The 72,089-nt window shown below is 47.7% G+C and overlaps 1 long non-coding RNA gene across 1 annotated transcript; it reads left to right on the forward strand.

Annotated features, from left to right (window-relative positions):
• The first annotated feature begins 1,284 nt into the window (after positions 1 to 1,284).
• LOC119935200 lies at positions 1,285 to 7,932 on the forward strand. The gene is made up of 3 exons (XR_005453110.1): positions 1,285 to 1,322; positions 5,613 to 5,698; positions 7,849 to 7,932. It is a non-coding gene; the product is annotated as an uncharacterized LOC119935200 (long non-coding RNA).
• The last annotated feature ends 64,157 nt before the right edge of the window (positions 7,933 to 72,089 follow it).

Here is a 72,089-nt window from a genome sequence, read left to right on the forward strand (position 1 = left end):
TGAGGCCCAAAGAAGTTGTGATGTGCCCTAGTGCCCACAGCAGGTAAGTGTCGGAGCCACGATTAGAACCCAAGTCCTTGGGCTACCAGGGCTTTGCTCTTTTCACTAGACCACTCTGCCTCCCATATCTGCTTTAGGGCAAAGCCTAGAAAGAAACTGAAGCTCCCCCCGCCCCCGTCCCAAGCAAACAAACATTAATTAATTAATTAATTCAATTCATTCATAGCATTTATTGAGCTGTAATGGTTTTTCATGTCAAATAACAATTGACATCTATAAAGCCATTACAGACTTGATTCACGAGAAGCACCATGGCCTAGGGGATCGAGCACAGGCCTGGGAGTGCGAAGGACCTGGGTTCTAGTGACGTTATGCCACTTGTCCGCTCCGTGACCTTGGGCAATTCACTTCACTTCTCTGTGCCTCAGTTAACTCATCCATTAAATGAGGATTAAGACTGTGAGCCCCATGGGGGACAACCTGATTACCTTGTGCTTACCAGCACTTAGAACAGTGTTTGGCTTGTATAAAGCACTGAACAAATACCATAATGACATTATTATCATTTAATTATAATTATTATGTTGCCCTGCTGCTCCCCTGCCTCAGCTTTCCCCCCTCATCCTGGCAGTGTCCCCCCAGTGTCAGCCAATCCCCTGCTCCACAGACAGAGATTTCTCAAACTCTCGGCCCCAGTTGAAAACTTTGCTAACGATCCAATCGGTTGCCTGAAACGTCTTTGCTCAGACTGTCGGTTTCTTAAGTGGCTGGTATTTCTGACTGTCAACTCCCTGTGGGCAGGGAACATACCCATCAACTCAGTACTCCCCCAGCACGCCCTATAGTGCTCTGCACACAGGAAATGCTCATTAATTATCAGTATATCTTCACCGCATTCTCTCCGCCTGTCCCGAAGTGACCCTTGGGTACCGGCCATCTCTAGGTTAAAAGCTATCTCGTGACCACCTGAGCCAGCAGGCGGAACTCGGAAGTGAGGATACCGCCCCCACGACCAAATCTGCTAGATTGACAGCCCAAGCTGGGAATACAGAAGGTGTCCCTCGCCCCCGTGCCAATCAAATTAGGTATGGAGGAGGGGGGAGGGCAGAGATTGGATAGACTGAGGCCGGAAGGTGGAATGGCCTAGGGGCACAGGCAATAAATACCTGTCACCTCTGACCTTCAGGGTCAGAACACCAGGACACCCAGCAGCAGGAGCAGCCGCTGCAGCAGCAGCAGCCCACGTGTCTCTCCCTGCCCAGAAGGCCAGATGCCCGCTCTACAACCAGAACCAACACACTGAGGCAAGGGCCGCGGAATGGGTGAGTGTCTCGTGGGTGGGACCCAGGTATCCCGCTGCTGATGGGAATTTTGAGTGGATTCCTCCTATGTAGGAAGAGCACATTGTGAGAGCTAGCCGCCCACCACGTGCGCGGGTAATGTAATGAATTCTTCCCATGTGGGAAAGTAAGTGGATTCTTCCCGAGTGGGAAGTGCACATGGGTGAGAGTTAGCCAACTCACCCACGTGCGATTAACAGATGATTGTGTTCCTCCCATGTAGGGAAGCTCTAATATTGCTAATTGATTATATTCCTCCCGAAAGGGAAGCTCAATCCATTGCGCCTAAACAGTTACATAAATTCAATTCACCTCGCGGAATAAATTTATATAAAACTTAGGCTTTCCGTCCCCGGCCTCTCGCTCTGTCTCGCCTCGCCGATCACTGAACGAACCCGTCCCCGGACGACGGGTGAAACCGCCTCCCACCGCATTTGTGTACACAAAGTGCACAGTTATGTTACAGATAAGCACATAAATGCTGCAGGGCAAATAGTGAATGTCCAGAGGTCCCAGTTCCAAGGGTGTAGACGATGCAGAAGGGAGGAGGCGGGGAGAAAGAGGGTTAAATCTGAGAAGGCCTCTTGATGGAATTGCAAACTTAATATTGCTCTGAATACGGTGAGAGTGGTGGTCTGGCCTATGTGGAGGAGGAGGCCATGGGAAAGGAGTGGGAGGCAGATAGGTGGGCTGAGAAGCAGCGTGACTTAGTGGAAAGAGCACGGGTTTGGGAGTCAGTAGACATGGGTTTGAATCCCAACCCCGCCGCTTGTCTGCCATGTGACCTTCGGAAAGCTACTTAACTTCTCTGTGCCTAAGTTACCTAATCTGTAAAATGGGGATTAAAACTGAGCCCCATATGGGACAACCTGATTGCCCTGTATCTACCCCAGTGCTTACAAGAGTGCTTGGCACATAGTAAGCGCTTAACAAATCCCATAATTATCTCTATTTCAATGCTTAGTACACTGTCTGGCACATAGTAAGTGCTACCCAGGCACCATGAAAAGAAAGATCAGTGCCACGTGGGCGTGATAGAGAGGTGCAGCCTCACAGAACAATACCTAATAACAATAATGGAAATTGTTAAGCACCTACTACATGCCAGGCACTGTATTAAGTGCTGGGGTGGATAAAAGCAAATCGGGTTGGTCACAGCTCCTGTCCCATTTGAGGCTCATAGCCTTGATCCCCATTTTACAGATGAGGTAACTGAGGCCCAGAGAAGTGAAGTGGCTTATCCCAGGTCACACAGCAGACAAGTGGAGAAGGCAGAATTAGAACCCACGACCATCTAACTCCTGTGTTCGTGCTCTATTACACCAGCTGCATCATGGGGTGATAAGAAAGGGCAGCCTCCCAGACTGACACTTGATGCCACCAGGGGGTGATGGGCACAGCCACCCAGAATAATTATGCGCATCACAAGTGGGGGGGCAGGTTGCTGCTCTCAGGACAGAGGACGGCTCTGCTTCCAGGGGCCGGGGGAATCTCTCTGTAGAAGCTGCTTAGTGCATTTTCTTGGCCTCCAATTTCCTCCTTCTTAGGCTGTTGTAAGGGTCAATTCCCAGATTTCCCCCCATTACTGAGTAGGCTGTATCACTACCCCAAAGAGCACACTGTGTGCGTGTGTGAAAAAATAGTGGGGAAGTAGAGTGATGACGTGTCTGCCACTCCTGGGAGAAAGAGGCAGCCATCTGGGCCTGCCAGTGATGGCTTCGGGGAGTAGTGTCCAGATTCAGGGAGAAAGACGATCAGCATGTGTACTCTATTCCTGTCTGAAAAGCAGAGATCTGAGATGGAGTTGTCCCAGGTGCAGACAGGGAGAATGGAAGACAGGTAATGTACTCAAAATGGAATATTTTTCAGTTTATATTGGATCTCCAGTTCCTGGAGTACAAGCCCCTCCTGGTCTACTGGATTTGGAGGGAGTGGTCAAGTATTAGTAGGGCAGGGTTTTGCATTCAGCTTAAGTACGATGGATTGTCTGTATCTGTAGGTCTCACTTCTCCTGGTATTTGGGGGTCACTGGGAGGAGGGAGCATTGACTCCCAGGCCCGGGCTCTTTCCACTAGACGATGTTGCTAATAAAAATAATCACGGTCTCTGGTCACTTATGTGCCAAGAACCTCACTAAGCATTGGGGTGGGTGTCAGCAGGTAATAATAATAATAATGGCATTTTTAAGTGCTTACTATGTGCAAAACACTGTTCTAAGCTCTGGGGAGGTTACAAGGTGATCAGGTTGTCCCACAGGAGGCTGACAGTCTTAATCCCCATTTTACAGATGAGGTAACTGTGGCCCAGAGAAGTTAAGTGACTTGCCCAAAGTTACACAGCTGACAATTGGCAGAGCCCGGATTTGAATCCATGACCTCTGACTCCAAAGCCCGTGCTCTTTCCACGGAGCCATGCTGCACAAACCGTGCCTGTCTCAGCTGGGACTCAGATGATGAAGCAGAGAACCAGAGAGGTTAGGTGACTTGCCCTCTGCCTCTCCTCTTTATCCTTGACTCTTCTCTCTTACTTAACCCACGTATTCAATCCATCACTAAATCCTGTAGGCCCCACCTTCACACATGGCTAAAATCCGCCCTTTCTTCTCCATCCAAATGGCTACCGCATTACTACAATCACTCATCCTATCCTACTTGGATTACTGCACCGACCCCCTTGCCGACCTCTCTGACTCCTGTCTCTCCCCACTCCAGTCCATACTTCACCCTGCTTCCCAGATCATTTTTCTACAGAAACATTCAGGACATGTTTCCCTGCTCCTGAAGAAACTCCAGTGGTTGCCCATCCACCTCCGCATCAAACAAAAACTCCTCTTTGTCAGCTTTAAAGCACTCTATCACCTTGCCACCCCCACAACCTCACCTCACTGTTCTCCTACTGTAAGCCAGCACACACACTCTGCTCCTCTAATGCTAACCTTAGCTCACTGTGCCTTGATCTCATCTATCTCGCAGCCGACCCCTCGCCCTCATCCGGCCTCTGGCCTGGAACAGCCTCCCTCCTCAAATCCAGCAGACAATCCCTCTCCCCCAGCCTTCAGAGTCTTATTGAAGGCCCATCTCCTCCAAGAGGCCTTCCCTGACTAAGCCCTCTTTCCTCTTCCCTCTTCTTCCACTCCCTTCTGGGTAAACCTGACTAGCTCCCTTTTTTCTTCCCCGCTCACAACCTGACAGCATTTATGTATAGATCTGTAATTTGTTATTTCTTTATATTAATGTCTGCTCCCCACCCCCACCCCTTTAGGCTGTAAGCTCACTGTGGGCTGGGAATGTTTTTATCGTTGTATAGTACTCTCCTAAGCCTTTAGTACAATGCTGTGCACACAGTAAGTGCCCAATAAATCAGTCAATACAGTCGAATGAATGAGTAAAGTGGCAGATCTGGGATTAGAGCTCAGGTCCTCTGACTCCTAGCTGCTTCCCAGTGCCTTCCATTGTGACCCTCTACCTAAAGAGGATGGGGAAGCAGAGTTGCCTAGTGAAAAGAGTCCTGGCTTGGGAGTCAGAGAATGTGGGTTCTAATCCCACCTCCTCCATGGACCTGCTACGTTACCATGGGCAAGTCACTTCATTTCTCTGGGTCTCAGTTTCTTCAACTGCAAAATGGGTATTCAGTATGTGTTCTCCCTCTTGCTTGGCGTGTGAGCTTCATGAGGAACTCATGTGGGACCTTATTATCTTGTAACTCCCCCAGAGTTTAATACATTGCTTGACAGACAGTATGCACTTAACAAATAGAGAAGCAGCGTGGCTCAGTGGAAAGAGCCTGGGCTTTGGATTCAGAGGTCATGGGTTCAAATCCCTGCTCCTCCAAGTGTCAGCTGTGTGACTTTGGGTAAGTCTCTTAACTTCTCTGGGCCTCAGTTACCTCATCTGTAAAACGGGGATTAAGACTGTCAGCCCTCTATGGGACAACCTGATCACCTTGTAACCTCCCCGGTGCTTAGAACAGTGCTTTGCACATAGTAAGCACTTAATAAATGCCATCATTATTATTACTAGTAGTATTGCTATTATTATCATTACCACATTTCCTCCTATCCTCAAAGCCTCCTTCTCCTCCTCCCCCAGGAAGGCTTTTTTTATTAATTCCCAACACCCTAAGTCATAGCATTCCCAGTAGCTCCTTTAGCATTTCAGTATGGTGCCCTAACTCCTGCATCTAGGTATATCCCCATTAATAGATTGACAGTATAGGATAAACTCCTTCTACTGCTCATTTTTTTCACTGGCCATCTCTCTGCTTCTTCTCTAGTTGAATGAATCCTTCCCTGTGAAAATGTGGTGCTCTTCTGTGCTGATTTGTATTTTCCAAGCGCGTAGTACAGTGCTCTGCACACAGTAAGTGCTTAGTTCAATTGACTGAATGAATCGAATCCTAATAAATCACTGTGCTATTTAAATGCTTATTGTGAGCCAAGCGCTGTCCTTAGCTGTGCGGAAGAGTTGAAATAAACGGGTCAGCCACAGTCCCTCGGCTGCTGTGTGACCTTGGGCAAGTAATTTAACTTCCAAAGTCCCTCAGTAACCTAATCTGTAAAAGGGGGATGAAGATTTTGAGCCCCAGGTGGGACACAGACTGTGTCCAACTTGATTACCATGTATCTATCCCACTGCTTAGTACAGTCCTTAAAGAGCCTGGGCTTTGGAGTCAGAGGTCAGGGTTCAAATCCCGGCTCTGCCACTTGTCAGCTGTGTGACTTTGGACACTTCACTTCTCTGGGCCTCAGTTCCATCATCTGGAAAATGGGGATTAAGACTGTGAGCCCCCCATGGGACAACCTCATCACCTTGTAACTTCTCCAGCGCTTAGAACAGTGCTTTGTACATAGTAAGTGCTTAATAAATGCTATCATTATTATTATTATTTGCCATAAAAAAGAAGGGAGAAATGTACCGAATCCCCATTTTACAGTTGAAGAAACTGAGGCACAGAGCGGCACTTCACCCAAGCTCACACAGCAGGCAAGTGGTGGAGGCAGGATTGGAACCCAGTTCATCTGACTCCCAGATCAGTGTTCTCACCACCAGGGGACATGGCTTTGAGCTATCTCTGACAGGAATGTCCTCCCTCAGATGAAACCTCAGCTTTCTGAGCCCCACCGGGACAGGCCCAGGCCTCAGAGCCCTGGGCGGGGGGCGGGGGCGGGTGAGAAAGAACTGGGCCTCAAAATCCCAAGGGGCAGAACCAGGCCTCAGAGCCCTGGGTCGGGGGAGGGGGGGGGCGGGCAGAACCAGGCCTCAGAGTCCCGGCTCCAGTGTCAGAATCTTAAAAAGGCTTGGATTTCACAAGCTGGATCAGAGCTCACAACACTGAGGTGCTGAGGCAATTTTTTTAAGCCTTTACTCCATGGGTAACCTTTAAATTTTTTTTTTACTTTTAATTTACTATTAATGAGGCTAATTAAGAACAGTTGAAATCAATTAAGACTAAGAAGACAAGCTTAGGGCTAATTAAGAATGAAGGGAAGGATGTCTCTTCTCTTTTTTTCTTGGGAGAGCAGCCACTTAAGGCTGAAAGGACCCCAAATGGCAAGTTGCTGACCTTTGAGGGCAGGAATTTCATCTACTAACTCTAGTGGACTCTTCCACTTCCTGAATACAGTGCTAGACACAGAGTAAGTGCTTAGTAAATACTGTACATTGATCGACTGCTGATGGATTGAAGCCTGTCCCATACAATAATAATAATAATTGTGCTAATAATTGTGGTCTATTTAAGCACTTAATCTATGCCAAGCACAGCTGCTGTTGTGTGCCAGAGGATACACACTGCTTCCAGGTTAAAGGCCACACTGCGGTTGCTTCCGTGTTTGTTTTCCTGATGTAAGTCTATCGCCCTTTATTTGGAATTCAGCACTTTCTATGTGCCAGGCACGATAGTAAGCACTGGGATAGATACCATAATAAAAACAATAATAATTTCCAGCCATCATCAGAGACATCTTTTAGCGACATCTCTAAGTTATGAGACACTTCGTGGCATTGATTTACAATACAGGGTTAACTCTATTTTCCAAGGTGAGGTTTACACCATGTTATAATATTCTATTTTGGGCTTCGTTTTCTTTACGTTTCCAGGGTCTCTGTACCCTCCTAGAAGACATTTTCATCCAAAATTGGCCTGGTTTATTCAGAGTTCAATCTTTAACCACTTTGACCATAGCGAGTGAGCTGTCACTGCTCAGATCTTAGGTGCATCCTGGGTGCTTTTCATATGAAGGGACATGGAAGTTGATGTGATGAGCCTGAGATGGGTGTGGGCCCGTACTTCTCAAGCGCTCAGTACAGTGCTCTGCACAAAGTAAGCGCTCAATAAATACGATTGAAAGAATGAATGAATGAAGGCGAACATCGCTGTTTAGACTGCTAATAATAATAATTCCTATGTGCCAAGCACTGTTCTAAGCTCTGGGGTAGGTATAAGGTAATGAGGCTGGACCCAGAGGCTGTCCCACATGGAGCTCACAGTCTTAATCCCCATTTTACAGATAAGGTAACTGAGGCCCAGAGAAGTGGAGCGACTTACTCAAGGTCACGCAGCAGACGTGACACCTCAGTTCTTCCTCTGCGCCCTAAAACTGGAAACCTGTTCTGTGGTAAGTCCTGAGGGGCCTTGTGTGGCATGTCCCAACCCCAAGGCATTCTGGGAGGGGAGGCTGGGGAACCCCATGGCAGACCTGCCCCGTGGCCTCGGGTCAGTCACAGGCCCACAGACAAGGTGGCCAGTAGAACTGCCATTTGTCCCATCTGACCCCTCACCTGATCCAATTCTCAGCCAACCCGGCCAATGTGGTACAGGTCGGTACCGAATGCCTTCCTGTCCACCATTTTTATTTTCCGTGCCCAGTCTCCCTCCACTCCTTTACTCCGACTGCAGGGTTCCACGGAGCGGAAGCAGTGCCCGTGCCCCCAGGGACCGGAGAGGGGAACACCACTGGAGAAACGCCACAAGATAGAGGCGGACTTCCGAGAAGCGGCGTGGTCTTGTGGAAAGTGCCCGGGCCTGGGAGTCAAGGGACCTGAGTTCCGATCCCAGCTCCACCAAATGCCCGCTGTGTGACATTGGGCAAGTTGCACCGCTTCTCTGGGCCTCGGGTCTCCTACTTGGACTGTGAGGCCCACACGGGAGAGGGGCCATGTCTGACCTAATTCACTTGTATCTACCCCAGTGCTTAGAAAGGTGTTGAACACATAGTAAGCGCTTAACAAATAGCATAAAAAACGTGGTCTGTGAGACATGTGACACCCTGGGCACCAGCACTTAGTACAGTGCTTGGCATATAGTAAGCGCTTTAAAAATACCATCATTATTATTGGTTGGTACAAGATCTGCAAAGGCCATGAGTGGCCACTCCAGTGGCCAGCCTTAAACTGACTCACCCTTCATTCCTTATCTTCTCCACCCCTTCCCTGCCTTTTCCCTCCCCTCTTCCAGGCTCCTGGGTTAAAGGCCCCCTCCGAAACTTGGCCACCTCTACCTACGTCTTACACCAACAGTCCACTCCTGGAAGCCGAATGGGACAGAAGCAGGGAGGAGAGAAGCGGTGCGACTTGTTGGAAAGGGCCTGGGCCTGGAAGGCCAAAAATCTAGGTTCCAAGCCCTACTCTGCCACTCATCTGCTGTGTGACCCTGGGCAAGTAACTTCACTTCTCTGGACCTCAGTCACCTCTTCTGTAAAATGGGGGATCGAGAGTCTGAGCCCTACATGGATCAGGGACCTAGTCCAACCCGATTATCTTGTATCCACTGTGGGGCTCAGCACAGTGGCTGGCCCATTGGAAGTGCTTAACAGATCCCATTAAAAAGCAAACAAAAAGGGAAAAAGAGATGCAGAGGGGACAGTGGGGCCTGGGAACTGGGGAGGCCTCAGTGAAGAGCTTGAGTTCATTCATTGTTATATTGATTGATTTGTTCTTATTTACTCAATACCCTCCTGGATGCAAAGCACCGTATTAAGGGCTGGGAAAGCACCAGAGGAGCATTAGACCCGATCCTCAAGGTGAATGTGAATGGGTTGCAGGTGTCTATAATTGAGCCTACTCTTCCAAATCCTTTTAATGATGGGCAGCTGCAAATCCCCTTCTCCTTAATAGCCTTCTGCATCTTCCTTCCGTGATTCTCCAACCCCACCCACAGAAACCCAGCCTCTCCATTAGGTGCCCTTCAATGGGGCAAGTGGCACTGTGCCTTTAAAGCCCCAGAGGCTTCTGGATGTTTTCGTGCACCATTTTGTGACCCGTGGAGTTTGGTTTCTGTGGAGTTTGGTTCCTGGAGGCGGTTTGGTGAGCTGGGGCTGTGGTTATCCTTTGGTTATCTTATCTTTTGTTTATTCATTCAATTGTAATTATTGAGTGTTTACGGTGTGCCAAGCATTGTAGGAAGTGATTGGGTGATAGTCAATGCTTATTGGATGGGTGGTGCTATTAGGTTGATTTGGAAATGCTCAGAACTGACTTGGGTTGATGCCTTGCGGGGACAATTTAAGGCTGGGCTAATTGATGTTGACTACCTGGGTGAGGGGGTGGTTTGCAGGGGGCTTTGGTTTTTTATGGAAGATTCAGAAATGACTTTGGTGTATAGGTTTGTGATACGTGGTGACTTGATTCGGGACAACAATATACCTTTGGAATTGAGGAAGTTGAGGGGTTGTGATGCTATGAAGTCTTTATACTATGTGTCTAGACATGATGTTTGCGTTGGGGGAGAAAAGGATGGGGCAGAAACCACGGGGTGCATGGGGGTGCATGGGGGTGCATGCTCACTGTCTCTGCATGTGTCTGTCGTTGTATCCTCTTCCGGGTGCTTTTGCCATCCCCTAGTTAACTAGGATTTCCTACTAAACTATAAGTTCACCAAGTCCAGTGTCCTTCCCCGCATGGGACCCTGCGCCTGGACTGAGGTGGAAGGTGCTGAGCTTCTTCTGCAAGGCTCATGAGCCCCCTTATCGTTTCGTTCCCAAGGGGGTGCACACCCAGCCCCCATCCGCTGGTAACCTTCCCGCCGCCCTCCACCATCCTCCCTTGATTCATTGCCGCGGGTCAGTCCCGGAAGTGTCGGTATTGTAGCATCAGACTGTGAGCCCCCACACCACTGAGCAGGAACCAAGACCCCCCGACCTGAGAGAGGTGGGGTGGCAGGACTGTCATGCGCCCCTCCAGGGTTCTTAAACAGGAAGCTTCTCTGAGGGCAGGATTGCACTGACCCCAGCTGGCTGGTTGGTGACTCTTGTTTTGGGGCTTACCAATTTCTCTACCCCAAGATACAACTTTCCCCTTCACCCCTGCATGACTCCATTATGACGCCTCAAAAGCGCAGCACTGAGGTGGGGTTCACTAGCCACACACGTATGGAGGAGACTGGATACTTGTTTTGGGCAGGGGGATGTGTCTGTCATTAAATTGTACTCTCCCAAGTACCTTTGTGCTTTGTGCTGCAACAGGATGCACTGACCCGTAGCACCACAAACACACGCGCCGTTGTAGCAGCAGAAGCTGAGTCATCCCCAGTATTCATTGAGTACTGAGTAGATGCGGAGCACTGTACTGAGCTCCTGGGAAACTGAGTTACAGAGTGTCAATCTCGCCTTGAGTTGGAACCTAGTCTGTAAAATATTTCCAGATCAATCAATCAATCAGTCGATCGTATTGAGCGCTTACTGTGTGCAGAGCACTGTACTAAGTGCTTGGGAAGTACAAGTTGGCAACATACAGAGGTGGTCCCTACCCAAAATAGGGCTCACAGTCTAGAAGTGAGAGACAGAGAACAAAACAAAACATATTAACAAAATAAAAAAATGAAATAATTATGTACAAGTAAAATAGAGTAGTAAATATGTACAAACATATATACAGGTGCTGTGGGGAAGGAAAGGAGGTAAGGGGAGGGGGCTGGAAAGGGGGAGGAGGGGGAGAGGAAGGAGGGGGCTCAGTCTGGGAAGGCCTCCTGGAGGAGGTGAGCTTTCAGTAAGTAGGGCCTTGAAGGGAGGAAGAGAGCTAGCTTGGTGGATGTGGGGAGGGAGGGCATTCCAGGCCAGGGGGATGCTGGGGGTTGACAGCGGGACAGGCGCCGCAAGAACAAGGCACGGTGAGGAGATTAGCGGCAGAGGGGCGGAGGGTGAGGGCTGATGACTCCAGATGACTCCTCCCCCGATGCATCATGGCTCCTACTTAAATGGGTGTAATTTATATCTGTTATCTGCCTTCTCCTCTATGCTGTCAGCTCATAACGAGCAGGGAATCTGTCTGTTGATTGTGATACTGTGTTTGGCCCATGGAAAGTGCCGGACAAATACAAGCGACTGAAATGGTTGTCCTTAGCAATCGAGGTCTCTCCCCACATCCTCCTTATTGTACACTCCTCCGTCACAGAGCGTTCAGTAAACACTACTTCTGTCTTAATGCAATCCTGCCATCCTTCACTCTACGTACTCATTTACTCTGTTTAATCTCCTCGTCCTGCCGATTCGAGCTTACCTTAGGTTCGGCGTGCGTCACTTCATTTCCCAACCTTGTATATGCCATTCCGCCTTGTGGACCTCAGCTTTTATGTCTGTCACGGGCCGGTTGCTTCCTAAGAGCAGGGGCCATGTATGTTACGTAGTGTTGAACTCTTGGAGGCATTTGTACTATGTTTTTCCAATGTCCATGGTTCCCCTTCTAGGCTTGTTTTGGGTAGGGCAGGTGTCTGTTAAATTTTTCTAATGTAAGCTCCCAAGGGCTAAGTACAGAGCTCTGCACACAGTAAGAGCTCAAATCCTATCAACTGATGGACTGAGTGACTTCGATTGTGAGCTCCCAGTGGACAGGGACTGTGTCTCTTACACCCAGCTGGCCACAGAGGGGGCTTAATGGGGTGTGGTCTCACTCAAGTCCCACCAAACTTGGAGCAAGGAAGAGGGGCAAGCATGCAGGATCAGACTGGGGCTGGATAAGGCTTATTTCCTCCATGAAGCCTTCCCTAAGCCCTCCTTTTCTTTTCTTCACCTCTTCTGCATTGCCCTGACTTACTCCCTTTATTCTTCCCTCTTCCCAGCCCCACAGCACTTCTGTACATATCCGTGTTTTTATAGATTTATATTCATGCCTGTTTCCCCTCTAATCAGTAATTTCAGGGCCTTGGCTGCATGAGGAGAAAAGGCAGAAGTCCAGCTTCTTTCTGCCTCCCTGGAGAAGCTTTCCAGACCAGCCCGCTCAGAGGTGAGACCCTGGGGCTGTGGGTGGGTGTATTGGGGAGGAGGTCTGCAGGGGTAAGACTCTGTCAGGGGAAACCCAAATGGTTCACCCCAAGTGGACCCCCAGGCTAAGCTAGCTAGGTTCTCCCGTGCAGGGAGTGTGAGTGGCAGTCGCTCTGTCTCAAAGGGGGTTGTTTTTTCTCCCTCCCTCTCCTCCCTCTCCTCCCTCTCCTCCCTCTCCTCCCTCTCCTCCCTCTCCTCCCTCTCCTCCCTCTCCTCCCTCTCCTCCCTCTCCTCCCTCTCCTCCCTCTCCTCCCTCTCCTCCCTCTCCTCCCTCTCCTCTCCCCAGTGAGTGTGCAGGGATCAGTCCAGCGGAGGGGTAAGGGCACAGTTGAAGCTGGGTACAGGAGGCAGTACCCCCTGACACGAGCAGGAGGGCAGAGTGAGATTGTCCTGAGGCCTGACTAGGTAATAATGATCACAATAATGCTCATATTTGTTAAGTGCTTCCTATTTGCCAAGCACTGTTCTAAGCGCTGGGGTAGATACAAGGTAATTAGGTTGTCCCACAAGGGGCTGGCAATCTTGATCCCCATTTTACAGATGAGGTAACTGAGGCACAGGTAACTAAGGCTCTGCTAAGTGAGGTAATTATGATGGTATTTGTTCTGCCCTTACTATGTGTCAAGCACTGTTCTATAAATGTAAATTAATAGAATTATAGATATGTACATAGAAACACAAGTGCTATGGGGCAAGGTAGAGCGAAGGGAGTGAGTCAAAGTGGGGTGGGGGGGAGCTGATGAAAAGGGAGGGTTAGTTGGGGAGGGCCTCCTGGAGGTGGTGAGCCTTCAGTAGGGCTTTGAATGGGGAAGACTGATTGGCGGGTATTGGGCACTTCCCTGTTCCCCATGGGTCTCACAGTCTTAATCTCCATTTTACAGAGGAGGGTACTGAGGCCCAGATACTTGAAGTGACTTGCCCAAGATCACACAGCAGACAGTTGGTGGAGCTGAGATTAGAACCCAAGTCCTCCAACTCTCCGGCTGGTTACCTGCACACAGTAAGCCCTTGATAAATGTGACTGATTGATCAGCTGCTTTTTCCACTAGCCCCTTCCCCCACATACCAATTAAACATCGATCAAAGATATTTATTGAATGCTTACCATGTGCAGAGTGCAATTTACTAAGCACTTGGGGGAATAGGGTGCAATAGAATTAGAAAATATGTTCCGTGTCCATTTTTAGAGTGTGAGCCCACTGTTGGGTAGGGACTGTCTCTATGTGTTGCCAATTTGTACTTCCCAAGCGCTTAGTACAGTGCTCTGCACATAGTAAGTGCTCAATAAATACGATTGATGATGATAAGGAGCTTATAGTCTGGTGTCTAAAAAACCAGTTTTGTGATTTTGCTATTTCCACTTAATAAAACTTCAGTATTTTTGGCCTCATAAATGTGATGAATGTGAGGCAGGGAAGAGACATGAGAAGGTTTTCCTGTAGGAACTGGGATTTTGAGGCTCTTCTGCCGCTCAGTTTGTTCCTTAGCAGATAGGGCATGGGCCTGGGTGTCGGGAGGACCTGGGTTCTATTCCCGGCTCTGCCGCTAGTCTGCCATTGATTTCTATTAATGTCCGTCTCCCCCTCTAGACTGTAAGATTGCTGTGGGCAGAGAATGTGTCTATTATATTGTTCTCTCACAAGTGCTTAGTACAGTGTTCTGCATGTCGTAAGTGCTCAGTAAATGTGATTGACATAGACGGACATAGGGCAAGTCATTTCACTTCCCTGGTCCTCTGACCTCATCTGTAAATTGGGGATTAAGATTGTGAGCCCCATGGGGAACTTGGACTAAGTCAAACCATGATTGCCTCCTATGTACCCCAGTGCTTAGAATAGTGCCTGGCACGTAGAAAGTGCTTAACAAATACTATGCTTTCATTCAGTCAGTCACATTTATTAAGTTCTTCTTGTATGTAGAGCACTGTGCCGAGCACTTGGGAGAGTCCAATACTGTGGCGGGCAGGCACGTTCCCTGTCTACCTCCACCTTAGACTATGCCCCATGTAGGACCCAGACTTGGCTTAATTATCATCATCATCATCATCATCATCATTATCCTTATGAGCTCCACATGGGACAGGGACAGTGTCCAACTCGATTATCAGATGACTACGGTATTTGCCCGAGTAGGAGAGAAAACCGCGATCAATCCCGATATTATAGATGAGGGAACTAAGTTTCGGCTCAGTGAGGTGATGATGATGATACTTGTTAAGCACTTACTATGCATCCAACACTGTTCTGCCAGGGTAGATCCAAGCTCATCGAGTCGGACACTTCCCTGTCCCACAGATGTCTCACAGTCTTAATCCCCATTTAATAGATGAGGGTACTGAGGCCCAGAGAAGTGAAATGACGTGCCTGAGGTCACCCTGCAGATGAATGGAGCCGGGATTAAAAACCAGAACCTCCGATTCCTAGCCCTGCGTTCCTTCCATGAGGCCAACTGTAAGATATGCTGCTGGTGATTCTGTGGGCAGACTTGTCATTCTTTACTTCTCATTCAGTGATTTTGTCATACGGCTAGATCATGCCAATCAAAATCAACCAAGAATTACCCCAATAAAATCATCCTGAAAGTTCAGTTATAAATAGGCAGTAATTTAGGATTTATCTGGAGTTTACAGATGAGGTGATTGAGGCTCAGAGAAGTGAAGAGACTTACTTAGGTCACCCAGCAGACCAGGGACAAAACTGGAATTAGAACTCAGGTATTTCTGACTTCCTGGGCTGTAGCCCCTAGACTTCGCTGCTTCTCCTGGTATAGTATTCCCCTTCCTCCCTCTAGCTTCAGAGTTGTTGTCCAGACTGGGAATGGAGCTCAGTTTTTCTTCAGCCTGGCCTCCTCTCTCATTTATCTATTTCTTTGAAATTACATTTCTTCAGTTCTCTCCGAGTAGAAGAGAAAAAAGGGATTGAATCCCCATTTTACAGATGAGGGATCTAATGCTGTGCTGAGTCGATGATGATGGTTTTTGTTAAACACTTACTACATGTCAAGTACTGTTTTATAAATGTAAATAAATAGAATTCTAGATATGTACATAGACACAAGTGCTGTGGGCAGGGCGGTGTATTGGAAAGGGAGCGAGTCGGGGCAATGTTGGGTAGTGGTGGGGGCTGATAAAAAGGGGGGCTCAGTCTGGGAAGGCCTCCTGGAGGAGGTGTGCGTTCAGTAGGGCTTTGAAAGGTGGGAAGCGTGATTGTTTGGCAGACATGGGGTACTTCCCCATCCTGTATGGGTCTCGTAGTCTTCAGTGTTTTTGGCTTTATAAATGTGAGGAATTTGAGGCAGGGTAGAGAAACCAGGACGTTTGCCAGTAGGAAATGGGAATTTGAGGGTTTTCTGCTGCTTAGTTTGTCTTCTAGAGGATAGGGCAAGGGCTTGGGAGCTGGGAGGACCTGAGTTCTAATCCTGGCACATCGGCTTGTCTATAATGTATTCATTTACATTGATGTCCATCTCCTGCTCTAGGACTGTATTCTTGTGGGCAGAGAAGGAGTCTATTATATTGTTTTACTGTACTCTCCCAAGTGCTTAGTACAGTGTTCTGCAAGTAGTAAGCGCTCTGTATATGTGACTGACTGAGGGGCACATTAGACAAGTCACTTCACTCCTCTTGGCCTCAGTGACCTCACCTGTAAAATGGGGATTGATTGTGAGCTTCATGGTAGACATTGACTGTGTCAAACCATGATTGCTTTGCTTGTAGCCCAGTACTTAGATTAATGCCTGGGATGTAGTAAATCCTTGACAAATACCATTCATTCATTAATTCAGTAAGTCGTATTTATTAAGTTCTTCCTGTGTGCTGAGCACTGTGCCAAGCACTTGGGAGAGTCCAAATCAGCAGTGGGTAGACACGTTCCCTGACTACCTTCAACTTAGACTATGCCCCATATGGGACCCACACTTGGATTAACTATTATCATCATCATCACCATATGATTCTGAGCCCCACATGAGACAGGGACTGTGTCCGACCCGATCATCAGATGGTTGCAGTGCTTGTCCCACAGCCCGTGTTGGAGGCAAAATAGGTATCGAATCCCCTTTAACAGATGAGGGAACTATGGCTCTGCTAAGTGAGGTGATGATGATGGAATTTGTTACGCACTTTGTGTCCAGCACCATTCTAAGGGCCGGGATAGATCCAAGCTCATCGAGTTGGACACTTTCCTGTCCCACAGAGGTCTCACAATTTTAATCCCCATTTTACGGATGAGGATACTGAGGCTCAGAGAAGTGTAGTGACTTGCCCGAGGTCACCCTGCAGACGAGTGGAGCCGGGATTAATGCCAGAACCTCTGACTCCCAGCCTGCGTTCCTTTTCCGAGGCCAACTGTCGGATATAGTGCCGGTTATGCTATGGGCAGACTTGTCAGTCTTTGCTTGTCATTTACTAGATCACCCCAGTCGAAATCAACCAAGAATTGCCCCAATAAAATCATCCTGGAGGTTGAGTTATACATAGGCATTAATTTAAGATTGATCTCCATTTTACAGATGAAGTGATTGAGGCCCAGAGAAAGGACCAGCAGACCAGGGACAAAGCTGGAATTTGAACTCAGATCCTTCTGACTTAAAAGCTTTGAGGTCTACCAGCTAGGCCTTCCTGTTTCTACTGGTAGAGTATTCCCTTTCTTCCATCCTGCTCCAGATTTGTTGGCCAGACTGGGAATGGAGCTCAGTTCCTCTTCAGCCTGGCTTCTTCTCTATTTTTTTTCTGTTTCTTTGAAATGGCATTTCTTCAGCGCTTACTGTTTGTCAAGCATTGTTCTAAGAAATGGAGTGGGTACAGGGTAATCATTAGGACAGTTAGTCAGTGGTATTTATTGAGCATTTACTGTGTGTAGAGCCCTGTACTAAGCCCATGGGCAGCCTGCCCAGACTAAGTCCTCATTTCCTCTTTTCCCACTCTCTTCTGTGTCACCCTGACTCACTCCCTTTATTCATCCCCTCCTCCCTGCCTCCCTCCTATTTAGGCTTAGCTCCATGTGGGACCCAGACTTCGATTAACTGTCGTCATCATCATCATCATCATCATCATCATGCTTATGAGCCCCACGTGAGACAGGGATTGTGTCCGACCCGATCATCAGACGGATACAGTGCTTCATTCATTGTCGTACTTATTGAGCGCTTACTATGTGCAGAGCACTGTACTAAGCGCTTGGGAAGTACAAGTTGGCAACATATAGAGATGGTACCTACCCAACAGCGAGCTCACAGTCTAGAAGGGGGAGACAGACACCAAAACAAAACATATTAACAAAATAAAATAAATAGAATAAATATGTACAAGTGAAATAGAGTAATAGATACATACCAACATATATATAGGTGCTGTGGGAAGGGGAAGGAGGTAAGGCGGGAGGGATGAGGAGGGGGAGAGGAAGGAGGGCGTTCTGTCTGGGAAGGCCTCCTGGAGGAGGTGAGCACTCAGTAGGGCTTTGAAGGGAGGAAGAGAGCTAGTCCCACAGAGTGCTTGTCCCACAGCCCAAGTAGGAGAGAAAGCAGAGATCGAATATCCGTTTTACATATGAGGGAACTAAGGCTTGGCTCAGTGAGGTGATGATGATGGTATCTGTTAAGCATTTACTATGCATTCAGCACTGTTCTAAGGGCAGTGGTAGATAAAAGCTCATTGAGTTGGGTACTTCCCTGCCCCACAGATATTTCACAGTCTTAATCCCCATTTTACAGAAGAGGATACTGAGGCCCAGAGAAGTGACATGACTTTCCCGAGGTCACCCAGGAGACGAGGGGAGCCGGGATGAAAAGCCGAGACATCTGGTTCCCAACCCTGCCTTCCTTCCACGAGGCCAACTGTCGGCTCTGTTGTTGGTGATTCTGTGGGCAGACTTGTCAGTCTTTACTTATCATTCGGATGTTTTGTCAAACCCCTAGATCACCCCAATCAAAATCAACCAAGAACTGCCCCAATGAAATCACCCTGGAAGCTCAATTATAAATAGGCAATAATTTAGAATTGATGTCCATTTTCCAGATGAAGTGATTGAAGAGAAGTGAAAAGGCTTATCCAAGGTCACCCAGCAGGCCAGGGACAAAGCTGGAATTAGAACTCAGATCCTTGTGACTTCCAGGCCTTGGGCTGTAGCCCCTAGTCCTCCCCACTTCTGCTGGTATAGTATTCCCCTTCCTCCCTCTAGGCCCAGGGTTGTTGGCCAGACTGGGAAGGGAGCTCAGTTCCCCTTGAGCCTGGCTTCCTCTCTCTTTTTTTCGATTTCTTTGAAATAAGAATAATAACAATAATAATGATAATGATGGCATTTATTAAACGCTTACTATGTGCAAAGCACTGTTCTAAGTGCTGGGGAGGTTACAAGGTGATGAGGTTGTCCCACGGGGGGCTCACAGTCTTAATCCCCATTTTACAGATGAGGTAAATGAGGCACAGAGAAGTTAAGTGACTTGCCCAAAGTCAAACAGCTGACAATTGGCGGAGCCGGGATTTGTACCCATGAACTCTGACTCCAAAGCCTGTGCTCTTTTCCACTGAGCCACGCTGCTTCTCTGGCATTTCTACAGCGCTTACTCTTTGTCAAGCACTGTTCTAAGCACTGGAGTAGTTACAAGTTAATCCGTTAGGACAGTTAGTCAATTGAATTTATTGAGCGCTTACTGTGTGCAGAGCACTGTACTAAGCCCTTGGGAGGCCTTACCTGATTAAGCCCTCCCTTCTTCTTCTCCCACTCCCTTCTGTGTCACCCTGACTTGCTCTCTTTATTCATCCCCTCCTCCCAGTCCCACAGCACTTATGTCCATATCTGTCATTTATTTATTTCTATTATTGTCTGACTCCCCCTCTAGATCGTAAGCTCATTGTGGGCAGGGAATGTATCCATTTATTGTTCTATTGTATTCTCCCAAGCGCTTGGCCCAGTGCTCTGCAAAAAGTGACTACTCCAGAAATGCGACTGACTGATTGATTTTTAATCCTGGGCCCCTCCTTCTCTTTTAAATGACCTTCCTTAGGTTCTTATTCTGTTTCGATCACTGCTCTAAGCGCTGGAGTAGGTACAAGCTAATGAGCTTGGGCACAGTCCCTGTCCTACGTGGGGCTTACAGTCTTCATCCCCATTTTCCAGAAGAGGTAACTGAGGCCCAGAGAGGTGAAGTGACTTGCCCAAAGTCACACAGCAGACAAGTGCCGGAGCCAAGCTTAAGACCCACGTCCTTTGACTCCCTGGCTGGTGCTCTGCATACAGTAAGCCCTCAGTAAATATGACTGATTGATCGGTTGCTCTTTCCACTAGGACACACCCCTTCCCCCACATAGTGGTAAAACATCCATTGAAGGTATTTGTTGAACACTTACTATGTGCAGAGTGCACAATACTAATCACTTGGAGGAGTGCAATACAATAGAATTATCAAACACATTCCCTGCCCCTAAGGTGCTTACAGTCTGGAGTCTAAACAAACCAGTTTTTGATTTTCCTATTTCCGCTTATTAGAACTTCAATATTTTTGGCCTCATCAATGTGACAAATGTGAGGCAAGGAAGAGAAATGAGAAGGTTTGCCAATAGAAAATGGCATTTTGAGGCTTTTTTTGAGGCTTGGTTTGTTCCCTAGAGGCTACGGCATGGGCCTGGGAGTCAGGAGGACCCGGGTTGTACTCCCGGCTCTGCCGCTCATCTGTAATGTATTCATTTCTATTAATGTCTGTCTCCCCCTCTAGACTGTAAGTTTATTGTGGGCAGAGATTGTGTCTCTTATATTGTTCTATTGTAGTCTCCCAAGTTCTTAGTGCAGTGTTCTGTATGTAGTAAGCGCTCAGGAAATGTGATTGACTGACTGAGGGGGACATTAGGCAAGTCACTTCACTTCTCTGGGCCTCAGTGACCTCATCTGAAAAAAGGGAATTAAGATTGTGAGCCCCATGGCGGACATCGACTGTCAAACCACGATTCCTTCGCTTATCGCCTAGTGCTTAGAATAGTGCCTGGGACGGAGTAAGTGATGAACAAATACCAGTCATTCCTTCATTCAGTCAGTGGCATTTATGAAGTTCTTCCTTTGTGCAGAGCACTGTTCCGAGCACTTGGGAGAGTACAATACAACGGGGGGCGGACACGTTCCCTGCCTACCTCCAACTTAGTCTACTCGCTGTGTAGGACCCAGACTTGGCTTAACTATCATCACCATCATCATTATGATTCTGAGCCTCACACGAGAAAGGGACTATGTCCTACCCAATTATCAGATTTGGACAGTGCTTGTCCCACTGCCCGAGTAGGAAAGAAAACAGGGATCGTATCCCCTTTTACAGATGAGGGAACTAAGGCTCTGCTAAGTGAGGTGGTGATGATGGTATTTGTTATGCACTTACTATGTGTCCAGTATTATTCTAAGGGCTGGGGTAGATAAAACCTCATCGAGTTGGACACTTCCCTGTCCCACAGAGGTCTCACAGTCTTAATCCCCCTTGTACAGATGAGGGTACTGAGGCCCAGATAAATGAAGTGACTTTCCCGAGGTCAACCAGCAGACGAGTGGAGCCAGAATTGAAAGCCAGGACCTCCGACTCCTAGCCCGTTCCTTCCACGAGGCCAACTGTCGGCGCTGTTGCAGGTGCTTCTATGGGCAGACTTGTCAGTCTTTACTTATCATTCAGAGGTTGTATCATACCCCTAGATCACCCCAATCGAAATCAACCAAGAATTACCACAATAAAATCTTCCTGGAGGTTCAATTATAAATAGGCATTTATTTGTTTGATCTAGAGTTTACTGATGAGGTGATTGAGGCCCAGAGAAGTGAAGGGACTTAGCTAAGGTCACCCAGCATACCAGGGAGAAAGCTGGAATTTGAACTCAGGTCCTTCTGACTTGCAGGCCTTGGGCTGTAGGCCCTAGCCTTGGCCGCTTCTCCTGGTAGAGTATTCCCCTTTCTCCTTCTATCCCCGGGGCTGTTGGCCAGACTGGGAATGGAGCTCAGTTCCTCTTTAGCCTGGCTTCCTCTCTCTTTTCTATTTCCTTTAAATGGCATTTGTTCAGCGCTCACTCTTTGTCCAGCACTGTTTTAAGCACTGGAGTAGATACAAACCAATCATGTAGGAGAGTCAGTCAGTCACTTGTATTTATTGAGCATTTACTGTGTGCAGAGCACTGTACTAAGTGCTTGAAAAGTGCACAGAGAGAGACAGTCCCTGCCCACAGTGGGCTCACAGTCTAAAAGCGGGGAGACGGATATCAAAACAAGCAAACTGGCATCAGTAGCATCAATATAAAGAAATAGAATCAGTGATATGTATAAACAACAGAACACATAAAACAAGTAAGGGTAGATCATTCAGTCATATTTATTAAGTTTTTCCAGTGTGCAGAGCACTGTACAGAGCACTTGGGAGAGTTCAATAAATCAGACATTCATTCATTAGTCCATTCAATCGTATCTGAGTCCTTACTGTGTGCAGAGCTCTGTATTAAGCGCTTGGGAAGTACAAGTTGGTAACATATGTGTTCAACACCGTTCTAAGCACTGGGGTAGATACAAATGAATTAGTTCAGACACAGTCCTTGTCCCTGGTAGGCTTCACAGTTTAAGTAGGAGAACCGAGGCCTAGAGAAGTGGAGCCACTTGCCCAAGGTCACACAGCGGGCATTTGGTGGAGCCAGGACTGGAACTCAGGTCCTTTGACTCCCAGGCCCGGGCTCTTTCCACAAGACCACGCTGCTTCTCGGAAGTCCACCTTTATCTTGGGGATTTCTCCAGTGGCATTCCCCTCTCCGGTCCCTGGGAGCATGGGCACTGCTTCCACTCCGTGGAACCCTGCAGTCAAAGGAGCGGAGGGAGGCGGGGCACGGAAAATAAAAATGGTGGGGGGGAAGGCGTTCGGTCCTGACCCATACCACATTGGCCGGGTCGGCTGAGAATCGGATCAGGTGAGGGGTCAGATGGGACAAATGGCCGTTCTACTTGCCACCTTGTCTGTGGGCCTGTGATTCGCCCGAGGCCACGGAGCAGGTCTGCCGTGGGGTTCTCCGGCCTCCCCTCCCAGAATGCCTTGGGGTTGGGACGTGCCACACAAGGCCCCTCAGAACTTACTATAGGACAGGTTTCCAGTTTTAGGGTGCAGGGGAAGGACTGAGGTGCCACATGTCTGCTGTGTGACCTTGGGTAAGTCGCTTCATTTCTCTGGGCCTCAGTTACCTCATCTGCAAAATGGGGATTAAGACTGTGAGCTCCATGTGGGACAGCCTCTGGGTCCAGCCTCATTACTTTATATCTACCCTGGAGCTTAGAACAGTGCTTGGCACATGGTAAGCGTTTAACAAGTGCCACAATTATTATTATTATTTGCAGTCTAATCAGTCATGTTCAGCCTTTATTCATTCACCAATTCACTCAATCATATTTACTGAGCACTTAGTGTGTGCAGAGCACTGTACTAAGTGCTTGGGAAGTACGTGCCCAAACCCATCTCAGGCTCATCACATCATCTTCCACGTTCCTTCAAATGAAAAGCACCCAGGAGGCACCTAAGATCTGAGCTGTGACAGCTCACTTGTTATGGTCAAAGTGGTTAGAGATTTAACTCTGAATAAACGAGGCCAATTTGGGATGAAAGTGTCTTCTAGCAGGATAAAGGGACCCTGGCAATGCAAAGAAAGCGAAGCAGTAAACAGAATATTATAACCTGCCTACCTCCTACTTAGACCACATCCCACGTGGGACACAGACTTTGCTTAATTATCATCGCATTGTATCCCCCCAGCGCTTAGAACAGTGCTTTGCACATAGTGTTTTGCACATAGTAAGCACTTAAATGCCATCATCATCATTATTATGGTTGTGAATCCCACACGGGACAGGGACTGTGTCCAAACTGATCATCAGATGGATAAAAGTGCTTGTCCCACAGCCCGAGTAGGAGAGAAAACAGGGTTAGAATCCCCGTTTTCCAGATGAGAGAACTAAGGCTCTTCTAAGTGAGGTGATGATGATGGTATTTGTTAAGCACTTCTTATATGTCAGGCACTATTCCATCAATGTAAATAAATAGAATTCTAGATATGTACATATATACACAAGTGCTGTGGGGCAGGGCGGGGTAGAGCAAAGGGAGTGAGTCGGGGCAATGCGGGGTAGCGACGGGGGCTGATGGAAAGGGGGGCTCAGTCTGGGAAGGCCTCCTGGAGGAGTTGAGCCTTCAGTAGGGCCTGAGGGGGAAAGGGTGATTTGTTTGGACATTGGAAGCTTCCCTGTCTCGCATGGGTCTCACAGTCTTCATCTCCATTTTACAGAGGAGGGTACTGAGGCCCAGAGAAGTGAAGTGACTTGCCCAAGGTCACACAACAGACAGACAGTTGGCAGAGCTGAGGTTAGAACCCAAGTCCTCTGACTCCCCAGCTGGTGACCTGCACACAGTAATCCCTCGATAAATTTTACTGATTGACCAGCTGCTTTTTCCAATCGCCCCTTCTCCCACATTAAACATCAATCAAAGCTATTTATTGAATGTTTAATATGTGCAGCATGCACAGGACTAAGCAATTGAGGGAGTAGGATGCAATAGAATTAGCCAATACATTCCTTGTTTATAAGGAGCTTACAATGTGGTGTCTACAAACCCAGCTTTTTGATTTTTCGCTTATTAGAACTTCAATATTTTTGGCCTCGTAAATGTAACAATTGTGAGGCAGGGAAGAGACGTGAGAAGGTTTAATGGTAGGAACTGGGATTTTGAGGCTCTTCTGCTGCTCGGTTTGTTCCTTAGCAGATAGGGCACGGGCCTGGTTGTCGGGAGGACCTGGGTTCTATTCCCAGGTCTGCTGCTCATCTGTCATGTATCGATTTCTATTAATTAGCATCTGCCCCTCTAGACTGTATGTTCGTTGTGGGCAGAGAATGTGTCTATTGCTCAATTGTACTCTCCTAAGTGCTTAGTACAGTGCTTTGCATGTCGTAAGTGCTCAGTAAATGTGACTGACTGAGGGGGACAAAGGGCAAATCACTTTATTTCTCTGGGCCTCAGTGACCTTATCTGTAAAATGGGGATTAAGATTATTAGCCTTCTGGGGAACTTGGACTGTCAAACCATGATTATCTCCTGTGTAACCAGTTTTCAGAACAGTGCCTGGCCCGTAGTAACCAATACCATTCATTCAATCATACTTATTCATTCAATCATTTATTAAGTTCTTCCTCAGTGCAGAACACTGTACCGAGCACTTAGGAGAGGTCAGTACAATGGTGGGCAGACACACTCCCTGCCTACCACCTCCAACTTAGGCTGCACCCCATGTGGGACCCAGACTTGGCTTAACCATTATCATAATCACCATCATCATTATGATTCTGAACCTCATATGAGAGAGGGACAGTTTCCAGTCAGATCTTCAGATGGGTACAGTGCTTATCCCACAGCCAGAGTAGGAGAGAAAGCAGGGATCGAATCCCTGTGATTCCTGGTGATTCTGTGGGCAGTCTTTTCAGTTTTTACTTATCTTTCAGAGGTTTTATCATATCCCTAGATCACCCAAACCCAAATCAACCAAGAATTGCCCCAATAAAATCACCCTGGAGGTTCAGTTATAAATAGGCATTAATTTAGGATTGATCTCCATTTTACAGATGAAGTGACTGAGGCCCAGGGAAGTGAAGAGACTTATCCAAGGTCACCCAGCAGACCGGGGACAAAACTGGAATTTGAATTTGCATTCTTCTAACTTCCAGGCCTTGGGGTCTACCAGCTAGGCTTTGCTGCTTTTCCTGGTAGAGTATTCCCCTTCTTCATTCTAGCTGCAGATTTGTTGGCCAGACTGGGAGTGGAGCTCAGTTCCTCTTCAGTCTGGCTTCCTCTTTCTTTTTTGTGTTTCTTTGAAATGGCATTTCTTTAGCGCTTACTCTTTGTCAAGCACTTTTCTAAGCACTGAAGGAGGTAGAAGTTAATCAGCTCGGATAATCATTCGTATTTATTGAGCACTGAATGTGTGCAGAACACTGTAGTAAGCCCTTGGGAGGCCTTCCCCGACCTAAGCCCTCATTTCCTCTTCTCCCACTCCCTTCTGCGTCACCCTGACTCACTCCCTTTATTCATCCCCCTCCTCCCGGCCCCACGGCACTTATGTCCATATCTGTTATTTCTTTATTTCTGTTATAGTCTGTCTCCCGCTCTAGACCATAAGCTTTTTGTGGGCAGGGAATGTGGCCTTTTATTGTTCTAGTGTACTCACCCAAGCACTTGGACCAGTGCTCTGCACACAGTAAGCACTCCATTAATACGACTGATTGGATTTTCAGCCTGGTTCCCTCCCTCCCTCTCTTTCTTTTAAATGATGTTCGTTAGGTGCTTACTCTGTTTCGAGCACAGTTCTAAGCACCGGAGTAGGTACAAGCTAATGAGTTTGGGCACAGTTCCTGTCCTACATGGAGCTTACAGTCTTCATCCCCATTTGCCAGAAGAGGCTCAGAGAGATGAAGTGACTTGCCCAAACAAGTCACAGCAGACAAGTGGCAGAGCAGAGCTTAGACCCCAAGTCTTCTGACTCCTCAGATGGTGATCTGCACACAGTAAGCCCTCAGTAAACATGACTGATCGGCTACTCTTTCCATTAGGACACACCCCTTTCCCCACATACTGGTTAAACATCCATCAAAGGTATTTATTGAATGGTTACTCCGTGCAGAGTGCACTGTACTAACCCCCTGGTGGAGTACCATACAATAGAATTAGCAAACACGTTCCCTGCCCATAAGGAGCTTACAGTCTGGAGTCTAAACAAACCAGCTTTTTTGATTTTCCTATTTCCGCTTATTAGAACTTGAATATTTTTGGCCTCATAAATGTGACAAATATGAGGCAAGGAAGAGAAATGAGAAGGTTTGCCAGTTAGAAATGGAATTTTGAGGGTTTTTAGCTGCTCGGTTTGTTCCCTAGAGGATAGGGCATGGGCCTGGGATTCAGGAGGACCCAGGTTGAACTCCCGGGTCTGCCGCTCATCTGTAATGTATTCATTTATATTAATGTCTGCCTCCCCCTCTAGATTGTAAGTTCATTGTGGGCAGAGATTGTGTGTATTATATTCTATTGTTCTCTCTCAAGTGCTTAGTACAGTGTTCCGCACATAGCGCTCAAGAAATGTGATTGACTGAGGGGGCCATTAGGCAAGTCACTTTATATCTCTGGTTCTCAGGAACCTCATCTGTAAAATGGGAATTAAGATTGTGAGCCCCACGGCGGTCACTGACTGTATCAAACCATGATTGCTTTGCTTGTCGCCCAGTGCCTGTGATGGAGTAAGTGATTAACAAATATCATTCATTCAGTCAGTCAGAAGTATTTAAGTTCTTCCTGTGTGCAGAGCACTGTGCTGAGCATTTGGGAAGAGTCCTATTGGACTCCAGTGGTGGGCAGACACATTCCCTGCCAACTCCAACTTCAACTTTGCCCCATGTGGGACCCAGACTTGGCTCAACTATCATCATCATCATCATCATCATCATGACTATGAGCTCCACATGGGACAGGGACTGTGTCTGACCCGATCATCAGATGGGTTCAGTTTATGTCCCACTGCTTAAGTAGGAGTCAAAACAGGTATCGAATCCCCTTTTACAGATGAGGGAACTGTGGCTCTGATGAGTGAGGTGATTATGATGGTATTTGTTAAGCACTTAAAATATGTCCAGCACCATTCTAAGGGTCAGGGTAGATAAAAGCTCATTGCGTTGGACACCTCCCTGTCCCACAGAGGCCTCACAGTCTTAATCCCCATTGTACAGATGAGGGTACTGAGGCCCAGAAAAGTTTAGTGACTTGCCCGAGGTCACCCAGCAGATGAGTGGAGATGGAATGAAAAGCCAGGACCCCTGACTCCCAGCCCTATGTTTGTTTTATGAGGCAACTGTTGAGTATATAATAATAAATATAATGGCATTTCTTAAGCGCTAACTATGTGCAAAGCACTGTTCTAAGCTCAGGGGTAGATACAAGGTAATCAGGTTATCCCTCATGGGGCTCACACTTTTAATCCTCTTTTTACAAATGAGGTAACTGAGGCTCAGAGAAGTTAAGTGACTTGGCCAAAGTCACATAGCTGACAAGTGGCGGAGCAGGAATTAGAAACCATGACCTCTGACTCCCAAGCACATGCTGGTGCTTCTTTGGGCAGACTTTTTGGTCTTTACTTATCATTCAGATGTTTTGTCAAACCCCTAGATCACCCCCATTGAAATCAACGAAGAATTACCCCAGTAAATTCATCCTGAAGGTTCAATTATAAATAGGCATTAATTTAGGATAAATCTCCGTTTTCTAGATGATGTGATTGAGGCCCAGAGAAGCTAAGAGACTTATCTAAGGTCACCCAGCAGACCAGGGAGAAAGCTGGATTTAGAACTCAGGTCCTTCTGACTTCCAAATCTGAGCTGTAGGCCCGAGGTCACTCAACAAGCAAGTGGCAGAGCCCAGGTTAGAACCATGACTCCCAGGCCTGTGCTCTTTCCACTAGGCCACAACGCTTCCCATATTATCATCATCATCATCAACGATTGTTGAGGGCTTAGTTTGTGCAGAGAGTGCAATACAAGAGTGGACAGACACATCATCATTATTACTGTATCATTATAATATCCATCCCGTTTCCCCTTCAATGGCTAGCAAAAGTGCCTAGGAGAGATCCAGGCTAGAGAAGCTCCAGGGAAGCATTGGAGGGGTTTAGGGAGAAATTCACCTCAGGGGAACTGAGAAAACCAGGCCTCCCCCAGCCAGTTCTCTCCTATCATCCCTCCTGCCTCTCTTCTCTCAGGTTTCCCTGGACTGTTTCTATCCCCGTACCTTTCCCACTGCCCCTGCTCTAGCTGCTCTCACCACAACTCCCAGCATAACCACTACTGTACTCCTCTATCCCCTTTGATTGGGCATTTAGACTAGTATGCAAAGACTATACAAGTTGTCTGCATTGTTACTTTGGCAAGCAGGATCTGAAGTCTTTAATGAACTGCAAGACCTAGTGCCTGTTCTTTGGCAGCTAGAGGTTCCTGGCATTTGTAGCTGAAGAATGATTTTCGTCTTACCATTCTGGAAGGTAATTTCTGGAGTTGTGCCTTTCAGAGAGCTTGATGATTTGGAAGTAGAGCTGCTGGTCAGTAGATTTCAGTGACTTGGTTGACTTAAAGGATGGTAATGATAACTGGGGTTTAAGAGTCCTATTTGGTTTTTCTTGTTTATAACCCATAGTCAATCCAGATTTACCACTCCAATCGCAAAGCAGAGAGAATACTGACTGGAAATAAAATATTGGGCTAAATATAGGCCAAAACACTTTCAGTTAATTGGCTCCAGAAGCTCCCTTTTCTACATTACTGCTAGAAGTACTCTATTCTGCGACTCAGTATTGAAGTATTCAGCAGAGGGCACTAGATAGCTATAGATATCGGGGATAATCTTAATACAAGACAACAACGTTCAGCTAGACTGTAAGCCTGTTGTTGGGTGGGGACTGTCTCTATATGTTGCCTATTTGTGCTTCCAATGTGCTTAGTACAGTGTTCTGCACACAGTTAGTGCTCAATACATTCGATTGAATGAATTTTGTACTCTAGAGATGAATTCGCTGGTCTGCCTACTCTGGGGGCTCAGGAAACACTACAGATGGATGGGTATACTTCCATCTCTGCCAGAAGGTATATTTTCACCCTGCATTCTGGCTAGAGGGCGTTTAGGAAATTAACAAAGTTCCAACTGACAGCAAGAGCGTTTTGAGTGGCAGCACCCTACCAGGTCAGAAGAGACAGATATTGTTGAGCTCCGTGCGGTGTTTTCCCTTATCAGTGATTCACTTGTATTTATAGAACACCTACTCTGTGCAGAGCAGTGCACTAAGACCTTGGGAGAGTACAATAGAGTAGGTAGACCTGATATTTGCCCTAAAGGAGTTTACAGTCTACTGTGGGAAGAAGACCTAGGAGAGTATAAAAGAGTTAGTAGATATGATCCCTTCCCTTATGGTCTTGTGCTTACAGTCTTCAGTGCAATCAGATCAGACACTGTCCATTTCCCAGATGGGGCTCACAGTCCAAGGGGAAGAGAAAACAGGAATTTAGCCCCCATTTTACAAGTGAGGAAACTGAGGCAAAGGGTAGTGAAGTGAGTTTCAGAAAGTTACTCAGTAGGGAAGTGGCAGAGCTGGAATTAAAACCCAGTTCTCCTGACTCCCAGCCCCATGCTGTTTCCACTCAACCACACTGTTTCTCTACTTGACTAATCTTAATGGGACCTCACCCTCTCTAGGCTGTTCGCTCATTGTGGGCAGGGAACATGTCTCCTAACTGTTATATTGTACTCTCCCAACCTCTCAGTGTAGGGCTCTACATCCAGTGAGCTCTCAGTAACTACGATGGATTGATTGGAAGCAACCTTATTGGAGGACTCAGAGCTCTGAAGGATCATGTCCTGTAACTCTCTCGTAAGTCTGTTCTGCCCCATCCAGCACTTTGCCCTCAGACAGTTAGTAAGCCGCACTGGTGAGTGACGACGGACTATCTGGGAGAACCATATTGGCCCTCTACATCGTCACACACACCGTCCCGACGTCCCAAACTCGGAAAGTTGTCTTCGGAAAGGTGTCATCTCGTGTGAGGGTATGGTGTTTCATTTTTTTGTTTTAACTGGTATTTGTTAGGCACTAACTTTATGACAGGCACTTTAAGCACTGGGGAAGATACGAGCTAAACAAGTTGGACGCAGTCCATGACCAACATGGGACTCCCAAGTCTTAATCCCCCATTTTACAGACGAGGTAATGAGCAGAGAGAAGTTTTTTTTTGGTTTTTTTTCCAAGAAGTGGCATGGTCTTGTGGAAAGAGCCCGGGCCTGGGAGTCAAAGGACCTGAGTTCCAATCCCGGCTCTGCCAAATGCCCTCTGTGTGACCTTGGGCAAGTGGCTCCACTTCTCTGGACCTCAGTTCTCCTACTTAGACTGTCAGCCCCACACAGAGCAGGGACTGTGTCTGACCTAATTCACTTGTCGACCCCAGCACTTAAAACGGTGTTGAACACATAGTGAGCGCTGAACAAATAGCATAAAAAAGTGTTCAGTGAGACATGTGACACCCTGGGCACCAGCACTTAATGCAGTGCTTGGCATATAGTAAGCGCTTCAAAAATACCATTATTATTATTGGTTGGTACAAGATCTGTAAGGGACACGAGCGGTCACCCCGGTGTCCAGCCTTAAAGCTGACTCGCCGTCCTTTCCCTTCTTCTCCACCCCTTCCCTGCCTTTTCCTTCCACTCTCCCCAGGCTCCTGGGTTAAGAGCCCCCCCACCCCCCACCGCAAGCGTTGTCCTCCTCTACCTACTTCTTACACCAACAGTCCTTCCCTGGAAGCCAAATGGGCCAGAATCAGGGAGGAGAGAAGCAGTGCGGCCTAGTGGAAAGGGCCTGGGCCTGGGAGGCCGAAGACCTGGGCTCCAAGCCCGACTCTGCCACCCATCTGCTGTTCGTCCCTGGGCAAGTAGCTTCACTTCCTTGGGCCTCAGTAACTTCATCTGTAAAATGGAAGATCGAGAGTGCCAGCCCTACATGGAACAGGGACTTTGTCCAACCCAATTATCTTGTATCCACCGTGGGGCCCAGCACAGTGGCTGCCCCATAGAAAGTGCTTACCAAATAGCATTAAAAAGGAAACAAAAAGGGAAAAAGAGATACAGAGCAGAGGGGACAGTGGGGCCTGGGAACTGGGTAGGCCTCAGTGCAGAGCTTGAGATCATTCATTGTTTCAATGACTGGTTCATTTGTTCTTATTTATTCAATACCCTCCTGGATGCTAAGCAGTGTACTAAGCCCTGGGAAAGTACCGGACGAGCATTAGACCCGATCCTCAAGGAGAATGTGAATGGGTTGCAGGTGTCTATAATTGCATCTGTTTTTCCACATACTTTCAATGATGGGCAGCTGCAAATCCCCTTCTCCTTAATAGCCTTCTGCCTCTTCCTTTCTAGATTCAACACCCCCGCAACCCAGAAACATAGTCTATCCATTAGGTGCCCTTCAATGGGGCAAGTGGCACTGTGCCTTTAAAGTCCCAGAGGCTTCTGGGTGCTTTTATGCACCATTTTGTGCCCCATGGATTTTGTTTCCTGTAGGCTGTAGGTTTGGTGAGCTGGGCCTGTGATTTTCCCTTGGTTATCTTATCTTTTGTTTATTCATTCAGTAGTATTTTGTGTGTGTTTACGGTGGGCTCCGCATCCCATAGGGATTGGGTGATAGTGCTTGTTGAATTGGTGGTGCTAATAGGTTGTTTTTGATGGCTCAAAAATCACTTGGGTTGATGGTTTGGGGCAATTTAAGGCCGGGCTAATTGATGTTGACTATATGGGTGAGGGGGTGGTTTACAGGGGGCTTTGGTTTTTTTATGGAAGAATCAGAAATGATTTGGTTTTTTATGCTTGCCATACCTGGTGACTTGGGGACAACAAGATACCTCTGGAATAGAGGAAGTTGAAGGGTTCTGATGCTATGAAGTCTTTATGCTCTGTGTCTAGAGATGTTTGTGTGGGGGGACAAAAGGATGGTGCAGAAACGCTGGGGTGAATATTTACTGTCTCTGTGTGTGTCATTGTATCGTCTTCCGTGTGCTCATGCCAGCCCCTAGTTAGGATTTTCCACTAAACTGTAAGGTCACCAAGGCCACTGTCCTTCCCCGCATGGGACCCTGCGCCTGGAATGAGGTGGAAGGTGCTGAGCTTCTTCTGCAAGACTCGTGAGCCCCCTTATCATTCCAAGGAGGTTGCACATCCAGCCCCAATCCACTGGTAACCTTCCCCCTGCCCTCCACCATCCTCCCTTGATTCAGAGCCATGGGTCTGTCCCAGAAGCGTCCCTATCGTAGCATCAGATTGTGAGCCCCTCCAGGGCAGGAACTGAGACCCGCTGACCGGACAGGGGTGGGGTGGCGGTACCATCGTGCGCCCCTCGAGGGCTCTTAAACAGGAAGCCCCTCTGAGGGCAGGATGGCGCCGACCCCATCTGGGTGGTTGAGGACTCTTTTGGGGCTTCCCATTTTCTCCACCCCAGGATACAACTTGCCCCTTCAGCCCTGTGGGACTCCATTATGACGCCTCAAAAGCCCAGCTCTGAGTTGGGGTTCACTTGCCTCACACATGTGGAGGAGACTGGAAGCTCGTTTTGGGCAGGGGGATGTTTCTGTCGTTAAATTGTACTCTCCTATGTACTTTAGACAGTGCTGTGTGCTCAAACAGGAAGGACTGACCTGTAGCATCACAGACACAAGTGCCGTTGTAGCAGCAGAAGCTGAGTCATCCGCAGCATTCATTGAGTACTTGGTAGATGCGGAGCACTGTACTGAGCGCCTCGGAAACTGAATAACAGAGTGTAAATCTCGTCTTGAGTTGGAACCTAGTCTGCTGAATGTTTCCAGATGACTCCTCCCACAACATGTCATGGTTCCTCCTTAAATGGGTGCAATGTATATCTGTTATCTGCCTTGTGATACTGTGCTTGGCCCGTGGAAAGTGCTGGATAAATACAAGTGACTGAAATTGTTGTCCTTAGCAATCGAGGTCTCTCCCGGCATCTTCCTCATCGTACTGTGCTCCGTCAAGTAGCATTCAGTAAACACTATTGATGTCTTAATGCAATACTGCCATCCTTCACTTTACATACTCATTTCCTCTGTTCTTAATCTCGAACTGCCAATTCGAGCTTACGTTAGGCTCAGCGAGCGTCACTTCATGTACCAACCTTGTATATGCCATTCCGCCTGTGTACCTCAGCTTTAATATCAATCACAGACTGGCTGCTTCTTAAGAGCAGGGCCCCTGTAGTGTTGAACTCTTGGAAAAAACTGTGTTTTTCCAAAGTTAATGCTTCCCCTTCTAGGCTTGTTTTGGGTAGGCTGGGTGTCTGTTAAATTTTTCTAATGTATGCTCCCAAGGGCTTAGTACAGTGCTCTGCACACAGTAGGAGCTCAAATCCTATCAACTGATGGACTGAGTGACTTAGATTGTGAGCTCCCAGTGGGCAGGGACTGTGTCTCTTACAGCCAGTTGGCCAAAAGAGGGGGCTTAATGGGGTGTGGTCTCGCTCAAGTCCAGCCAAACTTGAAGTGGGGAGAGGGACAAGCGTGAAGGATCAGACGGTGCTGGATAAGGCTCATCTCCTCCATGATGCCTTCCCTGACTAAGCCCTCCTTTCCTTTTTTCAACTCTCTTCTGCATTGCCCTGACTTACTCCCTTTATTTGATCCTTTTTCCCAGCCCCACAGCACTTCTGTACATATGCGTGGTTTTATTTCTTTATATTAATGCCCATTTCCCTTCTAGTCAGTAATTTCAGGGCCTTGGCTGCATGAGGAGAAAAGGCAGAAGTCCAGCTTCTTTCTGCTTCCCTGGAGAAGCTTTCCAGACCAGCCTGCTCAGAGGTGAGACCCTGGGGCAGTGGGTGTGGGTGGGTATATCGGGGAGGAGGTTTGCAGGGGTAAGACTCTGTCCAGGGAAACCCAGATGGTTCAGCCCAGGGCTGGACCCCCAGTCTAAGCTAGCCAGGGTATCCCCTGCAGCGAGTGTGAGTGGCGGCCACTCTGTCTCTGTCTCCAAGGGGGTCTCCTCCGTGTCTCCCTCTCTGTTTCTCTCTCTGCCTTCTCTCTTGGTCTCCCTCTCCTCTCTGCTCTCTCCAGTGAGCGTTCAGGGATCAGTCCAGCTGAGGGGTGAGGGCACAGATGGAGCTGGACACAGGAGGCAGTACCCCCTCACATGAGCAGGGGGGCAGAGGGAGATTGCCCTGAGGCCTGACTCGGTGATGATAAGATAATGCTCGTTTTTAAGCGCTTCCTATGTGCCAAGCACTGTTTTAAGCACTGGGGTAGATACAAAGTAATTAGGTTGTCCCATAAGGGGCTGACACTCTTGATCCCCATTTTACAGATGAGGTAACTGAGTCACAGAGAAGTTAAGTGACTTTCCCAAAGTCACACAGCTGACAAGTGCTGTATCCTTAGGACCAAGGAAGGCACCTGAGCCCCCAGTGTGTCATGGGAGACCTGGCTCCCTCATCCTTCCCTGCCTCCCCAAGGACATCGGGGTGTGGACAGGACGGTGAGTATCAGGTTGTAGGCCTGGGGCTGTTGGGACTCTGTTCCGGGCAAGTGGGAGAAATCGATGGTATTTATTGAGCACTTAGGTCTGGAGCGCCGTACTGAGTGCTTGAGAGTGTATAGTGAAGGGATCCTTATCCCCTGCTACAATCCACTACATCCTTATCATCAACAACTCAGCGCAGTGACCGAGTCCCACCTGGCCCCGGAGTGACCCCTGGCCAGGCTCCTATCCAACGTACAACTTCTCGCTCCCCAGCTGGAGGCCTGGGCTCCCGGTTGGAGACCCATCCACGCTTTCTCCCCTCCAACCGCCTAAACTGTGATGGGCCAGCACTCTCCCTGGGGGCGGGCTGGGGCACACCTCATCATCCAATCAACGGTCACATCTGTCCCCAGGTGGCCGCAGGGCTCATCCGAACCTGTCTGTCGGCCCCCCTGGACGGCGGAGGAGTAACCGGCCCCTCTTGGGATACCGTGAGAACTGCACCGCCCCCCCCATGAGGACATCGGTTGGCACCAGGCTGTCGCCCCCTGCACGCTCCTTCCCGCCCCCATCCCACGATTGTATCTGAGGCCTCCATTGTCCTTCAGACAATGCCATTTCTTTCGGGTAGGGGTTAAGGGTCAAACACTGCATCATGGGTGCCACATGAATCTCTGGCAATTCCTGGAGGTGATGGATGTGTGTGCATCTCTGGTGTGAGAATGAGTGTCGGGACCAGAGCAGGGTGAGGGGGCTGCCCCTCTTCGGACGGGAAGAAGGGTTCTGGAAACAGGGATCTAGGGTCCGGACAGGTGCTCTGCGGATTTACCCCAAGACTGGGTGTGAAGTCGCCTGGGGCCCTTAATTCTTTAGACAGAGCAGCTTCCTCCGGGCCCAGTCCATCTGGAATCATCTGCCCCGTCTCTGGCTTCAAGAGTACAGACTCGCCTGCCCGCCCGTGGGGGGTGCCCCTGGGGTAGCGGGGTACAGGGACAGTAGTAGTCGGGGTGTGTGTGTGTATGTGTGTGTCTATCTGCGTGTATGTGTGCGCGACTGCCCTGTGTGATCCATCTTTCCGCGAGGAGCCGAATGACGGGTGGGGAGAATCAGTAGCAAATCCTAGAGTGCGAAGGTGCCAAGTGGTTTCCCCCGGCACACTACCTACATAAATGGCACAGTCTGGCCCCCTCCTTTTCTCCTCCTGTCTCTGTCCCCTTGGCAGCTTGGCCTCTGCAAGGCCACATGCATCTGTATGGAATAAAATGTCTGTGTTATGCATCCCACCTGAGTCTCCTTGAGCCAGTGGTAGCTGACCTGCTCCACAGAAGGGTTCTCATTTGGGGGGAGCAACTGTGTGCTCCAAGCAGAGACAGCCCACCAGCTTCTAACTTGGAATTTGGCAGGCTAGAACTTCCACTCCTCCCTCCCTCCCTCCCTCCCTACCTCCAGATCTCATTCCTTCGGTCTCACCCGGGCCGGCTAAGGGTGCGGGAGTCTTGAGAGGTCAAACGGAGGGAGTGATGATACCTCTTGTTCTCCTGCCCATTCTGCCTCTCCAGTCTGAGGGTCTCTAAAGGAAGGGACTGGAATAGTGTGGCTCCCATTGGCTGGAGAGCCTCTGATATCTCCCTGACCCTATCGGCTGCGCTGGGCAAGCATGGGAGGCAGGACCCTCTAGGCCCAAGAGCCAGGGAGGGGGCAGCACAGGGTGAGGGTGGGCAGTGGCTCAGACTGGAGGTTGTCCCAGTTTCCACTACCCAGTCTGTGAGTCAATCAGTCATGTTTAAGCAACTAAAGTTCATTCACTCAGTTGTATTTATTGAGCACTTATGGTGCATAGACCACTGTATTAAATGCTTGAGAGAATATACTACAACAATAAACAGTCACGATCCCTGCCCACAATGAGCTTATAGTTTAGAGGAGCGGAGACAGACATCAGTAAAAATAAATAAAATGATAGGGATGTACACAAGTGCTGTAGGGCTGGATGGGGGGCACGAGAAAGGGGAGCAAGTCGGGGCCATGTGGAAGGGAGTGGGAGATGAGGACAAGTGGGGCTTAGTCTGGGAAGGCCTCTTGGAGGAGATGTGCCTTCAGATAGGCTTTGAAGAGGGGTGAGAAGAATCTTCTGTTGGATTTGAGGAGGGAGGACGGGCCGGGCCAGGCCAGAGGCGGGACGTGAGCTAGGGGATGGATGGCAGCCAGATGGATGAAATGGAGGAACAATGAGAAGGTTAGCATCGGAGGAGCGAAGTCTAGGGGCTGGGTTGTAGAAGGGGAGAAGCGAGGTGAGATGAGGTAGGGTCGGACAAGGTGGTGGAGCTCATTAAAGCCGACGGAGAGGAATTTTAGTTTCTGGCAGAGGTGGATGGGCAACCCCTGGAGTTTTCTGAAGAGCTGGGTGACATGTTCTGAATGTTTCTGTAGAGAAATGATCCATGCTGCAGAAAGAAGTGTGGACTGGAGGTGGGGGGAGACCAGAGGCTGGGAGGTCAGCAAGGAGGCTGTTGCAGCAATCCAGGTAGGATCCGATGAGCGAAGGAATTAACTTGGTATTCACTTGAACAGAGAGGGGAAAGGGTGGATTTTAGCGATGTTGCGAAGGAGAGACAGTCAGGATTTAGCGAGGGATTGACTATCCGGGTCGGACGACAGAGAGGAGTCAAGGATGCGGTGAAGGTGCCGGGCTTGCGAGTCAGGAAGGATGGTAGTGCCGTCTCCGGTGATAGGAAGGCCAGGGTTTGGGTGGGAAGATAGGGAGCTCTGTTTTGGACATGCCAGGTTTGAAGTGACAGAAGAGCATCCAAGTCGAGATATCTCAAAAGGCAGGAGGAGATGCGAGATTGGAGAGAGGGGGAGAGATTAGGGCCGGAGATAGAGATTTGGGTATTGTCGGCATAGAGGTGCTAGTTGAAGTCATGGGAGTGAATGAGTTCTCCAGGGGAGCGTGTGTAGAGGGAGACTAGAAGGGGACCCAGAACTGAATCTTGTGGGGCCCCCACATTGAGGGGGTGGGAGATGGAGGAAGAGCCCACGGAGGAGGCTGAGAATGAACGTGTGACTGTCTGAGTGACTTTAAGGGCATCCCTCAAACTCTCTGGGTTTCTGCTTTTTTTTTCTTATAATAATCACAATAATTGTGATATTGCGCACTTGCTAAGTGCCAGGATCCCTTTTCAGGTTCACACCCGAAGAGTTTCCATTACTCTACTGGTCTTGACCACTGGAGGGAGAGTAAAGCAGAGCCCTGTCCATTCCATTCCTACCTTGGGCAGTGGCTAGTGAGTGGCGGGCAATCTGCTACAAGTCAAAACTCACCTGCGTCTGGCAGCGGCGTCATGAGAAAGATTTGAGGGCGGAGACTCACGTTTATCACACAGAAGGAGGCGATGGTGTCACCCGTCGTCCGGGGACGGGTTCGTTCAGTGATCGGCGAGGCGAGAGAGAGAGAGAGAGGCCGGGGACGGAAAGCCTAAGTTTTATATAAAATTTATTCCGCGAGGTGAATTGAATTTATATAATTGTTTAGACGCAATGGATTGAGCTTCCCTTTCGGGAGGAATATAATCAATTAGCAATATTAGAGCTTCCCTACACAGGAGGAACACAATCATCCGTTAATCGCACGTGGGTGAGTTGGTTAACTCTCACCCATGTGCACTTCCCACTCGGGAAGAATCCACTTACTTTCCCACATGGGAAGAATTCATTACATTACCCGCGCACGTGGTGGGCGGCTAGCTCTCACAATGTGCTCTCCCTACATGGGAGGAATCCACTCATAATTCCCATCAGCAGCGGGATACCTGGGTCCCACCCACGAGACACTCACCTATCCCACGGCCCTTGCCTCAGTGTGTTGGTTCTGGTTGTAGAACGGGCATCTGGCCTTCTGGGCAGGGAGAGACACGTGGGCTGCTGCTGCTGCTGCGTGTCCTGGTGTTCTGACCCGGAAGGTCAGAGGCGACAGGTATTTATTGCCTGTGCCCCTAGGCCATTCCAGCTTCCGGCCTCAGTCTATCCAATCGCTGCCCTCCCCGCCTCCTCCATACCTAATTTGATTGGCACGGGGGTGAGGGACACCTTCTGTATTCCCAGCTTGGGCTGTCAATCTAGCAGATTTGGTCGTGGAGGCGGTATCCCACCCTCACTTCCAAGTTCCACCTGCTGGCTCAGGTGGTCACGAGATAGCTTTTGACCTTGAGATGGCCGGTACCCAAGGGTCACCTCGGGACAGATGGTAAACCGCTTCTGTATTTTTTACCAAGAAACCTCTACAGAAATGCTACCAGAAGGACTGCTGATGGAGGTGGGGCGTTCATGGAGAGATGTGTCCGTGGCATCGCTATGGGTCGGAGAAGACTGGGTGACATAAGGCAAGATGAGTGTCAGTGTAGCTGCTGTTTATATTTATGTCTGTCTCTCCCTCTAGTCTGAAAACTCTTTGTGGGCAAGAAATGTCTACTAAATCTGTTGTAATAGTAGTAATAAGAATAATTTTGGAATCTGTAAATAACTTACCATGGGCCTAGCACCACACCAAGTGCTGGGATAGATATGAGGCAATTGGATTGGACGCAGTCTCTGTCCAGGGCCCACATTCTCCATCCCCACTTGACAAGTGAGGTAACTGAGGCCCAGAGATGTTCCTTGACCTGCCCAAGGTCACCCAGCAGACAAGTGGCAGACAAGTGGCAATCATGGCATTGGTTAAGCTCCCACAACTGAGCCCTGGGGGGAATAATAATAATAATGATAATAGGGATGGCATTTAAGAGCTTCCTTTGTGCGAAGCACTGTTCTAAGCACTGGGGTGGATACAAAGTGATCAGGTTGTCCCACGTGGCCCTCACAGTCTTAATCCTCACTTCACAGATGAGGTAACTAAGCCCCAGAGAAGTGAAGTGACTTGCCCAAGGTCACAGAGCACACCAGTGGTGGAGGCATGGAGACACCCTAGGTGGGCACGTTCACCCACCACGAGACAGACAACTCAAAATATATATTTACCCAGCGATGCACAGATAGCCCATGTGGGCACGCATGTTTGTCCATACAAATATATCTTGTGCCCCAGATATCCCCCCGACCTGTAATTTTATTTTAGTGTCTGCCTTCCCCAGTAGAATGTAAGACCGTTGAAGGCAAGGATTGTGTCTACCAGCTCTGGTGAATGCTACCAAGTGCTAGGTAAAGTGGTCTGCGTAAAATAAGCCCTGTCAATTAATCTCCTAAAAGTCTCTTTTGGCAAGTGCAACCTGCCAAGCCAAATGACCCTCCTCTACTTATCAAGGCTGGAGGAGGAGAGGATGGAAATCTGTTGAGAAACTGCCTGCTACCCACCCCCTCCTGCATAATAATGGCATTTGTTAAGTGCATAGCACTGTTCTAAGTGCTGGGAAGGATACAAGGTGATCAGGTTGTCCCACTTGGGGCTCACAGTCTTATTCCCCTTTTTACAGATGAGGTAACTGAGGCACAGAGAAGTTAAGTGACTTGCCCAAAGTCACACAGCTGACAACTGGTGGAGCTGGAATTAGAACCCATGACCTCTGACTCCCAAGCCTGCGCTCTTTCCACTGAGCCATGCTTCTTCTTTTCTATAATAATGATAATCGTGGTGGCATTTAATTGCCCACTATGGGCCAAGACCTGGCTAGATTCGAGTTGATCAGGGCAGACTCATTGCCCGTCCCACATGGAACTCACAGTACAAGGAGGGGGGAACAAGTATTGAATCCCCATTTTATTATTATAATAATTAATAATAGTATTTGTCAAGCACTTAGTATGTGCCTGGGGCACTGTACAAAGAGCTGGGGTGGACAGAAGTATATCGAGTTTGACACATTCCCATTCCTTGTGGGGCTGATAACCTTGAGTTCTGATGACTTTTGTTTTTCTTTCCTCAGATCAGAATGGCAAAATCTCACCATTATAACCCCTTTTTGATGCTGGTACTTCTGCATGCCGCCATGAGTCTACCCAAATCTTTGTGGAAGTGTCGTAATAGTCATATAATAATGATAAGCTCATTAGTCAATCAGTGGTATTCATTGAGTGCTTACTGTGTTTTGTTATGTTATGTTCTGACCAGATATACCTGGGCACAAATCATTATTATTTTCATGATCATTATATTCACCATCATGGAGAACCATTTATTTATCTTATAATGTATTCCTCCATCCACGAAACAGAAGACAGAGTCATTATAGGGTAGTATAAAGGACCTGGGTTCTAATCCAAGCTCTAGCATTTGACTGAGACGTAACCTTGGAAAGTCACTTGTCTGGGCCTCAGTGACCTAATCTGTAAAATGGGGATTAAGACTATGGGCTATATCCAACCTGGCTGTATCTACCCCAGTGCTTAGTTTGGGGCCTGGCACTTGCTAAGTGCTTAACAACTACAATAAAAAAACTCATCCTTTAGGCCACGGTTTCCTCATCAACACAATGTGGAATTAGTATTTGTTGATCTTCCTACTCAAATAGTGAGTTCCATGTGGGACAGGGACCGTGTCTGGCCTGATTATTTTGTAACTACTGCAGCAATTAGTTTAGTGCTTGGCATTAAATACGTAACTAATATATCAATAATCATTACTTGGGAGAATCAACTCTCCTCTGGCTAGAGGGTCCTGACCATAAGACTGCCCTCTTCTGTCCACCCTCCCTCATTCATTCATGAAATCCGATTTGAGTGCTCACTGTGTGCAAAGCACTTTACTTAGCTCAAAGGACCCGGGGTGGCCCTTTGTTGACCAGATGGTAGAAGACTTGTGTCCTGTTGGGTATGTTATTTTGGGGAGAGCTTCATCAGCCCAAAGAGGATCATAATAATTACAGTACTATTGAAGGGCTTACTATATATGCCAAGCAATCTACTAAAGGCTGGGGTGGATGCCAGCTAATCAGGTAGGACCCAGTCCCTATCCCACGTAGAGCTCAGTCTAAGGGGAAAGGCAAGTAGGTACCGAACCCCCGTTTTACAGATGTGGAAACTGAGGCCCAGAGAAATTGAGTGGTGTGAGCAAGGTCCCACAGCAGACAAACAGCAGAGCTGAGGTTAGAACCAAGGTTCCCCGGTCCCCAGGTACGCTGCTGCTTACATTAGGCTAGGCTGTTTCCCTGTCCTGTAGTCCATGTTTCAACTGAATCAGCCACCTACCCGCACTAGGGGATATCTCTACTGGCTCGTAGACTCCAGCGACTGACCCCTCAGTGGAGTCTTCTAAACCATGTTGTTCCTTGATTTATGCAACTGTATGTGATCTCTGTCGTTGGGAGAGAAGGTTATACATCACACTGTTGACCCATCTCATAATCTAAAACTTATAAATCTTTATAACTTCAAGGGGAGATACATTTTTTTCCATGTAAAAATTAGCCTTTGGGTAGAATGAATAATTCAGCAAGAGAAAAATGTCTGTTTTCAGACCCTTTCCCATACTGAACAGCGGAGTTTGTTAAGAAGTGCATAGTTCGCTGAGAAAGTATGACTATAAATGGCTGTTCATAACTAAGTATTCTCATGGTGAACCTGCTTTATTTTGGATGGGACTGAATGAACTGGGCTTTAGCCAGACCCTTGAAAATGAATATTGTGGGAAGGAAATTTTTCAACCAGCGTTCTCCGGCCACCCTCCTCTCTGGGCTACGTCAAATACGGCCTTGGCCTAAAGTAAGAACCTGGGAATTGTGGGTAAGCAGTTGAGAGATGCCTGGGTTGCCGCCTTCCTTTCTCCATGCCCTCCTTTCTCTGTCTCCCAAACGTTTTCTGTGTTGTTTGGGTTGCTTCTGTTTGCGGGCGTGGCAGGGACCGGTTTTGTCACCTGCCTCCTCACTAGAATGGTTCGTCGTCCTGGTTGAGCGGCGAGCGGCCGGGCCTCGCTCATTTCTGATGTTTGGAAATCCAGCTCGTCGGAAGAAGGTAAGCACAGGCTGGGGCCTGGACTCCCAGCTTCCACTCCGATGCCTACTACCGCAGTTGGAGCCTGTGCTCACCTCATGAGAAGGGAACCCCATTCAGGTCAGTGCTTTAGCGTAGTGCCACAGGAACACTTTGGCTTGCACACTCAAGGCCCTCGCCTTTAGGGTCTTTAGAAGCAGCGTGGCCTATTGGAAAGAGCGTGGGCCTGGAAGTCAGAGGACCCGGGTTCTAATTCTGCCTTTGCCAGTTACTTGCTGTGCTTTCTAGCCTTGGCTTCACAGACTCTGTCCTCTGCCGGTTCTCCTCTTATCTCTCCGACCATTCATTCTCAGTCTCTTTTGCGGGCTTCTCCTCCCCCTCCCATCCCCTTACTGTAGGAATTCCTCAAGGGTCAGTTCTTGCTCCCCTTCTGTCTCTCCATACTCACTCGATTTGTGAACTCATTTGCTCCCACGGCTTCAACGATCATCTCTACATGGAGGACACCCAAATCTACATCTCTGCCCCTACTCTTCCTCCCTCCAGGCTTGTATCTCCTTCTGCCTTCAGGATATCTCCATCTGGATGTCTGCACACCATCTAAAACTCAATATGTCCAAGACTGAGCTCCTTATCTTCCCTCCCAAACCCTGTCCTCTTCCTGACTTTCCCATCACCGTTGACAGCACTACCATCCTTCCCATCTCACAGGCCTGCAACCTTGGCATCCTCCTCGCTTCTGCTCTCTCATTCACCCCACCCTTCCAATCCATCCCCAAAACCTGCCGGTCTCACCTCCACAACATCGCCAAGATCTGCCCTTTCCTCTCCACCTAAACCGCCACCTTGCTGGTTCATTCTCTCCTCCTATCCCGACTGGATGACTGCATCAGCCTCCTCTTTGACCTCCCTTCCTCCAGACTCTCCCTGCTTCAGTCTATACTTAAGTCTTCTGCCCGGATTGTCTTTGTACAGAAATGCTCTGGGCCTGTCACTCCCTGCCTTAAAAATCTCCAGTGGTTGCCTGTCAACCTCCGAATCAAGCAAAAACTCCTCACTCTCAGCTTCAAAGCTGTGCATCACCGTGCCCCCTGATACATCACCTCCCTTCTCTCCTTCTACAGCCCAGCCCAAACCCTCGGCTCCTCTGGCACTCACCTCATCACTGTGCCTTGTTATCGCCTGTTCCGCCGTCGACCCCCGGCTCACATCCTCCTCCTGGCCTGGAATGCCCTCCCTCCACACATCCGCCAAGCTAGCTCTCTTCCTCCCTTCAAAGCCCTACTGAGAGCTCACCTCCTCCAGGAGACCTTCCCAGACTGAGCCCCCTTTTTCCTCTCCTCCTTCCCATCCCCCCCCACCACCTCCTTCCCCTCCCCACAGCACTTGCATATATTTGTACAGATTTCTTACTCTATTTTACTTGTACATATTAACTACTTTATTTTGTTAATGATGTGCATATAGCTATGGTTTTGGCACCTGTCTACATGTTTTGTTTTGTTGTCTGTATCTCCCTCCTGGACTGTGAGTTGGTTTGGTAGCGACTGTCTCTATACGTTGCCGACTTGTACTTCCCAAGTGCTTAGTACAGTGCTTTGCACACAGTAAGCGCTCAAGAAATATGATGGAAAGAATGGAAAGAAAGAAAGGGCCCAAAGAGTTGACATGGGCCCATGGGTTTGTACTTGGCAAAGCAGGAGTACTCTTGTACTTCCCAAGTGCTTAGTATAGTGATCTGCGCTCAATAAATACGATTGAATGAATGAATGAATCTCTCCTCTGTTCTTTCTTTCCACAGAAAATCACCAAATGGGTCTTGGGAAGAAAGTTCCCGTAGGAGTGATGAGAAGGAACGATACTACTGGCCTCCAAAGAGATGCTTATTCTAGGGATCCAGCACTGATCTGGGGGTGAACAGTCTGTTTTTATGTATCGCATCAATGTGTGTTGCGGGAGATTCGCTGTGCTTGGGTTTCCCTAGGCAGGGATCGATCTGATCATAATAATCGAGGATGGTCAGGTTGGAGGGGGGATATCCGAAGAGGGAAGGAAAGACATTGTTTCCTTGGTGTCGGGTTTGTAACGACAATTTTACCTTGTTGTTTCCTGCCTTAATCTGAACCCTCTTTTGTACGTTTGTATAGTTCTAGAAAAGAAGCTAAGTAACTTTTGACTGACACAGAGCCAAGAAAAGAGACCATCATTTCCTCCCCATCCTGATACGTGTGTCATACACCACCAGAGTTCCCAGGGTAAGCCTCAGCTCCAGGGGTGTCAGGTATGGGGTCCCCCCGGGGGGGACAGGGAATCCAGCACCGTCCTGCTGACCCAGGGACCTCAGTCTAGGCAGTGGAGCCAGACACAGACCGGCCCAAGAGAGTGCTCGAAATCCACCCGGCCTCTCGTTAGTGGCTGGGGGCCTTCGCTCTTATTCATTCATTTGTTCAATTGTATTTATTAAGCACTTACTTTTTGCAGAGCACTGTTCTAAGCACTTGGGAAAGGACAGCACAACAATGAAGAGTGACGATACCTGCCCACAACGAGCTCACAGTTTGGAGGAGGTGACAGACAGCCATCCAAATGAACACACTTCAATACAAATAAATAAAATGACAGGTATAGACAGAAGTGCTCTGAGGCTGGGAAAGGCGGGAAGAGCAAAGGGAGTAAGTCAGGGTGATGCAGAAGGAAGTGGGAGATGAGGAAGCTTGGGGTTTAGTCTGGGAAGGCCTCTCGGAGGAGATGTCCCTTAAGGTTTTGATGCGAGGGGAAAGTCATCATCTGGTGGATTTGAGGAGGAAGGGTGTTCTAGACCACAGGTAGGATGTGGGCCAGGGGTCGTCGGCGAGACGGGTGAGATGGAAGCAGAGTGAGAATGTTAGCACGAGAGGAGCAGAGTGTGAGGTTCTGGGTTGTAGGAGAGAAGCAAGATGAGGTAGGAGGGGATGGAGTCCTTTAACACCAACGGTGAGGAGTTTTTGTTTGATACAGAGGTGGATAGGCCACCGTTAGAAGTTTTAGTGGAGGGAGTTGATATGACCTGAAGGCTTCTATAGGAAAGATGATCGGGGCAGCTCAGTGAACTGTGGACCAGACTGGAGAGAGGCAGGAGGTTGGGAGGTCAGCAAAGAGGCTGATGTAGTAACAAAGGCAGGATAGGATATGAACATGGTAGCAGTTTGGGATGGAGAGGAAAGGGTGGATTTTAGCGATGTAGTCAAGGTGGGACTGACAGAATTTTGTGATTAAGTGCATGGGTTGAATGAGAGAGAGGAGTCAGGTATGACACCGCGGTCACGGGATCATGAGACAGGAAGGACAGTGGTGCCATCTCTAGGTAGGGCAAAGTCTGGGAGAGGACTTTCCATTTCTGCTACTGTGAGCAGATGGTGTCCCAGGAAAGACGTGTCTTTTTTAATATATTTTTAAATGGTCTTTTTAAAAGTCCATGAGTATTGGCTATGCATTGTACCAAGTGCTGGGTTAGATACAAGCTAGTCAGGTTGGACACAGTCCCTGTCGCCCATGGGGCTCAGAGCTTTAATCCCCATTTTACAGACAGGGGAACGGAGGCCCAGAGAAATGAAGTGGCTTGCCCTACGTCACACAGCAGATGAGTGGCGGAACCGGGATTAGAATTCAGGTACTTCTGATTCCTGGACCCATGCTCTATCCAGTAGGCCATGCTACTTCTCAGTACTTATTGCATAATAAGTGCTTAATTAATACCACAATTATTAATTATTCCAAGTATTATTATTATTACAATGACTAAAAGATAAGTTGACAGTTTCCCCCACTTACCTTCCAAAAACCTATCTTAGTGGGTGAGAGAGATGGTATTTGTTAAGCGCTTACTATGTATCCAGCACTCTTCTGAGTCTTGGGGTTGATACAAGCTAATCAGGTTGGACACAGTCGCTATCCAACATGGGGCTCACAGTCTTCATCTACATTTTCACAATGTAGCTAAGTAAAGAGAAGTGAAGTCACTCGCCCAGGGTCACCCAGCAGATGGGTGGCAATGCTGGATTAGAACCCAGGTCCTTCTGACTCCCAGGCCTGTGCTCTGTCCACTAGGCCATGCTGCTTCTCAGTTCATCGCACATAGTAAGCACTTCACAAAGACCACAATTATTGATCATTACAATTACCATTACAAGAGAAGTATAAGATGATTTCTCCCACTTACCCTCACAAAATTTAGCTTAGCTGTTGGGGGGGAGGGGGGAGGAGGGGGCGGCAGGAGAGATGAATAAACGAGGTGAAAACGATGGAGAGAAAAGTCTCCTGTTGAAGTTGGCTGGTGACCCTGGGCCCTGAGACTTTGAACCCTAGACTCCGTGAAGGAGTTGATGATTGGGAATGTTGGTGTCTTGCACAGTGCCATCTACACTGTCTTGGTCCTTCCAGGAGGCATCATTTTCCTGGGGCATGGAGGAGGAGGAGGAGGAGGAGAAGGGGGAGAAGAAAGCGGAAGAGGAGCAGTAGGGTTGAGAGGGGGATGTGGAGGAGGCAGACTACTATGTGTCTCTGTCTCCTTTGTGCGGAGAGAGTACCGTGCCAAGTGCTGGGAAAGAATGAGCAGGTGAGAGCTGAAAGGAATCCTAGTAGTAATTGTGGTACTTGTTAAGCGCCTAATATGTTCCAAGCTCTGTGGTAAGTGCTGGGGTGGATTCAAGTTAATCAGTTTGGGCATAGTCCCCTTCTCATGTGGGGCTCAGACTCTTACTCCCCATTTTACTCAGATGAGGTAACCGAGCTGTGGTGGATGGAGCACAGGCCTGGGAGTCAGAAGGTCGTGGGTTCTAAGCCCAGCTACACCACTTGTGTGCTTTGTGGCCTTGGGCAAGCCACTTCACTGCTCTGTGCCTCAGTTATCTCATCTGTAAAATGGGGATCAAGAATGAATATGAGCCCTGTGTGGGACATGCACTGTGTCCAGCTGGATTTGCTTGTATCCACCCCAGCACTTAGTACAGTGCCGGCACATACTAAGTGCTTAACAAATACCATTCATGTGAATTTTATGATTTATAGTTACCCAAGCAGCAGACATTGGATGGAGGCAGGATTAGAACCCAGGTCTTCAGACTCCCAGGCCCATGCTCTATCATTGATTCAATCGTGTTTTTGGAGCCATTACTGTGTGCAGAGCCATAGTAAGCGGTATCCACTAAGCCATGCTTTAACTGCCATCTCTATGTGACTGATTCCTAAATCTCTTTCTTCCGGCCCCCTTCCCGTCTCTGTTTCTCCTGCCCCCAGTGCTTAGTACAGTGCTGTGCACACAGTAAGCACTCAATAAATACGATTGAGTGAATGAATAAATGTTTCTCCTGCCCCCCCTTGCCCTTTATGTTTCTTCCTGCCCCTCTCCCCCTCTATGTTTATTCCTGCTCCCCTTCACCCTCTCCTTTTCTTCCTGTCTTCTGTTCCTTTCTGCCGTCCTTCACCCTCTCTGCTTCTTCTTGCCCTCCTCCCCACTCTCTGTTTCTTCATGCTCCTTCTCACCCTCACTGTTTCTTTTGGGCCCCCCCATTCCCTGTCTGTTTCTTCCTGCCCCCTTCCCCCTCTCTGTTTCTTCATGCTCCCTTCCCCTCTCTGTTTCTTCCTGCCCCCTTCACTCTCTCTTTCTTCCTTCGCCCACCCCTCTGCCTTTCTTCCTGCATCTCTCCCCCTCTCTTTCTTCCTGCTCCCCATCCCTTCTCTGTTACCTCCTGCTCCTCATCCCCTCTCTTTCTTCCTGTCCCCCTCCCCCTCTCTCTTTCTTCCTGCCTCCCTCCCCTTTCTCTTTCTTCCTGCTCCCCTGTTTCTTCCTGCCCCATCCCCATCTCTGTTATCTTCCTCCCCCACATTTATTCCTGCTCCCCTTCACCCTGTCTTTCTTCCTGCTCCCCTTCACCCCTGTCTTTCTTCCTGCCCCCCTCCCCCCTCTGTTCTTCCTGCTCTTTCACCTGCTCTCTTTCTTCTTGTCCCCTCTCCCCCTCTGTCTTTCTGACCCCCTACCCCTCTGTTTCTTCCTGCCCCCTTTCAACCTCTTTTGTCTCTCTGCCCCCTCCCACTCTCTTTCTTCCTGCTCCCGGGACCTCACCCTCTCTCTTTCTTCCTGCCCCCTTCTGCTCTCTCTTTCTTCCTGCTCCCCCTCACCCTCTCTTTTTCACCTAGTTAGCACTTAACAGATAGCATCCAAAAGAATGTTCCCTGAGACATGTGATACCCTGGGCATCAGTGCTTTGTACAGTGCTGGGCCCTTAGTAATGACTAACAAATACCCCAATTATGATCAGTCGGTCCAAGATCTGCAAGGGCCCTCGGTGGCCACCCTAGAGGCCAGACTTAAAGCTGACCTGCCTTTCCTTACTCTATTCCTTCCCACTCCCCGCCCTTTTCCTCCATTTTCCCCAGGTTACTGGGTTAAGAGCCCCCCAAATTTGACTTCCATTACTTCTTACACCAACGGTTCTGGAAAATCATGGAATACAATTGCAATCATTGAGCTGAGGCACTGCCATTGGGTGAAAACCTAGCCTTAGCCGAAGTAACGCCATTTTGAGGACTGGAGGAGAACTTTGCAAATACCCGTGTGAAAAGCAACTTCATTCAGTCAGTCAATCATATTTATTGAGTGCCTACTGTGTGCAGAACACTGTACTAAGCACTTAAGGTTTGTGAGGGAACTTCTGGTTTAGCAAATCCTTTGTAAGTGATGAATTGTACTGCAGTATTGAGACTGTGTCAACAAGCTCTGGCCCCTAAGAGAGCCTTATCTGGGAATCAAGTCACCTATGCAAGTGTTTGTCATGTGCATGTGGGGTGCTGTATTGTTTGGATAGAAATGTCAATGAAAAAGTGCCTTCAGGAGTCTTGCATGAATCACCTCCCCAGGTGTGCTGTTTGACTTTGTGCGAAAATAAAATAAAATGGGGAGACCCTCCAAATCATGTGGGCCTCTCACTGACCATGCAGAGCAGCGAATTAGCATAATTGGACATGCAACACGGCCTTTGGGCAGAAACTGAATGGGACAGAAGCGGGGAGAATTGAAGCGAGAAGCACCCTGGCCTAGTGGAAAGGGCTGGGGCTTGGGAGTCAAAGGCCCTGGGTTCCCACCGTGGCTCTGCTTCCTGTGTGCTGGGAGATCCTGGGCATATAGCTTCACTTCACTGGGTCTCAATCACCTCATCTGTAAAACGTGGGGGATCAAGAGTACGAGTCCTATGAGGGACAGGGAAGGTGTCCAACCCGACTCTCTCGTATCCACTAAGGTTCCTGGCATGGTACCTGGCACCTAGCAAGTTCTTAACAAATACCATGAGAAAGGAAACCAAAAACCCAAAGGAGAGACAGAGTGGAGGAGAGAGTGGGGTGGGGCCTCCTTCAGTCGTTCATTGTTATGTATTAGATATCCTCCTGTTTGCAAAGCATTGTATTAAGCCCTGGGAAAGCATTGGAGAATTACACCTGATCCTCAAGGAGTAGGGGAATGGCTCTAATTAAGGAGGTTTGACCAGATCCTTTTAATGACAAATCCCTGCAAATCCCTTTCTCCATAATAGCCCTCTGCTTCTTAGGTCCCTCCTCCTAAAGCCCCACTCCCAGCAACCCAGTCTCTTCACTAGGTGCCCTTCAATGGGGTAAGTGGCACTGCCCCTTTCCCTCCCCCTTTAGGGCCCGTGGGCTATAGAGAGGCGGCAGGCTTGTCTGCTCTGGGGGTTTGGGGCACAGGGCCTGTGGTGCCCCCTCGGTTAGCCAATGTTTGGTTCAGCTGTGATTATTGATGTTTACTGAAGTGGGGTTGCTGATGGGTGACTGTTCTTTATGGTGCAGGAGGTATAAAGGAATGTGCTGATCTCAAAGGTTTGAAGTTGAGGGGTGGGAAGGGGAGGCCCAAGTCTGGGATAATTAACTGAAGTTGTAGTGGTGATGTATTGGGGGTAGGAGAGGGGGTGGCAGTGTAGAGTTATAATGTCCTCATTAAACTGCTCTATTCCCAGTAAGGATTCCCTAAATAGAATTGACTTAGTGTGTATATTGATATCACTGATTTGGGTTGATAATCTGGGGTTGGGACCATGGATATGTATCAGTTAATTCAGAAGGGAGTGAAGAAAGGTAGAGTTGGGGTGTTGGTGTGTATCTGGGCATGGAGGGATGGAACACCAATAATAATAATAATAATAATAATAATAATAATGTCATTTATTAAGCACTTACTATGTGCCAATCACTGTTCTAAGCGCTGAGGAGGTTACAAGGTGATCAGTTTGTCCCACCTGGGGCTCACAGTCTCAATCCCCATTTCACAGATGAGGTAAGTGAGGCACAGAGAAGTTAAGTGACTTGCCCAAAGTCACAGAGCTGACCAGTGGCAGAGCTGGGATTTGAACCCATGACCTCTGACTCCAAAGCCCGTGCTCTTTCCACTGAGCCACGCTGCCGAGGATGTGGGGGTTATGAAGAGAGCTGAGAGTGGTATGGGAAATGTGTTTTGATACCACTGACTCATCCATAGTAGTGCTGTGCAGATGATGGTACGTGTTAAGCATTTAATTTGCGTGAAGTATTTCTCCAAGGGCTGGAGTAGGCACAAAATATTCCTATTATACTGTGATTGTTCTGAGGACTTGACACCTGTCCACATGTTTTGTTTTGTTGTCTGTCTCCCCCTTCTAGACTGTGAGCCCGTTGTTGGGTAGGGACTGTCTCTATATGTTGCAAACTTGTACTTCTCAAGTGCTTAGTACAGTGCTCTGCACACAGTAAGCGCTCAATAAATACTATTGAATTAATGAATGAATGTGTGGTGTTAACAGGGTTTGTGACCCCGCCTCTGATGTGGCTACATTACTCATGCCCTATTGGGGCAGGGCTTGCCACAGGCTATACAGGTTTGGATTTTTGCTGCCTGGGTGAGAAGTCGAGGATCCAGCTCGGGAAGTGTCTCCTTGAGACAACCAGAGATTTCTGGATTGAACAGGTTGGGTTGCTCTGAAATTTCTTGAAGGGGGATTATTGATGCGTGTGAGATGAGGGTTTTGGTCGGGGGAGAAAGGGAGGGGGCAGAAACTGTGGGATGCATGGGGGTACATGCTCACTGTCTTGGGGGGGAGGGGGGAGGTGTGTGTGTGTGTGTGTGTGTGTGTGTGTGTGTGTGTGTGTGTGTCCGTCCATTCAATTGTATTTATTGAGCGCTTACTGTGTGCAGAGCACTGTACTAAGCCCCTGGCAGGCCTTCCCTGACTAAGCCTTCCTTGCCTCTTCTCCCACTCTCTTCTATGTCGCCCCGACTCACTCCCTCTATTCATCCCCTTCTCCCAACCTCACAGCACTTATGTCCATATCTGTCGTTTATTTATTTCTGTTACTGTCCGTCTCTCCTTCTAGACCATAAGCTCATTGTGGGCAGGGAATGTGTCCATTTATTGTTCAGTTGTACTCACCCAAGCGCTTGTCTTAGTGCTCTGCACACAGTAATTACTCCATAAATATGACTGACTGATTGACTCTTCAGCCTGGCTCCCTTCCTTCTTTTTTATTTTTTTTAATCCACTTAAATGACATTCGTTTGGTGCTTACTCTGTTCCAAGCACTGTTTTAAGAACTGGAGTAGGTACAAGCTAATTGGGTTGGGCACAGTCCCTGTTATTCATTCATTCATTCATTCAGTCGCCCATTTATTAGGCATTTACTGTGTGCAGAGCAGTGAACTCAGTGCTTGGAAAGTACAGTTCAGCAACAAATGGAGACAGTCCATGCCCACTATGAGCTTACAGTGTGGAAGGGCAAAGACAGACATCAAAAACAAACAGACATCAGCAGCATCAATGTAAATAAATAGAAATAGAGATGTATTCACATCAAAACAAGTAAAACAAGTTCTGGTAGATCATTGTCATATTTACTGAGTTGTTCCTGTGTGGAGAGCACTGTAGAGAGCGCTTGGGGGAGTCCAGTACAATGATAGGCAGACACATTGCCTGCCTACCTCATACTTAGACTACACCGCATGTGGGACATAGACTTCGCTTAGTTATTATCATCATCATCATTATGATTGAGCCCCACACTGGACAGGGACTGTGTCCGACCCAATCATCAGATGGCCATGGTGCTTGTCCCACAGCCCGAGTAGGAGAGAAAGCAGGGATAGAATCCCCGTCTTACAGATGAGGGAACTAAGGCTCCGCTAGTTGAACTGATCATCAGATGGATGCAATCTACATCTCTGTCCCTGCTCTCTCTCCCTTCCTTCAGGCTCGTGTCTCCTCCTGACTTCAAGACATCTGCATCTGGATGTCTGCCGGCCATCTAAAACTCAATATGTCCAAGACTGAACTCCTAATCTTCCCTCCCAAATCCTGCCCTCTCCCTGACTTTCCCATCACTGTTGACAGCACTATCATCCTTCCCATCTCACAAGCCCCCAACCTTGGTGTCATCCTCGACTCTGCTCTCTCGTTCACCCCTCACGTCCAATCCGTCACCAAAACCTGCTGGTCTCACCTCCACAACATCACCAAGATCCGCCCTTTCCTCTCCATCCGAACTGCTACCCTGCTGGTTCAATCTCTCATCCTATCCTGACTGGATGACTACATCAGCCTCCTCTCTGATCTCCCATCCTCCTGTCTCACCCCACTTCAATCTATACTTCACGCTGTTGCTCGGATCATCTTGATGCAGAAACGCTCTGGGCATGTTACTCCCCTCCTCAAAAATCTCCAGTGGCTAACAATCAACCTGCGCATCAGGCAAAAACTCCTCACTTTCGGCTTCAAGGCTCTCCATCACCTCGCTCCCTCCTACCTCACCTCCCTTCTCTCCTTCTACAGCCCAGCCTGCACCCTCCGCTCCTCTGCCGCTAACGTCCTCACTGTGCCTCGTTCTTGCCTATCCCGCCGTCGACCCCCGGCCCATGTCCTCACCCTGGCCTGGAATGCCCTCCCTCCGCACATCCTCCAAGCTAGCTCTCTTCCTCCCTTCAAAGCCCTACTGAGAGCTCACCTCCTCCAGGAGGCCTTCCCAGACTGAGTTCCTCCTTCCTCTCCCCCTCCTCCTCCTCCCCATCCCCCCCGCCTTACCTCCTTCTCCTCCTCACAGCACATATATATATGTTTGTACATATTTATTACTGTATTTTACTTGTACATACTTACTATTCTATTTATTTTATTTTGTTAATATGGTTTGTTTTGTTGTCTGTCTCCCCCCTTCTAGACTGTGAGCCGGCTGTTGGGTAGGAACTGTCTCTATGTGTTGCCAACTTGTACTTTCCAAGCACTTAGTACAGTGCTCTGCACACAGTAAGCGCTCAAAAAATACGACTGAATGAATACAAGTGCTTGTCCTTGTAGGAGACAAACAGGAACCGATTCCCCTTTTACAGATGAGGGAACTAAGGCTCTGCTAAGTGAGGTGATGCTGATGGTACTTGTTTTGCAGTTAGTATATGTCAAGCACTGTTCTAAGGACCGGGGTAGATAAAACCTCATCAAGTTGGAAACTTCCCTGTCCCACAGAGGTCTCACGGTCTTAATCCCCATTTTACAGATGAAGGTACTGAGGCCCATAGAAGTGAAGTGATGTGCCCAAGGTCATACAGCAGACATTTGGCAGAGCTGAGATTTGAACCCAAGACCTCCGAGTCCCCAGTTGGTGATCTGCACACAGTAAGCCCTCGATAAATGTGACTGATTGATCAGCTGCTTTTTCCACTGGGCACTACCCCTTCCCCCACATACCGATTAAACATCGATCAAAGATATTTATTGAAGGCTTATTATGTGCAGAGTGCACTGTACTAAGCACTTGGGGGAGTAGGATGTAAGAGAATTAGCTAAATGTTCCCTGTCCATAAGGAGCTTACAGTCTGGTGTCTAAAAAACCAGCTTTTTGATTTTCCTATTTCCGCTTATTAGAACTTCAATATTTTTGGCCTCATAAATGTGATGAATGTGCAAAGCAGAAAAAAACTCCCCGTCTTGACCAAACACACCTGCGGACTAGGGATTGGTGTACTAGGCCCGCGTCCCCCAGTGTTGGCATTGGGGCCGTAGGAGAGTCCGATAGCAGTAAGCCTCGGGAGCTGACTGTGCTCCCTGTCCTGGTGCAGTGCTGGCTGGGCCTGGCTCTCCCCTGGCACGGGAGGCCGGAAGGGACCTCCAGACTCAGGGATCGATCGGCATGGAGGAGGTGAAGCCGAGGGGAAAGAACAGGGGTCTGGGATTGACGGTCAATCAATCGATCGCTCCAGATCAGGAGCATTAGAGAAGCAGCGGGGTTTAGTGGAAAGAGCGTGGGCCTGGGAGTCAGAGGACCTGGGTTCTAATCCTGGCTCTGCCATTTGCTTGCTGCATGACCTTGGGCAAGCCACTTAGCTTCTCCGTGCCTCAGTTCTCCTGTTCTCCTTCCTCCTAGGGCTGTGAGCCCCATGAGGGCCAGGGTCTACGTCCAACCTAATTGACTCTATCTGCCGCAGCGCACAGAGCAGTGTTTGACACATAGAAAGGACTTAATGAGTACCATAAAACAAACAAAAATGAGCCTGGGTTCTAGCCCAGTAAAGCTCGTTATGGGCAGGGGATGTATCCAATTCTGTTGCATTGTACACTCCTAAGTGCTTAGTACACTGCTCTGCACATAATAAATACTCAATAAATACCATTGATTGATTGATAGTCCCAGCTCTGCCACTGGTCTACTGTTTCAATATGAGCAAGTCACTTAACCTCTCTGGGCCTCAGTTTCCTCACCTGTAAAATGGGTCAGTGTAACTTTTCTCCTTCCTTTGACTGTGAGCTCCATGTGAGACACTGACTCTGTTTGATATGAAAGCCTTGCTTCAGCCCTTGTGCTTACAGCAGAGGAAGCCCTGGTAATTATTGTTGATAATCATAGAGATTTTTTTATGTTTGTAGAGCATCAGCTTGGTAGCAAGAATGAGGGCTGAAAGATTGGGCATCTGGATTCTCTTCCCAGCTCCACTTTGCCCACTACCCTCTGCTATCCTGATGGATGTTGACAACCCTAGGGCTATCAGTAATCATTGTGATATCAAAATGTTTACTGTGTGCCAACCACTACACTTAGTGCTGGGGTAGATACAAGATTGTCACCCAAAGGACTCCCAGTCTAAACAGGAGGGAAGCAGATATTTAATTCTTAAAAATATTTCCACTAATTAAATAGAGGACATTGGTGAATGGGAGATAAAAAAAAAAAAAGTAGGTAAGCAGAGTTTAGTTCAATTAAACTCAGTAACATTTCATGTAATAAATGACTGTGAATTTTAAAGTTGCCTTCTCTAACTCCTTGGTTTGGATGTCTGTTCTGGGCTTTTGATCCACTTGAAGACAAAAAAAGCATCCTTTCATTGTCCTTTACTCACTAGGACCTTTTGAGCACCTTTCCTTGGGCAGGGTGCTTTGAGGCAACTGCTAAAAGCAGAAAGTACTGTGAAGTACTGTGAGGTTTTTTCTATTCTGCTCTTCACTAAATTTGAAAACGATTCATTAATGATTTTCTGAGAAATTTGTTTGGAGAATCTTAGTGTTTCACTAATTTGAAGAGCATGACTACGCTGCAAGAGTTAGACAAAACTCAACCCATTTGACAAATGTTGAAATATCCCTTCAGGTAAAATGCTCACTACAATATCACATTTCTCTCCCCAATCTTACCCGATCAGAGTGGTCGGCTCCCAGGAATGTTAGATCAATCCAGCCATCGGTAGTATGGATTGAGCATCTAATGTGTTCAGAGCTCTTAATGCTGGGGAGACTACAACCACAGAAAATGGAATGGAGAGAACTGTTGCTTTCCTTAACTTTCTTTCCAAAGAGTTATTCTTTTATTCATCCCATTTCCCCAGGGAAGGGTGCCTGGAGTTGAATAGTCTATGCATTCAATCAGAGACTCTGCTGTCAGCATTTCCCCCTGTGATTTTAAGAACCAGTTCTTCGAAATGTCCTGATTGTTCCATGTAAGAACTTAATAAATACCATTTTTTTTAAAAAGAGGCCAGTCAGATAGGAAACAATCCCTCTTGTGGGCTCATGGTTTTAGGGGAGGGAGAAGAGTCGTATCCCCATTTTACAGATGAGGAAACACAGGCAGAGAGAGCTTATCTCACCCAAGACCATCTGGCAGAGAAGTGGCAGAGTCAGGCTTAGAATCCAGGTCTCCTGACTCTCAAGACTGGGCTCTTTCTGTGAGACCACCCCACTGTCTGGCATCCTGGTCTCATCTCCCCAGCACATTTTTTGAGCAAATAAGAATAATAGTTATTATGGCATTTAAGCACTTACTATGTGCTGACACTGTTCAAAGTGCTGGGGTTGGATACAAGCAGATCGAGTTAGAGGCAGTCCCTGTCCCATGTGGGGCTCACAGTCTCAATCCCCACTTTACAGATGAAGTAACTGAGACACAGAAAAGAGAAGTGACATGCCCAACTTCAGACAGGAGACAAGTGGCAAAGCTGACATCAGAATCCATGACCTTCTGGCTTCCATGCTCTTTCTGCTACGCCATGTTCAAATGTCCCTTGGCTTCTTGATCTTTGTCCCCTGTGGATGAGGAATGAAACTATTGAAGGCGATTTGAAAGTCTGCTTTCAAGGATGTTGTGTTCTGATCAGACAGATCTAGGCACAAATCATGATTATTTTCCTTATCATTATCATCGTCATTACGGGGAACTCTTTATGTATCTTAAAATGTATTCTTCTGTCCACAAAATGGAGGAAGAATCATTATAGGGTAGTCTAAGGGACCTGGGTTCTAATCCCAGCTCTACCACTTGACTGAGAGGTAACTTGGTGAAGTCACTTATCTATGCCTCAGTGACCTTATCTGTACATTGGGGATTAGGACTCTGAGCCCTAACGGCTGTATCAAACCTGACTGTATCTACCCCAGTGCTTAATTTGGTGCTGTGAACATTGTACATGCTTATCAAGTGCCATAAAAAAATTAACCACTTCTTTAGGCCTCAGTTTCCACATGTGGAAAGTGGGGATTTAATATTACTTGTCCTTCTGACTGAGATTGCAAGTCCCATGGGGACAGGGACCGTGACTGCTCTGATTACCTGGTATCTACCGCAGCAATTAGTATAGTGCCTGGCAGTAAATACCTAACAAATATATCAGTTATTATTACTTGGGAGGAGCATCTATCCTCCAGCTAGAGGGCCCTGACTGTAAGATTGCCCTCTGCCACCTTCCCCCCATTCATTCGTTCATACATACAGTCACATTTATTGAGCGCTCACTTTGTGCAAAACACTGTACTAAGCTCAAAAGACCCTGGGCGGGCAAGTATTAATAGAAATGTCTGTTGATTAACTAAGCATTCTCATGGTGAGCCTCCTTTTATTTTTAATGGAATTGAATAAACTAAACTTTGGGCTTTAGCCAGACCCTTGAAAATGAATATTGTAGAAAGGAAATTTTTCAAAAATTGTTTTTCTGCCCTCCTTCTCTCAGGGGTACACCAAACACAGCCTTGACCTAAGGTGCAGAGGTAGGAATTCCGAGTAAGCAGGTGAGAGGACTCTGGGTTCCTCCCTTTCCGTCTCTTTGCACTTCACTCACCGTACTTCGAACAAAGCCTGCACCTGAAGTACAGAGCCGGTATTTCTGGGTGAGCAGGGGAGCGAACTCTAGGTGGCTGTCATCCCCTCCCTTCACCCACATCTCTCCCTCCCCCTGAACATAGCTTTGGCCAGAAGTATGGATCCAGGAACTCTGGGAAAGCAGTTGAGAGATCTCTGGGTTGCTGCTTTCCTTTATCCTTCCCCTCCTCTCTCTGTCCCCTAAAAGGTTTCTTTGCTTTTAGGAGGTGTTTCTGTTTGCAGTCGTGGCAGAAATCTGCTCTGTCACCCGCCTCCTCATGAGAACTTTTCATCATCATGGCTTAGTGGTAAGCAGCCAGGCCTCATTCATTTCCGATGTTTGGAAAACCAGCTCGTTGGAAGAAGATCAGTGCAGGCTGGGTTCAGGACTCCTGTGTTCCGCTGGGGTGCCTGCTGGCCCAGTTGGAGCACGTTCTCACCCCATGAGAAGGGAACCCCCTTCAGGTCAGAGCTTGGGCATAAAAGTGGATAGGAGCGGCCCGGCAATCCTTTGGTTCAGATGCTCAAAAAATAGACCGTTTGGTTTGAGAGTCTTTGGAAGCAGTGGGGCCTAGTGGAAAGAGCCCATGCTTGGAAGTCAAAGGACATGCGTTCTAACTGAGGCCCTGTCATTTGTGTGCCATGCGATCTTTCTTGTGCAAGTCACTTCACTTCTGTGGGCAACCTTCTTCTCTATAATATGAGGATTGAATCCTACTCCCACCGAATTAGAATACATAGGACAGGGACTGTGTTCCACCTGTTTATCTTATATCTACCCCTCTTGCTTAGTTCTGTGTTTGGCACGTAGTAAGTGTTTAACAAATGCTGCCGTTATGATTGTGTAAGTGTTTAGCAAATGCTAGCATTATTACTATGTGAGTATTTTAGCATATATTAGTCTTATTATCATTATTACCTTCGCTCCTCAAAAGGAAAGAATTTCCATCACGGGCACAGGTCAGAAAGCAGCATGAAGACCACCAACCTCAAGGAGTCGTAGGGAACGTGCTCAAGTGGAAAAGATGTGGTCACCGTGACCTTTGGAATATAAATGTGCAGCTCACGGTAAGGGCTTAATACCATAACTCCCTTGCTTGACCAAACACACCTGCAGATTTGGGATTGGCTTACTAGGCCCAAGTCCCCCAGGTCTCGTGTCGGGGCCAGAGGGAAGTCCGATAGCAAGCATCAGGAGCTGACTGCGCTCCTCGGACCGGCCCAGGGCAGGCTGGCCCTGGCCCTTCCCTGGCGTGGGGGGTCAGAAGGGACCTCTGGATTCAGGGGTCGATCAGCATTGAAGACTTGAAGCCGAGGGGAAAGAACAGGGGTCAGGGATTGATCAATCATTTGATCGATCACTACAAATCTGGAGCATTTGAGAAGCAGCATGGCCTAGTGGAAAGAGGTGGTTCTGGGAGTCAGAGGACCTGGGTTCTAATCCCAGCTCTACCAGTTGCTTGCTTCATGACCTTGGGTGAGCCACTTAACTTCTCTGTGCCTCAGCTCTCCTGTTCTCCCTCCTCCTTGGACTGTGAGCCAAAAGAGGGCAAGGGTCTGCTCCAACCAAATTGACTTGTATCTACCCCAGCGCATAGAACAGTGTTTGACACACAGAAAGGGCTTAACAAGTACCATAAAACAAAGAGTAACAGAATCAAACCTGGGTTCTAGCCCTGTAAAACTCATTGTGGGCAGGGGATGTGTCTAATTCTGTTGTACACTCCCAAGTGCTTAATACAAGGTCTGCACATAGGTACTCATATATACCGTTGATTGATTGATAGTCCCAGCTCTGCCACTGGCCTGCTGTTTCAATTTGAGCAAGACAGTTCACCTCTCTGAGCCTCAATTTCCTCACCTGTAAACTGGGTCAGTATAACTTTTTTCCTTCCTTTGACTGTGAACTCCATGTGAGACATTGACTCTCTCCTATATGAAAGCCTTGCTTCAGCTCTTGTGCTTAAACCAGAGGAAGCCCTGAGAATTCCTGATGATAATCAGAGTGATTTTTTTTTATGTCTGTAGAGCATCAGCTTGGTAGAAGGAATGATGGCTGGACATTTGTGTGTCTGGGTTCTCTTCCCAGCTCCACTTTGCCCACTATTTTCTGCTATTCTGAAGGATGTTGGCAATCCTGGGGCTACCAGTAAGCATTGCCATTTTTAGTGCTTACTGGGTGCCAACCACTATGCTTAATGCTGGAAAAGACACAAGATTATCACACCAGGGACTCACAATTTAAGTAGGAGGGAAAACAGGTTTTTAATCGTTAATAATTGTGCCAGTAATTAAATAGAGGATAAGAGATGTATTAGACTAGAAATGAAAGGGAGATTAATAAAAACTAGGTAAATGGGAGTTTAACTCAATTAAACCCAGTAACCTTTCTTGTAATAAATAACTGTGAATTTTAAAGTTCCTTTGTCCTACTCCTAGCTTTGGATGTCTGTTCTAGGCTTTCGATCCATTTAGAGAGAGAAAAAAAAATCCTTTCATTGCTCTTCATTCTGGAAGACCTATTGAGCACCTTTCCTGCTGCAGGGTACCGTACTGAAGGATGAGGAGGAGCAGGACAATGTGTTTTGTGTTTCTGCTCAGTGGGAGGGTTTCTGAGCCAGACTACTAGAGAAATCAAGCAGGGTACTCCACTAAACCATGAGGTGGGTGTTGCAATTTAAATAGATTGTGAGCCTCATGTGGGACAGAGATTGTGTCTGTACTGATTGTGTTTCTGCCTCAGCACTTGATGGATCCAAAGTGCTTGATCAATTGAAATGTTGGTGTGAGGAAAGATTCTATCAAATCCTTGTACTTATTTATCTTTGATTCACACGATTTCGTTTATCTTCATGTATCATTAGCAAGCAGGAAGGGGAAGTTATCATGTGGTGGAGAGAATTCTGGAGACCCTGGCTTTGAGGCACAGGAATTCCGGCTAGATGAACAGCAGGAGCTAGACTCTGAGCTCAGTGTGGGTGGGGAATGTGTCTGATGGTCTGTCGTCCTCTCCCAAGCACTTAGTCCAGTGCCTGGCACACTTAACAAGCGCTTAACAAAAAACACAATTATTGTTCATTCATTCATTCAACTCTATTTATGGAGCGGTTACTGTTTGCAAAGCATTGTACTAAGCTCTGGGGAGGATGCCATAATAATTATAACAATAATAGTCATGGTATTTATTAAGTGCTTACTATGCACCAAGCACTGTTCTAAGTGCTGGGGTAGATACAAGGTTATCAGGTTGTCCTGTGTGGGCCTCATACTTTTAATCCACATTTCACGGATGAGGTAACTGAGTCACAAGCAAATCAGTTGGACACAGTCCCTGTCCCACATGGGGCTCACAGTCTTAATCCCCATTTTACAGATGAAGTAACTAAGGCCCACAGAAGTGAAGTGACTTGCCCAAGGTCACCCAGCAGACACGTGGCAGAGCAGGGATTAGAACACATGCCCTTCTGACTCCCAAGCCCGTGCTCTATGGCATGCTGCTTCTAGAATGCAATAGTGTTGTTAGCACATTACAGGAAGTTTGTTTCTAATATGGTAGTTTACTTTGTATTTTTAGTGATGAGGCAACTGCTAACTGCTGTGAACTAAATTCAGGAACGATTTATTAATGATTTTCTGAGAAATTTATTTGTCAGATCTAAGTGTTTCACTTCTTTTAAGAATAGGCCTACATTACTAGAGTTAAAGGAAAAAAACTCAACCCATTTGAGAAATGTCGAAATATCCCTTCAGGTAAAATGTGGTTTCATATTTGTAAAGAAAATATTCATCCTTTCAGACCAGGTGTTTTCACGACTGCGATTGGATCCTCCCAACTGCAATGTCAACTTGAATTAAGAAGCAGCGTAGCCTAGTGGAAAGAGCACGGGGCTGGGAGTCAGGGAATGTGGGTTCTAATCCCAGCTCTGCCACATGTCTGCTGTGCGATGTTGGGCAAGTCAGTTCCCTTCTCCGTCTCAGTTACCTCATCTGTAAAATGGGGATTAAGACTGTGAGCCCCCTACGGGACAGGGATTCTGTCCAACCTGATTATCTTGTAACTACCCCAGCTCTTAGGACAGTGCTCGGCACATAGTAAGCACTTAACGAATACCACTAGTATTAGTAGTAGTACCGTTGATTAATATTATGATAATAATTGTGGACTTTTAAGACTTTATAAGCTGTGGTAGGCAATCAGGTCTAAAACATTCCCGGTCCGACAGTGGGGCTCAAATTTCTCTCCCATATCTTACCCAGTCAGAGTGGTTGGCTTCCAGGCATTTTGGCTTAATCCAGCCATCAGTAGTATGGATTGAGCATCTAATGTGTTCAGAGGTCTGAATGCCGGGGAGAACACAACCACAGAAACTGGAATGAAGAGAACTGTTGCTTTCCTTAACTTTCTTTCCTGAACAGTTATTCTTTTATTTGTCCCATTTCTCCAAGAAAGGAGGTCCGGAAGTGAAAAGACAGTGAGTAAAATCGGAGTCCCCGATGTCGGTATTTCCCCCCGTGACTGGAAGAAACAGTTCTTCGAAACATCCTGATCCTTCCATAGTAAGCACTTAATAAATACCATTTAAAAAAAAAATAAAGGCCATTCAGATAGGAAGCAGTCCCTGTCCCACGTGGGCTCGTGGTTTTAGGGGAGGAAGAAGAATTACATCCCCGTTTTACAGATGAGGAAATAGAGCCACAGGGAGTGTAACTCGCACAAGGGCATCTGGCAGAGAATTGGCAGAGTCAGGCTTAGAATCCAGGTCTCCAAACTCTCAGGACTGGCCTCCTTCTGCAAGACCACCCCACTTTCCTCTGCCACCAGAGCCTTTGCGTCCAGTTCTCGTCTCCCCAGCACGTTATTTGGGCAAATAATAATGATAATAATTATGGTATTTAAGTGCTCACTCTGTTCCAAGGCACTGTTCGAAGTGCTGGGGCTGTATACAAGCAGATGAGGTTGGACACAGTCCCTGTCCCACGTGGGGCGCACAGTCTCAATCCCCATTTTACAGATGAGGTAACTGAGGCACAGAGAAGTGAAGTGACTTAACAAAGGTCAGACAGCAGACAACCCAGGCTGAGCCGGGTTTAGAACCCATGACTTCTGGCTCCCACACCCTTAATCTATCCAGTACGCCTTGCTCAAATACCCCATGGCTTCTTCACCTTTGCCTCCTGTGGATAAGTAATAAAACTGTTGAGGTCGTTTTGAAAGTATGTTTTCAAGGATGTTATGTTTTGACCGGCCAGACCTGGGGACAGATCATTATTATTTTCATGATCAATATATCCATCATCTTGGGGAACTCTTTATTTATCTTATATTCCTCCATCCACGAAACAGGAGAAAGAATCATTATAGGGTAGTCTAAATAATAGGGTAGTCTTAAAGGACCTGGGTTCTAATCCAAGCTCTACCACTTGACTGAGAGGTAACCTTGGGAAGTCACTTGTCTGTTCCTCAGTGACCTAATCTGTAAAATGGAGATTAAGATTATGGGCTGCATCCAACCTGGCTGTATCTTCCCCAGTGCTTAGTTTGGTGCCTGGCACTTGGTATGTGCTTAACGAGTACCATAAAAAAATTCATCATTTCTTTAGGCCTCGGTTTCCAGATCTGTAGAATATGGATTTAGTATTTGTTGTCCTTCTGACTTAAGTAGTGAGTCCCATGTGGGACAGGGACTGTTTCTGACCTGATTTTGTGCTTTGTGCTTGGCAGTAAATACGTAACTAATATATCAATAATTGTTACTTGGGAGAAGCAGCTCTCCTCTGGCTAGAGGGCCCTGACCATAAGAATCGCCCTCTTCCATCCACCCTCCCCCATTCATTCATTTAATCCTATTTATTGAGTGCTCACTGTGTGCAACTGTGTCCAGGGTCTACATCCAACCTAATCAACAATATCTGCCGCAGCACAAAGAACAGTGTTTGACAAAAAGAAAGGGCTTAACAAGTACCGTAAAAAAACCAAAAATGAGCCTGGTTTCTAGCCCTGTAAAGCTCATTATGGGAAGGGGATGTATCCAATTCTGTAGTATTGTACACTCCCAAGTGCTTAGTACAGTGTTCTGCACATAAGTACGCAATAAATACCATTGATTGATTGATCCCAGCTCCGCCACTGGCCTGCAATTTGAGCAAGTCATTTAACCTCTCTGGGCCTCAGTTTCCTCACCTGTAAATGGGCCTCAGTTTCCTCACCCGTAAAATGGGTCAGTATAACTTTTCTCCTTGCTTTGACTGTGAGCTCCATGAGAGACACTGACTCTACCAAATATGAAAGCCTTTCCTCAGCCCTTGTGCTTAGAGTGGAGGAAGCCCTGATAATTCCTGATGATAATGATAGTGATATTTTATCAATCAATCAATCAATCGTATTTATTGAGCACTTACTGTGTGCAGAGCACTGTACTAAGCACTTGGGAAGTACAAGTTGGCAACATATAGAGACAGTCCCTACCCAACAGTGGGCTCACAGTCTAGAAGGGGGAGACAGAGAACAAAACCAAACATATTAATAAAATAAATAGAATAAATATGTACAAGTAAAATAAATAGAGTAATAAATATGTACAAACATATATACAGGTGCTGTGGGGAAGGGAAGGAGGTAAAACCGGGTGGGTGGAGAGGGGGGAAAGGAAGGGGGCTCAGTCTGAGAAGGCCTCCTGGAGGAGGTGAGCTCTCAGTAGGGCCTTGAAGGGAGGAAGAGAGCTAGCTTGGCGGATGGGCAGAGGGAGGGCATTCCAGGCCAGGGGGATGACGTGGGCCGGGGGTCGATGGCGGGACAGGCGAGAACGAAGCACGGTGAGGAGATTAGCGGCAGAGGAGTGGATGGTGCGGGCTGGGCTGTAAAAGGAGAGAAAGGAGGTGAGGTAGGAGGGGGCGAGGTGATGGAGAGCCTTGAAGCCGAGGGTGAGGAGTTTCTGCCTGATGCGCAGATTGATTGGTAGCCACTGGAGATTTTTGAGGAGGGGAGTAACATGCCCAGAGCGTTTCTGGACAAAGACAATCCGGGCAGCAGCATGAAGTATGGATTGAAGTGGGGAGAGAAACGAGGATGGGAGATCAGAGAGAAGGCTGATGCAGTAGTCCAGACGGGATAGGATAAGAGTTTGAACGAGCAGGGTAGCGGTTTGGATGGTGAGGAAAGGGCAGATCTTGGCAATGTTGTGGAGGTGAGACCGGCAGGTTTTGGTGACGACTTGGATGTGAGGGGTGAACGAGAGGGCGGGGTCAAAGATGACACCAAGGTTGCAGGCTTGTGAGACGGGAACGATGGTAGTGCCGTCAACAGTGATGGGAAAGTCAGGGAGAGGGCAGGGTTTGGGAGGGAAGGCAAGGAGTTCAGTCTTGGACATGCTGAGTTTTTGGTGGCGGACAGACATCCAGATGGAGGTGTCCTGAAGGTAGGAGGAGATGCGAACCTGGAGGGAGGGGGAGAGAGCAGGGGCAGAGATGTAGATTTGGGTGTCATCAGCGTAGAGATGATAGTTGAAGCCATCTGAGTGAATGAGGTCACCAAGGGAGTGAGTGTAGATCAAGAACAGAAGGGGACCAAGAACTGAACCTTCGGGAACCCCCAGAGTAAGGGGATGGGAGGGGGAGGAGGAGCCTGCAAAAGAGACTGAGAATGAACGACCGGAGAGATAAGAGGAGAACCAGGAGAGGATGGAGTCTGTGACGCCAAGGTTGGATGGCATGTTGAGGAGAAGGTGGTGGTCCACAGTGTCGAAGGCAGCTGAGAGGTCGAGGAGGATTACTATAGAGTATGAGCCATTGGATTTGGCAGGCAGGAGGTTACTGGTGACCTTTGAGAGGCAGTTTCCATGGAATGTAGGGGATGGAAGCCAGACTGGAGGGGGTCGAGGAGAGAGTTGGTGTTGAGGAAATAGAGGCAATGTGTGTAGACAACTCGTTCAAGGAGTTTGGAAAGGAATGGTAGGAGGGAGATGGGGCAATAACTAGAAGGTGAGGTGGGGCCAAGAGAGGGTTTTTTTTGGATGGGAGATACATGGGCATGTTTGAAGGCAGAGGGGAAGGAACCAGTGGAGAGTGAGTGGTTGAAGATGGAAGTTAAGGAGGGGAGAAGGGAGAGAGTGAGAGATTTGATGAGATGAGAGGGAATGGGATCAGAAGCATAGGTGGCCAGAGTAACACTTGAGAGGAGGGAGGAGAGCTCCTCTGAGGATACTGCTGGGAAGGATGGGAGAGTAGAAGAGAGTGTGGAGAGCCGGGGGGGTTGGAGAAGCTGGGGGGAGTGACTTTGGGAGGTCGGACCTGATGTGTTTTATGTTTGTTGAGCATCAGCTTGGTAGAAGGAATGAGGGCTGGAAGTTTGGGCGCCTGGGTTCTCTTCTCAGGTTCACTTAGCCCATTACCCTCTGCTATCCTGATGGATGTTGACAATCCTGGGGCTATCTGTAATCACTTGATATCAAAATGTGTACTGTGTGCCAACCACCACACTTAGTGCTGGGGTAGTTACAAGATTGTCACCCAAAGGACTCACAATCTAATTATTATTATTATTATTTGCTCAAATAACGTGCTGGGGAGATGAGACCAGGACACCGGACAGTGGGGTGGTCTCACAGAAAGAGCCCTGTCCTGAGAGTCAGGAGACTTGGATTCTAAGCCGGATGGCCTTGGGTGAGATAAGCTCTCTGTGTCTCTGTTTCCCTATCTGTAAAATGGGGATATGACTCCTATTCTCCTTCCCCTAAAACCATGAGCCCAAAGGGAACAGGGATTGTTTCTTATCTGATTGGTCTCTATTTTTTTTTCAATGGTATTTATTAAGTTCTAACTATGGAAGTATCATGACATTTCGAAGAACTGGTTCTTCCAATCACAGGGGGAGATGCTGACACCTGGGACTCTGAACGCATGGACTTCTCACCTCCAGGCCCCCTTCCCTGGACAAATGGGAGGAATAAAAGAATAACTCTTTGGAGAGAAAGTTAAGGAAAGCAATAGTTCTCTCCATTCCATGTTCTGTGGTTGTACTCTCCCCAGCATTCAGAGCTCTGAACACATTAGATGCTCAATCCATACTACCGATGGCTGGATTGAGCCAACATTTCTGCGAGCCGACCACTCTGGGTAAGATTGGGGAGAGAAACTTGATATTGTAGTGAGCGTTTTACCTGAAGGGATATTTCAACATTTGTCAAATGGGTTTCGTTTGTTTTTTTTTTTAACTCTAGCATACTTTGTGCCCGCACTGTTCAAAGCGCTTGGGTGGATACAAGCAGACTGAGTTGGATGCAGTCCCTGTAATCATCATCATCAATCGTATTTATTGAGTGCTTACTGTGTGCAGAGCACCGTACTAAGTGCTTGGGAAGTACAAGTTGGCAACATATAGAGGCAGTCCCTACCCAACAGTGGGCTCACAGTCTAAAAGGGGGAGACAGAGAATAAAACCAAGCATACTAACAAAATAAAATAAATAGAATAGATATGTACAAGTAAAATAAATAAATAGAGTAACAAATATGTACAAACATATATACATATATACAGGTGCAGTGGGGAAGAGAAGAAGGTAAGATGGGGGGATGGAGAGGTGGACGAGGGGGAGAGGAAAGAAGGGGCTCAGTCTGGGTAGGCCTCCTGGAGTAGGTGAGCTCTCAGTAGGGCCTTTAAGGGAGGAAGAGAGCTAGCTTGGCAAATGGGCAGAGGAAGGGCATTCCAGGCCCGGGGGATGATGTGGGCTGGGGGTCGATGGTGGGACAGGCGAGAACGAGGCTTACAGTCTCAATCCCCATTTTACAGATGAAATAACTGAGGCCCAAAGAAGTGAAGTGCCTTGCCCAAAGTCAGACAGGAGACAAGTGGCAGAGCTGGCCTCAGAACCCATGACCTTGTGGCTGCCATGCCCGTGCCCTATCCACTACGCCATGCTCAAATGTCCCATGGCTTCTTGATCTTTGTCCCCTGTGGATGAGAAATGAAACTATTGAAGTTGATTTGAAAGTCTGCTTTCAAGGATGTTGTGTTCTGATCAAACAGATTTGTGCACAAATCATTTATTATTTTAATTATAGTTATCATTGTCATTACGGGGAACTCTTTATGTATCTTAAAATGTATTCTTCTGTCCACAAAATAGAGGAAGAATCATTATAGGGTAGTCTAAGGAACCTGGGTTCTAATCCCAGCGCTACCACTTGACTGAGAGGTAACTTGGTGAAGTTACTTATCTATGCCTCAGTGACCTTATCTGTACATTGGGGATTAGGACTCTGAGCCCTAAAGGCTGTATCCAACCTGACTGTATCTACCCCAATGCTTACTTTGGGGCCTGGCACGTTGTACGTGCTTAACAAGTGCCATAAAAAAATTAATCACTTTTTTAGGCCTCAGTTTCCTCATGTGGAAAGTGGGGGTTTTAATATTAGTTGTCCTTCTGACTGTGATTGTGAGTCCCATGGGGACAGAGACCGTGACTGGTCTGATTACCTTGTATCTACCGCAGTAATTAGTATAGCAGGTGGCAGTAAATTCCTAACAAATATATCAATTATTATTACTTGGGAGGAGCATCTATCCTCCGGCTAAAGGCTAGATTGTAAGAGTGCCCTCTGCCACCCTCCCCCCATTCGTTTGTTCATTCATGCAATCACATTTATTGAGCACTCACTGTGTGCAAAACACTGTACTAAGCTCAAATACCCTGGGCGGGCAAGTATTATTATTATTATTAATAATAATAATAATAATGGCATTTGTTAAGCATTTACTATGTGGAAAGCACTGTTCCAAGTGCTGGGGAGGATACACAGTGATCAGCTTGTCCCAAGTGGGGCTCACAGTCTTTATCCCCATTCTACAGATGAGGTAGCTGAGGCGCAGAGAAGTTAATAATAATAATAATAATGATAATGGCATTTATTAAGCGCTTAGTATGTGCAAAGCACTGTTCCAAGTGCTGGGGAGGTTACAAGGTGATCAGGTTGTCCCACAGGGGGCTGGCTCACAGTCAATCCTCATTTTACAGATGAGGGAACTGAGGCACAGAGAAGTTAAGTGACTTGCTCAAAGTCACACAGCTGACAATTGGAGCAGCTGGGATTTGAACCCATGACCTCTGACTCCGAAGCCCAGGCTCTTTCCACTTAGCCACGCTGCTTTTACTTTGTGCAAAGTACCGTACTAAACGCTGGAGTAGATACAAAATTATCAGGTCCCACGTGGGGTTCACATTCTAAGTAGGAGCAAGCACAGGGATTGACTCCCCATTTCCAAATGAAGGAATTGAGGCCCAAAGAAGTTGTGATGTGCCCTAGTGCACACAGCAGGTAAGTGTCGGAGCCGCGATTAGAACCCAAGTCCTCTGGCTACCAGGGCTTTGCTCTTTCCACTAGGCCACTCTGCTTCCCATATTTGCTTTAGGGCAAAGCCTAGAAAGAAACTGGAGCCCCACCCCCACCCCCGGCCCCAAGCAAACAAACATTCATTAATTCATTAATTCAATTCATTCAATAGCATTTATTGAGCTGTTATGGTTTTTCATGTCAAATAACAATTGCCATCTATAAAGCCAGTACAGAGTTGATTCAGAGAAGCACCATGGCCTAGGGGATCGAGCACAGGCCTGGGAGTGCGAAGGACCTGGGTTCTAATCCCGGTTCCACCACTTGTCCGCTCCATGACCTTGGGCAGTTCACTCCACTTCTCTGTGCCTCAGTAAACTCATCCATTAAATGAGGATTAAGACTGTGAGCCCCATGTGGGACAACCTGATTACCTTGTGCTTACCAGCACTTAGAACAGTGTTTGGCATGTATTAAGCACTTAACAAAGACCATAATGACATTATTATCGTTTAATTATAATTATTATGTTGCCCTGCTGCTCCCCTGCCTCAGCTTCCCCCTCTCATCCTGGCGGTGTCCCCCCAGTGTCAGTCAATCCCCTGCTCCACAGACAGAGATTTCTCAAACTTTTGGCCCCAGTTGAAAACTTTGCTAACGATCCAATCGGTCGCCTGAAACCTCACTGCTCATACTGTCGGTTTCTTAAGTGGCTGGAATTTCTGACTGTCAGCTCCCTGTGGGCAGGGAACGTATCCATCAACTCAGTACTCTCCCAGCATGCCCTATAGTGCTCTGCACACAGGAAATGCTCATTAATTATCAGTATATCTTCTCCTCATTCTCTCCGCCTCCCACTGCATTTGTGTACACAAAGTGCACAGTTATGTTACAGATAAGCACATAAATGCTGCAGGGCAAATAGTGAATGTCCAGAGGTCCCAGTTCCAAGGGTGTAGACAATGCAGAAGGGAGAAGGAGGCGGGGGGAAAGAGGGTTAAATCTGAGAAGGCCTCTTAATGGAATTGCAACCTTAATATTGCTCTGAAGACGGTGAGAGTGGTGGTCTGGCCTTTGTGGAGGGGGAGGCCATGGGAAAGGAGTGGGAGGCAGATAGGTGAGATGAGAAGCAGCGTGGCTTATTGGAAAGAGCACGGGTTTGGGAGTCAGGACATGGGTTTTAATCCTGGCCCCGCTGCTTGTCTGCTGTGTGACCTTCGGAAAGCTACTTAACTTCTCTGTGCCTGTTACCTCATCTGTAAAATGGGGATTAAAACTGAGCCCCATATGGCACAACCTGATTGGCATGTATCTACCCCAGTGCTTCCAACAGTGCTTGGCACATAGTAAGCGCTTAACAAATACCATAATTATCTCTATTTCAATGCTTAGTACACTGTCTGGCACATAGTAAGTGCTACCCAGGCACCATGAAAAGAAAGATCAATGCCACGTGGGCATGATAGAGAGGTGCAGCCTCACAGAACAATACCTAATAACAATAATGGAATTTGTTAAGCACCTACTACATTCCAGGCACTGTACTAAGTGCTGGGGTGGATAAAAGCAAATCAGGTTGGTCACAGCTCCTGTCCCATTTGAGGCTCATAGCCTTGATCCCCATTTTAAAGATGAGGTAACTGACGCCCAGAGAAGTGAAGTGGCTTATCCAAGGTCACACAGCAGACAAGTGGAGAAGGCAGAATATGAACCCATGACCGTCTAACTCCTGTGTTCATGCTCTATTACACCAGCTGCATCCTGGGGTGATAAGAAAGGGCAGCCTCCCAGACTGACACTTGATGCCACCAGGGGGTGATGGGCACAGCCACCCAGAATAATTATGCGCATCACAAGGTGGGGGCAGGTCGGTGCTCTCAGGACAGAGGACGGCTCTGCTTCCAGGGGCCGGGGGAATCTCTCTGTAGAAGCTGCTTAGTGCGTTTTCTTGGCCTCTAATTTCCTCCTTCTGTTGTAAGGGTCAATTCCCAGATTTCCCCCCATTACTGAGTAGGCTGTATCACTACCCCAAAGAGAACACTGTGTGCGTGTGCGAATAATAGCGGGGACGTAGAGTGATGACGTGTCTGCCACTCCTGGGAGAAAGGGGCAGCCATCTGGGCCTGCCAGTGATGGCTTCGGGGAGTAGTGTCCAGATTCAGGGAGAAAGACCATCAGCATGTGTACTCTATTCCTGTCTGAAAAGCAGAGATCTGAGATGGAGTTGTCCCAGGTGCAGACGGGGAGAATGGAAGACAGCTATTATACTCAAAATTGAATATTTTTCAGTTTATATTGGATCTCCAGTTCCTGGAGCACAAGCGCCTCCTGGTCTACTGGATTTGGAGGGAGTGGTTAAGTATTAGTAGGGCAGGGTTTTGCATTCAGCTTAAGTACGATGGATTGTCTGTATCTGTAGGTCTCACTTCTCCTGGTATTTGGGGGTCACTGGGAGGAGGGAGCATTGACTCCCAGGCCCGGGCTCTTTGCACTAGACGATGTTGCTAATAAAAGTAATCACGGTCTTTGGTCACTTGTGTGCCAAAA

The sequence above is a fragment of the Tachyglossus aculeatus genome, chromosome 11, assembly GCF_015852505.1.
Source record: "Tachyglossus aculeatus isolate mTacAcu1 chromosome 11, mTacAcu1.pri, whole genome shotgun sequence".
In the NCBI taxonomy this organism is placed as follows: Eukaryota; Metazoa; Chordata; class Mammalia; order Monotremata; family Tachyglossidae; genus Tachyglossus; species Tachyglossus aculeatus.